Raw genomic sequence first — 72,089 nt, 5'->3', positions numbered from 1 at the left:
TTTTGATCATTCCCTGGGAGACCAGTAGTAGTTATCGATGCACATCTGTAGACAATCTGTAAACTGTGGACCTTGAAAGTGTTGATGAAACACAGAAATTGCCTCGCTATTCAATACAACAGTCACCATGCGCACTTTCCTCCATGGGAGTAAAGTCTCTAACAGTCTACGCTATGATCGTTCCCTGGAAGACCAGTAAGAGTTACCGATGCACATCTGGAGGCATTCTGTAATCTGTGGACCTTCAAAGTGTTGATGAAACACAGAAATTGCATCGGGATTGAATACAACAGTCACCATGCGCACTTTCCTCCATGGGAGTAAAGTCTCTAACATTCTACGCTTTGATCGTTCCCTGGAAGACCAGTAGTAGTTTCCGATTCACATCTGGAGACATTCTGTAATCTGTGAACTATCAGAGTGTTGATGAAACTCAGAAATTGCATCGGTAGTGAATACAACAGTCACCATGCGCACTTTCCTCTATGGGAGTAATGTCTCAAATAGTTTACGCTTTGATTGTTACCTGGAAGAGTAGTAGTACTTTCCGATGCACATCTGTAGTCATTCTGTAATCTGTGGACTATCACAGTGATGATGCAACACAGAAATTGCATCGGGATTGAATACAATAGGCACCATGCGCTCTCTCCGCCATTGGAGTAATGTCTCAAAGAGTCTACGTTTTGATCGTTCCCTGTGAGACCAGTAGTTGTTATCGATGCACATCTGTAGACAATCTGTAAACTGTGGACCTTCAAAGTGTTGATGAAACACAGAAATTGCCTCGGTATTCAATACAACAGTCACCATGCGCACTTTCCTCCATGGGAGTAAAGTCTCTAACAGTCTACGCTTTGATCGTTCCCTGGAAGACAAGTAGTAGTTTCCAATGCACATCTGGAGGCATTCTGTAAACTGTGGACTATCAGTGTGTTGATAAAACACAGCAATTGCATCGGGATTGAATACAACAGTCACCATGCGCACTTTCCTCCATGGGAGTAAAGTCTCTAACATTCTACGTTATGATCGTTCCCTGGAAGACCAGTAGTAGTTACCGATGCACATCTGGAGGCATTCTGTAATCTGTGGACCTTCAAAGTGTTGATGAAACACAGAAATTGCATCGGGATTGAATACAACAGTCGTCATGCGCACTTTCCTCCATGGGAGTAAAGTCTCTAACAGTCTACGCTTTTATCGTTCCCTGGAAGACCAGTAGTATTTTCCGATGCACATCTGGAGGCATTCTGAGATCTGTGGACCTTCAAAGTGCTGATGAAACACAGAAATTGCATTGGTATTGAATACAAGTCACCAACCGCACTTTCCTCCATGTTAGTAATGTCGCAAACAGTCTACAATTTGATCGTTCCCTGGCAGACCAGTGTTAGTTTCCGATGCACATCAGGAGGAGTTCTGTAATCTGTGGACTATCAATGTGTTGATGAAACACAGAAATTGCATCGGGATTTAATACAACAGTCACCATGCGCACTTTTCTCCTTGGGAGTAATGTCTCTAACAGTCTACGCTTTGATCGTTCCCCGGAAAACCAGTAGTAGTTTACGATGCACATCTAGAGGCATTCTGTAATCTGTGGACTATCACACTGTTGATGCCACACAGAAAGTGCATCGGGATTGAATACAACAGGCACCATGCGCACTTTCCTCCATGGGAGTAATGTCTCAAAGAGTCTACGTTTTGATCGTTCCCTGGGAGACCAGTAGTAGTTATCGATGCACATCTGTAGACAATCTGTAAACAGTGGACATTCAAACTGTTGATGAAACACAGAAATTGCCTCGGTATTCAGTACAACAGTCACCATTCGCACTTTCCTCCATGGGAGTAATGTCTCAAAGAGTCTACGCTTTGATCGTTCCCTGGAAGGCCAGTAGTAGTTGCCGATGCACATCTGGAGGCATCCTGTAAACTGTGGACTATCAGAGTGTTGATGAAACTCAGAAATTGCATCGGGATTGAATACAACAGTCACCATGCGCAGTTTCATCCATTCGAGAAAGGCCTCTAACAGTCTACGCTTTGATCGTTCCCTGGAAGACCAGTAGTAGATTCCCATGCACATCTGGAGGCATTCTGGATTCTGTGGACTATCAGAGTGTTGATGAAACACAGAAAATGCATCGGGATTGAATACAACAGTCACCATGCGCACTTTCCTCCATGGGAGTAATTCTCAAACAGTCTACGTTTTGATCGTTCCCTGGAAGACCTGTAGTAGTTATCGATGCACATCTGGAGGCATTCTGTAATCTGTGGACCTTCAAAGTGTTGATGAAACACAGAAATTGCCTCGGGATTCAATACAACAGTCACCATGGGCACTTTCCTCCATGGGAGTAATGTCTCAAACAGTCTACGCTTTGATCGTTCCCTGGAAAACCAGTAGTAGTTTCCGATGCATATCTGGAGGCATTCTGTAATCTGTGGACTATCTGAGTGTTGATGAAACACAGAAATTGCATCGGGATTGAATACACCAGTCACCATGCCCACTTTCCTCCATGTTAGTAATGTCTCAAACAGTCTACGCTTTGATCGTTCCCTGGAAGACCAGTAGTAGTTACCGATTCACATCTGGAGGTATTCTGTAAACTGTGGACTATCAGAGTGTTGATGATACATGGAAATTGCATCGTGAGTGAATACAACAGTCACCATGCGCACTTCCCCCATAGGAAATATGTCTCAAACAGTATACGCTTTGATCGTTCGCAGGAAGACCAGTAGTAGTTTCCCATGCACATCTGGTGGTATTCTGTAATCTGTGGAATATCAGAGTGTTGATGAAACACAGAAAATGCATCGGGATTGAATACAACAGTCTCCATGGGCACTTTCATCCATTGGAATAATGTCTCAAACAGTCTACGCTTTGATCGTTCCCTGGAAGACCAGTAGTAGTTACCGATGCACATCTGGATTCATTCTGTAATCTGTGGACTATCTGAGTGTTTTAAACACAGAAATTATATCGGGATTGAATAGAACATTCACCATGCGCACTTCCTCCATTGGAGTAAAGTCTCTAACAGGCTACGCTTTGATCACTCTCTGGAAGACCAGTAGTAGTTTCCGATGCACATCTGGAGGCATTCTGTAATCTGTGGACCATCTGAGTGTTGATGAAACACAGAAATTGCATCGGGATTGAATACAGCAGTCACCATGCGCACTTTCGTCCATGGGAGTATTGTCTCTAACAGTCTACGCTTTTATTGTTCCCTGGAAGACCAGTGTTAGTTTCCGATGCACATCTGGAGTAATTCTGTAATCTGGGGACTATCAAAGTGTTGATGAAACAAAGAAATTACATCGGGATTGAACGCAACAGTCACCTTGCGCTCTTTCCTCTTTTGGAGTAATGTCTCTAACAGTCTACGCTTTGATCGTTCCCTGAAATACCAGTAATAGTTTCGATGCACATCTGGAGGCATTCTGTAATCTGTGGACCTTCAAAGTGTTGATGAAACACAGAAATTGCATCGGGATTGAATACCACAGTCACCATGCGCACTTTCCTCCATGGGAGTAATTCTCAAACAGAGTACGTTTTGATCGTTCCCTGGAAGACCTGTAGTAGTTATCGATGCTCACCTGTAGACAATCTGTAATCTGTGGACCTTCAAAGTGTTGATGACACACAGAAATTGCCTCGGGATTCAATACAACAGTCACCATGGGCACTTTCCTCCATGGGTTTAATGTCTCAAACAGTCTACGCTTTGATCGTTCCCTGGAAGACCAGTAGTAGTTTCCGATGCATATCTGGAGGCATTCTGTAATCTGTGGACTATCAGAGAGTTGATGAAACACAGAAATTGCATCGGGATTGAATACAACAGTCACCATGCGCACTTTCCTCCTTGGGAGTAATGTCTTTAACAGTCAACGCTTTGATCGTTCCCTAGAAGTCCAGTAGTAGTTTCCGATGCACATCTGGAGGCATTCTGTAATTTGCTTACTATCAGACTGTTGATGAAACAGAGAAATTGCATCGGAATGGAATACAACAGTCACCATGCGCACTTTTCTCCATGGGAGTAATGTCTCAAACTGTCTACGCTTTGATCGTTCCCTGGAAGACCAGTAGTAGTTTCCGATTCACATCTGGAGACATTCTGTAATCTGTGAACTGTCAGAGTGTTGATGAAACTCAGAAATTGCATCGGGAGTGAATACAACAGTCACCATGCGCACTTTCCTCTATGGGAGTAATGTCTCAAATAGTTTACGCTTTGATCGTTCCCTGAAAGACCAGTAGTACTTTCCGATGCACATCTGTAGGCATTCTGTAATCTGTGGACTATCAGTCTGTTGATGAAACACAGAAATTGCATCGGGATTGAATGCAACAGTCACCATGCGCACTTTCCTGCATTGGAGTAATGTCTCAAACAGTCTACGCTTTGATCGTTCCCTGGAAGATCAGTAGTAGTTTCCGATGCACATCTGGAGGCATTCTGTAATCTGTGGACTATCACACTGTTGATGCAACACAGAAATTGCATCGGGATTGAATACAACAGGCACCATGGGCACTTTCCTCCATGGGAGTAATGTCTCAAAAAGTCTACGTTTTGATCGTTCCCTGGGAGACCAGCAGTAGTTATCGATGCACATCAGTAAACAATCTGTAAGCTGTGGACCTTCAAACTGTTGATGAAACACAGAAATTGCCTCGGTATTCAATACAACAGTCACCATGCGCACTTTCCTCCATGGGTGTAATGTCTCATACAGTCTACGCTTTGATCGTTCCCTGGAAGGCCAGTAGTAGTTGCAGATGCACATCTGGAGGCATTATGTAAACTGTGGACTATCAGAGTGTTGATGAAACACAGAAATTGCATCGGGATTGAATACAACAGCCACCATGCGCACTTTCATCCCTGGGAGAAAGACCTCTAACAGTCTACGCTTTGATCGTTCCCTGGAAGACCAGTAGTAGATTCCGATGCACATCTGGAGGTATTCTGGATTCTGTGGACTATCAGAGTGTTGATGAAACACAGAAATTGCATCGGGATTGAATACAGGAGTCACCATGCGCACTTTCCTCCATGGGAGAAATGTCTCAAACAGTCTATTCTTTGATCGTTCCCTGGAAGACCCGTGTTAGTTTCCGATGCACATCTGGAGGAATTCTGTAATATGTGGACTATCAAAGTGTTGATGAAACACAGAAATTGCATCGGGATTGAATACAACAGTCACCATGCGCACTTTCCTCCATGGGAGTAAAGTCTCTAACAGTCTACGCTTTGATCGTTCCCTGGAAGACAAGTAGTAGTTTCCGATGCACATCTGGAGGCATTCTGTAAACTGTGGACTATCAGAGTGTTCAAGAAACACAGCAATTGCATCGGGATTGAATGCAACAGTCACCATGCGCACTTTCCTCCATGGGAGTAAAGTCTCTAACAGTCTACGCTATGATCGTTCCCTGGAAGACCAGTAGTAGTTACCGATGCACATCTGGAGGCATTCTGTAATCTGTGGACCTTCAAAGTGTTGATGAAACACAGAAATTGCATCGGGATTGAATACAACAGTCACCATGCGCACTTTCCTCCATGGGAGTAAAGTCTCTAACAGTCTACGCTTTGATCGTTCCCTGGAAGACCAGTAGTAGTTTCCGATGCACATCTGCATGCATTCTGTAATCTGTGGACTATCTGGGTGTCGATGAAACACAGAAATTGCATCGGGATTGAATACAGCAGTCACCATGAGAACTTTCCTCCATTTCAGTAATGTCTCTAACAGTATACGCTTTCATCGTTCCCTGGAAGACCAGTAGTAGTTTCCGATGCACATCTGGAGGCATTCTGAGATCTGTGGACCTTCAAAGTGCTGATGAAACACAGAAATTGCATTGGTATTGAATACAAGTCACCAACCGCACTTTCCTCCATGTTAGTAATGTCGCAAACAGTCTACAATTTGATCGTTCCCTGGCAGACCAGTGTTAGTTTCCGATGCACATCTGGAGGAATTCTGTAATCTGTGGACTATCAAAGTGTTGATGAAACACAGAAATTGCATCGGGATTGAATACAATAGTCACCATGCGCACTTTCCTCCTTGGGAGTAATGTCTCTAACAGTCTACGCTTTGATCGTTCCCTGGAAAACCAGTAGTAGATCACGATGCACAACTAGAGGCATTCTGCAATCTGTTGACTATCAGAGTGTTGAAGAAACACAGAAATTGCCTCGGTATTCAGTACAACAGTCACCATGCGCACTTTCCTCCATGGGAGTAATGTCTCAAACAGTCTACGCTTTGAGCGTTCCCTGGAAGACCAGTAGTAGTTACCGATGCACATCTGTAGACAATCTGTAAACTGTGGACATTCAAACTGTTGATGAAACACAGAAATTGCCTCGGTATTCAGTACAACAGTCACCATGCGCACTTTCCTCCATGGGAGTAATGTCTCAAACAGTCTACGCTTTGAGCGTTCCCTGGAAGGCCAGTAGTAGTTGCCGATGCACATCTGGAGGCATCCTGTAAACTGTGGACTATCAGAGTGTTGATGAAACACAGAAAATGCATCGGGATTGAATACAACAGTCACCATGCGCACTGTCATCCATTCGAGAAAGGCCTCTAACAGTCTACGCTTTGATCGTTCCCTGGAAGACCAGTAGTAGATTCCCATGCACATCTGGAGGCATTCTGGATTCTGTGGACTATCAGAGTGTTGATGAAACACAGAAATTGCATCGTGATTGAATACAACAGGCACCATGCGCACTTTCCTCCATGGGAGAAATGTCTCAAACAGTCTATTCTTTGATCGTTCCCTGGAAGACCAGAAGTAGTTTCCGATGCACATCTGGAGGCATTCTGTAATCTGTGGACCTTCAAAGTGCTGATGAAACACAGAAATAGCATCGGGATTGAATACAACAGTCACTAACCGCACTTTCCTCCATGTTAGTAATGTCTCAAACAGTCTACGATTTGATCGTTCCCTGGAAGACCAGTGTTAGTTTCCGATGCACATCTGGAGGCATTCTGAAATCTGTGGACTATCAGAGTATTGATGAAACACTAAAATTGCATCGGGATTGAATACAACAGTCACCATGCGCACTTTCCTCCTAGGGAGTAATGTCTCTAACAGTCTACGTTTTGATCGTTCCCTGGAAGACCAGTAGTAGTTTCCGATGCACATCTGGAGGCATTCTGTAATCTGTGGACTATCAGTGTGTTGAAGAAACACAGAAATTGCTTCGGGATTGATTACAACAGTCACCATTCGCAGTTTCCTCCATGGGAGTAATTCTCAAACGTCTACGCTTTGATCGTTCCCTGGAAGGCCAGTAGTAGTTTCCGATTCACATCTGGAGGCATTCTGTAATCTGTTGACCTTCTAAGTGTTGATGAAACACAAAAATGGCCTCGGTATTGAATACAACAGTCACCATGCGCACTTCCCTCCATGGGAGTAATGTCTCAAACAGTCTACGCTTTGATCGTTCGCAGGTAGACCAGTAGTAGTTTCCGATGCACATCTTGAGGTATTCTGTAATCTGTGGACTATCAGAGTGTTGATGAAACACAGAAAATGCATCGGGATTGAATACAACAGTCACCATGCGCACATTCCTCCATGCGAGTAATTCTCAAACAGTCTACGTTTTGATCGTTCCCTGGAAGACCAGTAGTAGTTTCCGATGCACATCTGGAGGCATTCTGTAATCTGTGGACCTTCTAAGTGTTGATGAAACACAAAAATGGCCTCGGTATTGAATACAACAGTCACCAGGCGCACTTCCCTCCATGGGAGTAATGTCTCTAACAGTCTACGCTTTGATCGTGCGCATGAAGACCAGTAGTAGTTTCCGATGCACATCTTGAGGTATTCTGTAATCTGTGGACTATCACACTGTTGATGCAACACAGAAATTGCATCGGGATTGAATACAACAGGCACCATGCGCACTTTCCTCCATGGGAGTAATGTCTCAAAGAGTCTACGTTTTGATCGTTCCCTGGGAGACCAGTAGTAGTTATCGATGCACATCTGTAGACAATCTGTAAACTGTGGACCTTCAAACTGTTGATGAAACACAGAAATTGCCTCGGTATTCAGTACAACAGTCACCATGCGCACTTTCCTCCATGGGAGTAATGTCTCAAACAGTCTACGCTTTGATCGTTCCCTGGAAGGCCAGTAGTAGTTGCCGATGCACATCTGGAGGCATCCTGTAAACTGTGGACTATCAGAGTGTTGATGAAACACAGAAATTGCATCGGGATTGAATACAACAGTCACCATGCGCACTTTCATCCATTCGAGAAAGGCCTCTAACAGTCTACGCTTTGATCGTTCCCTGGAAGACCAGTAGTAGATTCCCATGCACATCTGGAGGCATTCTGGATTCTGTGGACTATCAGAGTGTTGATGAAACACAGAAATTGCATCGTGATTGAATACAACAGGCACCATGCGCACTTTCCTCCATGGGAGAAATGTCTCAAACAGTCTATTCTTTGATCGTTCCCTGGAAGACCAGAAGTAGTTTCCGATGCACATCTGGAGGCATTCTGTAATCTGTGGACCTTCAAAGTGCTGATGAAACACAGAAATAGCATCGGGATTGAATACAACAGTCACTAAACGCACTTCCCTTCATGTTCGTAATGTCTCAAACAGTCTACGATTTGATCGTTCCCTGGAAGACCAGTAGTAGTTTCCGATGCACATCTTGAGGTATTCTGTAATCTGTGGACTATCAGACTGTTGATGAAACACAGAAATTGCATCGGGATTGATTACAACAGTCACCATTCGCAGTTTCCTCCATGGGAGTAATTCTCAAACGTCTACGCTTTGATCGTTCCCTGGAAGGCCAGTAGTAGTTTCCGACGCACATCTGGAGGCATTCTGTAATCTGTGGATCTTCGAAGTGTTGATGAAACACAGAAATTGCTTCGGGATTGAATACAACAGTCACCATCCGCACTTTCCTCCATGCGAGTAATTCTCAAACAGTCTACGTTTTGATCGTTCCCTGGAAGACCAGTAGTAGTTTCCGATGCACATCTGGAGGCATTCTGTAATCTGTGGACCTTCAAAGTGTTGATGAAACACAAAAATGGCCTCGGTATTGAATACAACAGTCACCATGCGCACTTCCCTCCATGGGAGTAATGTCTGAAACAGTCTACGCTTTGATCGTTCGCAGGAAGACCAGTAGTAGTTTCCGATGCACATCTTGAGGTATTCTGTAATCTGTGGACTATCAGAGTGTTGATGAAACACAGAAAATGCATCGGGATTGAATACAAAAGTCACCATGCGCACATTCCTCCATGCGAGTAATTCTCAAACAGTCTACGTTTTGATCGTTCCCTGGAAGACCAGTAGTAGTTTCCGATGCACATCTGGAGGCATTCTGTAATCTGTGGACCTTCTAAGTGTTGATGAAACACAAAAATGGCCTCGGTATTGAATACAACAGTCACCATGCGCACTTCCCTCCATGGGAGTAATGTCTCAAACAGTCTACGCTTTGATCGTGCGCATGAAGACCAGTAGTAGTTTCCGATGCACATCTTGAGGTATTCTGTAATCTGTGGACTATCACACTGTTGATGCAACACAGAAATTGCATCGGGATTGAATACAACAGGCACCATGCGCACTTTCCTCCATAGGAGTAATGTCTCAAAGAGTCTACGTTTTGATCGTTCCCTGGGAGACCAGTAGTAGTTATCGATGCACATCTGTAGACAATCTGTAAACTGTGGACCTTCAAACTGTTGATGAAACACAGAAATTGCCTCGGTATTCAGTACAACAGTCACCATGCGCACTTTCCTCCATGGGAGTAATGTCTCAAACAGTATACGCTTTGATCGTTCCCTGGAAGGCCAATAGTAGTTGCCGATGCACATCTGGAGGCATCCTGTAAACTGTGGACTATCAGAGTGTTGATGAAACACAGAAATTGCATCGGGATTGAATACAACAGTCACCATGCGCACTTTCATCCATTCGAGAAAGGCCTCTAACAGTCTACGCTTTGATCGTTCCCTGGAAGACCAGAAGTAGTTTCCGATGCACATCTGGAGGCATTCTGTAATCTGTGGACCTTCAAAGTGCTGATGAAACACAGAAATAGCATCGGGATTGAATACAACAGTCACTAACTGCACTTTCCTCCATGTTAGTAATGTCTCAAACAGTCTACGATTTGATCGTTCCCTGGAAGACCAGTAGTAGTTTCCGATGCACATCTTGAGGTATTCTGTAATCTGTGGACTATCAGAGTGTTGATGAAACACAGAAATTGCATCGGGATTGATTACAACAGTCACCATTCGCAGTTTCCTCCATGGGAGTAATTCTCAAACGTCTACGATTTGATCGTTCCCTGGAAGGCCAGTAGTAGTTTCCGACGCACATCTGGAGGCATTCTGTAATCTGTGGATCTTCGAAGTGTTGATGAAACACAGAAATTGCTTCGGGATTGAATACAACAGTCACCATGCGCACTTTCCTCCATCCGAGTAATTCTCAAACAGTCTACGTTTTGATCGTTCCCTGGAAGACCAGTAGTAGTTTCCGATGCACATCTTGAGGTATTCTGTAATCTGTGGACTATCAGAGCGTTGATGAAACACAGAAAATGCATCGGGATTGAATACAACAGTCACCATGCGCACTTTCCTCCATGGGAGTAATTCTCAAACATTCTACGCCTTGATCGTTCCCTGGAAGACCAGTAGTAGTTTCCGATGCACATCTGGAGGCATTCTGTAATCTGTGGACCTTCAAAGTGTTGATGAAAATCAAAAATTGCCTCGGTATTGAATCCAACAGTCACCATGCGCACTTTCCTCCATGTGAGTAATTCTCAAACAGTCTACGTTTTGATCGTTCCCTGGAAGACCTGTAGTAGTTATCGATGCTCATCTGTAGACAATCTGTAATCTGTGGACCTTCAAAGTGTTGATGAAACACAGAAATTGCCTCGGGATTCAATACAACAGTCACCATGGGCACTTTCCTCCATGGGAGTAATGTCTCAAACAGTGTACGCTTTGATCGTTCCCTGGAAGACCAGTAGTAGTTTCCGATGAATATCTGGAGGCATTCTGAATCTGTGGACTATCTGAGTGTTGATGAAACACAGAAATTGCATCGGGATTGAATACACCTGTCACCATGCGCACTTTCCTCCATGTTAGTAAAGTCTCAAACAGTCTACGCTTTGATCGTTCCCTGGAAGACCAGTAGTAGTTTCCAATTCACATCTGGAGGTATTCTGTAATCTGTGGACTATCTGAGTGTTGATGATACATGGAAATTGCATCGTGAGTGAATACAACAGTCACCATGCGCACTTCCCCCCATAGGAAATATGTCTCAAACAGTATACGCTTTGATCGTTCGCAGGAAGACCAGTAGTAGTTTCCCATGCACATCTGGTGGTATTCTGTAATCTGTGGAATATCAGAGTGTTGATGAAACACAGAAAATGCATCGGGATTGAATACAACAGTCTCCATGGGCACTTTCATCCATTGGAATAATGTCTCAAAGAGTTAACGCTTTGATCGTTCCCTGGAAGACCAGTAGTAGCTTCCGCTGCACATCTGGAGGCATTCTGTAATCTGTGGACTATCAGACAGTTGATGAAACACAGTAATTGCATCGGGATTGAATACAACAGTCACCATGCGCACTTTCCAGCATGGGAGTAATGTCTAAAATAGTCTAAACTTTGATCGTTCCCTGGAAGACCAGTAGTAGTTTCCGATGCACATCTGGAGGCATTCTGTAATCTGTGGACCTTCAAAGTGCTGATGAAACACAGAAATAGCATCGGGATTGAATACAACAGTCACTAACCGCACTTTCCTCCATGTTAGTAATGTCTCAAACAGTCTACGATCTGATCGTTCCCTGGAAGACCAGTAGTAGTTTCCGATGCACATCTTGAGGTATTCTGTAATCTGTGGACTATCAGAGTGTTGATGAAACACAGAAATTGCATCGGGATTGATTACAACAGTCACCATTCGCAGTTTCCTCCATGGGAGTAATTCTCAAACGTCTACGCTTTGATCGTTCCCTGGAAGGCCAGTAGTAGTTTCCGACGCACATCTGGAGGCATTCTGTAATCTGTGGACTATCAGAGCGTTGATGAAACACAGAAATTGCATCGGGGTTGAATACAACAGTCCCAATGGGTACTTTCCTCCATAAAAGTAATGTCTCAAACAGACTATTCTTTGATCGTTCCCTGGAAGACCTGTAGTAGTTTCCGATGCACATCTGGAGGCATTCTGTAATCTGTGGACTATCAAAGTGTTGATGAAACACAGAAATTGCATCGGGATTGAATACAAAAGTCACCATGCGCACTTTCCTCCATAGGAGTAATTCTCAAACAGTCTACACTTTGATCGTTCCCTGGAAGACCAGTAGTAGTTATCGATGCACATCTGTAGACAATCTGTAATCTGTGGACCTTAAAAGTGTTGATGAAACACAGAAATTGCCTCGGGATTCAATACAACAGTCACCATGCGCACTTTCCTCCATGGGAGTAATGTCTCAAACAGTCTACGAGTTGATCGTTCCCTGGAAGACCAGTAGTAGTTACCGATGCACATCTGGAGGCATTCTGGATTCTGTGGACTATCAGAGTGTTGATGAAACACAGAAATTGCATCGTGATTGAATACAACAGGCACCATGCGCACTTTCCTCCATGGGAGAAATGTCTCAAACAGTATATTCTTTGATCGTTCCCTGGAAGACCAGAAGTAGTTTCCGATGCACACCTGGAGGCATTCTGTAATCTGTGGACCTTCAAAGTGCTGATGAAACACAGAAATAGCATCGGGATTGAATACAACAGTCACTAACCGCACTTTCCTCCATGTTAGTAATGTCTCAAACAGTCTACGATTTGATCGTTCCCTGGAAGACCAGTAGTAGTTTCCGATGCACATCTTGAGGTATTCTGTAATCTGTGGACTACCAGAGTGTTGATGAAACACAGAAATTGCATCGGGATTGATTACAACAGTCACCATTCGCAGTTTCCTCCATGGGAGTAATTCTCAAACGTCTACGCTTTGATCGTTCCCTGGAAGGCCAGTAGTAGTTTCCGACGCACATCTGGAGGCATTCTGTAATCTGTGGATCTTCGAAGTGTTGATGAAACACAGATATTGCTTCGGGATTGAATACAACAGTCACCATGCGCACTTTCCTCCATGCGAGTAATTCTCAAACAGTCTACGTTTTGATCGTTCCCTGGAAGACCAGTAGTAGTTTCCGATGCACATCTGGAGGCATTCTGTAATCTGTGGACCTTCAAAGTGTTGATGAAACACAAAAATGGCCTCGGTATTGAATACAACAGTCACCATGCGCACTTCCCTCCATGGGAGTAATGTCTCAAACAGTCTACGCTTTGATCGTGCGCATGTAGACCAGTAGTAGTTTCCGATGCACATCTTGAGGTATTCTGTAATCTGTGGACTATCACACTGTTGATGCAACACAGAAATTGCATCGGGATTGAATACAACAGCCACCATGCGCACTTTCCTCCATGGGAGTAATGTCTCAAAGAGTCTACGTTTTGATCGTTCCCTGGGAGACCAGTAGTAGTTATCGATGCACATCTGTAGACAATCTGTAATCTGTGGACCTTAAAAGTGTTGATGAAACACAGAAATTGCCTCGGTATTCAGTACAACAGTCACCATGCGCACTTTCCTCCATGGGAGTAATGTCCCAAACAGTCTACGCTTTGATCGTTCCCTGGAAGGCCAGTAGTAGTTGCCGATGCACATCTGGAGGCATCCTGTAATCTGTGGACTATCAGAGTGTTGATGAAACACAGAAATTGCATCGGGATTGAATACAACAGTCACCATGCGCACTTTCATCCATTCGAGAAAGGCCTCTAACAGTCTACGCTTTGATCGTTCCTTGGAAGACCAGTAGTAGATTCCCATGCACATCTGGAGGCATTCTGGATTCTGTGGACTATCAGAGTGTTGATGAAACACAGAAATTGCATCGTGATTGAATACAACAGTCACCATGCGCACTTTCCTCCATGGGAATAATTCTCAAACATTCTACGCCTTGATCGTTCCCTGGAAGACCAGTAGTAGTTTCCGATGCACATCTGGAGGCATTCTGTAATCTGTGGACCTTCAAAGTGTTGATGAAAATCAAAAATTGCCTCGGTATTGAATCCAACAGTCACCATGCGCACTTTCCTCCATGTGAGTAATTCTCAAACAGTCTACGTTTTGATCGTTCCCTGGAAGACCTGTAGTAGTTATCGATGCTCATCTGTAGACAATCTGTAATCTGTGGACCTTCAAAGTGTTGATGAAACACAGAAATTGCCTCGGGATTCAATACAACAGTCACCATGGGCACTTTCCTCCATGGGAGTAATGTCTCAAACAGTCTACGCTTTGATCGTTCCCTGGAAGACCAGTAGTAGTTTCCGATGCATATCTGGAGGCATTCTGTAATCTGTGGACTATCTGAGTGTTGATGAAACACAGAAATTGCATCGGGATTGAATACACCAGTCACCATGCGCACTTTCCTCCATGTTAGTAAAGTCTCAAACAGTCTACGCTTTGATCGTTCCCTGGAAGACCAGTAGTAGTTTCCAATTCACATCTGGAGGTATTCTGTAATCTGTGGACTATCTGAGTGTTGATGATACATGGAAATTGCATCGTGAGTGAAAACAACAGTCACCATGCGCACTTCCCCCCATAGGATATATGTCTCAAACAGTATACGCTTTGATCGTTCGCAGGAAGACCAGTAGTAGTTTCCCATGCACATCTGGTGGTATTCTGTAATCTGTGGAATATCAGAGTGTTGATGAAACACAGAAAATGCATCGGGATTGAATACAACAGTCTCCATGGGCACTTTCATCCATTGGAATAATGTCTCAAAGAGTTAACGCTTTGATCGTTCCCTGGAAGACCAGTATTAGCTTCCGCTGCACATCTGGAGGCATTCTGTAATCTGTGGACTATCAGACAGTTGATGAAACACAGTAATTGCATCGGGATTGAATACAACAGTCACCATGTGCACTTTCCTGCATGGGAGTAATGTCTAAAATAGTCTAAACTTTGATCGTTCCCTGGAAGACCAGTAGTAGTTTCCGATGCACATCTGGAGGCATTCTGTAATTTGTGGACTATCAGAGTTTTGATGAAACACAGATATTGCATCGGGATTGAATACAACAGGCACCATGCGCTCTTTCCTCCATGGGAGTATTGTCTCAGACAGTCTACGACTTGATCGTTCACAGGAAGACCAGTAGTAGTTACCGATGCACATCTGGAGGCATTCTGTAATCTGTGGACTATCAGAGCGTTGATGAAACACAGAAATTGCATCGGGGTTGAATACAACAGTCCCCATGGGTACTTTCCTCCATAAAAGTAATGTCTCAAACAGACTATTCTTTGATCGTTCCCTGGAAGACCAGTAGTAGTTTCCGATGCACATCTGGAGGCATTCTGTAATCTGTGGACTATCAAAGTGTTGATGAAACACAGAAATTGCCTCGGGATTCAATACAACAGTCACCATGAGCACTTTCCTCCATGGGAGTAATGTCTCAAACAGTCTACGCTTTGATCGTTCCCTGGAAGACCAGTAGTAGTTTCCGATGCACATCTGGAGGCAATCTGTAATCTGTGGACTATCTGAGTGTTTTAAACACAGAAATTCCATCGGGATTGAATACAACAGTCACCATGCGCACTTCCTCCATTGGAGTAAAGTCTCTAACAGGCTACGCTTTGATCACTCTCTGGAAGACCAGTAGTAGTTTCCGATGCACATCTGGAGGCATTCTGTAATCTGTGGACCATCTGAGTGTTGATGAAACACAGAAATTGCATCTGGATTGAATACAGCAGTCACCATGCGCACTTTCGTCCATGGGAGTATTGTCTCTAACAGTCTACGCTTTTATCGTTCCCTGGAAGACCAGTGTTAGTTTCCGATGCACATCTGGAGTGATTCTGTAATCTGGGGACTATCAAAGTGTTGATGAAACAAAGAAATTACATCGGGACTGAACGCAACAGTCACCTTGCGCACTTTCTTCTTTTGGAGTAATGTCTCTAACAGTCTACGCTTTGATCGTTCCCTGAAATACCAGTAATAGTTTCGATGCACATCTGGAGGCATTCTGTAATCTGTGGACTATCAGAGCGTTGATGAAACACAGAAATTGCATCGGGGTTGAATACAACAGTCCCCATGGGTACTTTCCTCCATAAAAGTAATGTCTCAAACAGACTATTCTTTGATCGTTCCCTGGAAGACCAGTAGTAGTTTCCGATGCACATCTGGAGGCATTCTGTAATCTGTGGACTATCAAAGTGTTGATGAAACACAGAAATTGCATCGGGATTGAATACAAAAGTCACCATGCGCACTTTCCTCCATAGGAGTAATTCTCAAACAGTCTACACTTTGATCGTTCCCTGGAAGACCAGTAGTAGTTATCGATACACATCTGTAGACAATCTGTAATCTGTGGACCTTAAAAGTGTTGATGAAACACAGAAATTGCATCGGGATTGAATACCACAGTCACCATGCGCACTTTCCTCCATGGGAGTAATTCTCAAACAGAGTACGTTTTGATCGATCCCTGGAAGACCTGTAGTAGTTATCGATGCTCACCTGTAGACAATCTGTAATCTGTGGACCTTCAAAGTGTTGATGACACACAGAAATTGCCTCGGGATTCAATACAACAGTCACCATGGGCACTTTCCTCCATGGGAGTAATGTCTCAAGCAGTCTACGCTTTGATCGTTCCCTGGAAGACCAGTAGTAGTTTCCGATGCATATCTGGAGGCATTCTGTAATCTGTGGACTATCAGAGTGTTGATGAAACACAGAAATTGCATCGGGATTGAATACAACAGTCACCATGCGCACTTTCTTCCTTGCGAGTAATGTCTTTAACAGTCAACGCTTTGATCGTTCCCTAGAAGTCCAGTAGTAGTTTCCGATGCACATCTGGAGGCATTCTGTAATTTGCTTACTATCAGACTGTTGATGAAACACAGAAATTGCATCGGAATGGAATACAACAGTCACCATGCGCACTTTTCTCCATGGGAGTAATGTCTCAAACTGTCTACGCTTTGATCGTTCCCTGGAAGACCAGTAGTAGTTTCCGATTCACATCTGGAGACATTCTGTAATCTGTGAACTATCAGAGTGTTGATGAAACTCGGAAATTGCATCGGGAGTGAATACAACAGTCACCATGCGCACTTTCCTCTATGGGAGTAATGTCTCAAATAGTTTACGCTTTGATCGTTCCCTGAAAGACCAGTAGTACTTTCCGATGCACATCTGTAGGCATTCTGGAATCTGTGGACTATCAGTCTGTTGATGAAACACAGAAATTGCATCGGGATTGAATGCAACAGTCACCATGCGCACTTTCCTGCATGGGAGTAATGTCTCAAACAGTCTACGCTTTGATCGTTCCCTGGAAGACCAGTAGTAGTTTCCGATGCACATCTGGAGGCATTCTGTAATCTGTGGACTATCACACTGTTGATGCAACAGAGAAATTGCATCGGGATTGAATACAACAGGCACCATGGGCACTTTCCTCCATGGGTGTAATGTCTCAAAAAGTCTACGTTTTGATCGTTCCCTGGGAGACCAGTAGTAGTTATCGATGCACATCAGTAGACAATCTGTAAACTGTGGACCTACAAACTGTTGATGAAACACAGAAATTGCCTCGGTATTCAATACAACAGTCACCATGCGCACTTTCCTCCATGGGAGTAATGTCTCATACAGTCTACGCTTTGATCGTCCCCTGGAAGGCCAGTAGTAGTTGCCGATGCACATCTGGAGGCATTCTGTAAACTGTGGACTATCAGAGTGTTGATGAAACACAGAAATTGCATCGGGATTGAATACAACAGTCACCATGCGCACTTTCATCCATGGGAGAAAGACCTCTAACAGTCTACGCTTTGATCGTTCCCTGGAAGACCAGTAGTAGATTCCGATGCACATCTGGAGGCATTCTGGATTCTGTGGACTATCAGAGTGTTTATGAAACACAGAAAGTGCATCGGGATTGAATACAGGAGTCACCATGCGCACTTTCCTCCATGGGAGAAATGTCTCAAACAGTCTATTCTTTGATCGTTCCCTGGAAGACCAGGAGTAGTTTCCGATGCACATCTGGAGGCATTCTGTAATCTTTGAACTATCAGAGTGTTAATGAAACACAGAAATTGCATCGGGAGTGAATACAACAGTCACCAACCGCACTTTCCTCCATGTTAGTAATGTCTCAAACAGTCTACGATTTGATGGTTCCCTGGAAGACCAGTGTTAGTTTCCGATGCACATCTGGAGGAATTCTGTAATATGTGGACTATCAAAGTGTTGATGAAACACAGAAATTGCATCGGGATTGAATACAACAGTCACCATGCGCACTTCCTCCATTGGAGTAAAGTCTCTAACAGGCTACGCTTTGATCACTCTCTGGAAGACCAGTAGTAGTTTCCGATGCACATCTGGAGGCATTCTGTAATCTGTGGACCATCTGAGTGTTGATGAAACACAGAAGTTGCATCTGGATTGAATACAGCAGTCATCATGCGCACTTTCGTCCATGGGAGTATTGTCTCTAACAGTCTACGCTTTTATCGTTCCCTGGAAGACCAGTGTTAGTTTCCGATGCACATCTGGAGTGATTCTGTAATCTGGGGACTATCAAAGTGTTGATGAAACAAAGAAATTACATCGGGATTGAACGCAACAGTCACCTTGCGCACTTTCTTCTTTTGGAGTAATGTCTCTAACAGTCTACGCTTTGATCGTTCCCTGGAATACCAGTAATAGTTTCGATGCACATCTGGAGGCATTCTGTAATCTGTGGACCTTCAAAGTGTTGATGAAACACAGAAATTGCATCGGGATTGAATACCACAGTCACCATGCGCACTTTCCTCCATGGGAGTAATTCTCAAACAGAGTACGTTTTGATCTTTCCCTGGAAGACCTGTAGTAGTTATCGATGCTCACCTGTAGACAATCTGTAATCTGTGGACCTTCAAAGTGTTGATGACACACAGAAATTGCCTCGGGATTCAATACAACAGTCACCATGCGCACTTTCCTCCATGGGAGTAATGTCTCAAACAGTCTACGCTTTGATCGTTCCCTGGAAGACCAGTAGTAGTTTCCGATGCATATATGGAGGCATTCTGTAATCTGTGGACTATCAGAGTGTTGATGAAACACAGAAATTGCATCGGGATTGAATACAACAGTCACCATGCGCACTTTCCTCCTTGGGAGTAATGTCTTTAACAGTCAACGCTTTGATCGTTCCCTAGAAGTCCAGTAGTAGTTTCCGATGCACATCTTGAGGCATTCTGTAATTTGCGTACTATCAGACTGTTGATGAAACACAGAAATTGCATCGGAATGGAATACAACAGTCACCATGCGCACTTTTCTCCATGGGAGTAATGTCTCAAACTGTCTACGCTTTGATCGTTCCCTGGAAGACCAGTAGTAGTTTCCGATTCACATCTGGAGACATTCTGTAATCTGTGAACTATCAGAGTGTTGATGAAACTCGGAAATTGCATCGGGAGTGAATACAACAGTCACCATGCGCACTTTCCTCTAAGGGAGTAATGTCTCAAATAGTTTACGCTTTGATCGTTCCCTGAAAGACCAGTAGTACTTTCCGATGCACATCTGTAGGCATTCTGATATCTGTGGACTATCAGTCTGTTGATGAAACACAGAAATTGCATCGGGATGGAATGCAACAGTCACCATGCGCACTTTCCTGCATGGGAGTAATGTCTCAAACAGTCTACGCTTTGATCGTTCCCTGGAAGACCAGTAGTAGTTTCCGATGCACATCTGGAGGCATTCTGTAATCTGTGGACTATCACACTGTTGATGCAACACAGAAATTGCATCGGGATTGAATACAACAGGCACCATGGGCACTTTCCTCCATGGGAGTAATGTCTCAAAAAGTCTACGTTTTGATCGTTCCCTGGGAGACCAGTAGTAGTTATCGATGCACATCAGTAGACAATCTGTAAACTGTGGACCTTCAAACTGTTGATGAAACACAGAAATTGCCTCGGTATTCAATACAACAGTCACCATGCGCACTTTCCTCCATGGGAGTAATGTCTCATACAGTCTATGCTTTGATCGTTCCCTGGAAGGCCAGTAGTAGTTGCCGATGCACATCTGGAGGCATTCTGTAAACTGTGGACTATCAGAGTGTTGATGAAACACAGAAATTGCATCGGGATTGAATACAACAGTCACCATGCGCACTTTCATCCATGGGAGAAAGACCTCTAACAGTCTACGCTTTGATCATTCCCTGGAAGACCAGTAGTAGATTCCGATGCACATCTGGAGGTATTCTGGATTCTGTGGACTATCAGAGTGTTGATGAAACACAGAAATTGCATCGGGATTGAATACAGGAGTCACCATGCGCACTTTCCTCCATGGGAGAAATGTCTCAAACAGTCTATTCTTTGATCGTTCCCTGGAAGACCAGGAGTAGTTTCCGATGCACATCTGGAGGCATTCTGTAATCTTTGAACTATCAGAGTGTTAATGAAACACAGAAATTGCATCGGGAGTGAATACAACAGTCACCAACCGCACTTTCCTCCATGTTAGTAATGTCTCAAACAGTCTACGATTTGATGGTTCCCTGGAAGACCAGTGTTAGTTTCCGATGCACATCTGGAGGAATTCTGTAATATGTGGACTATCAAAGTGTTGATGAAACACAGAAATTGCATCGGGATTGAATACAACAGTCACCATGCGCACTTTCCTCCTTGGGAGTAATGTCTCAAATAGTTCACGCTTTGATCGTTCCCTGGAAGACCAGTAGTACTTTCCGATGCACATCTGTAGTCATTCTGTAATCTGTGGACTATCACAGTTTTGATGCAACACAGAAATTGCATCGGGATTGAATACAATAGGCACCATGCGCTCTCTCCGCCATTGGTGTAATGTCTCAAAGAGTCTACGTTCTGATCGTTCCCTGGGAGACCAGTAGTTGTTATCGATGCACATCTGTAGACAATCTGTAAACTGTGGACCGTCAAAGTGTTGATGAAACACAGAAATTGCCTCGGTATTTAATACAACAGTCACCATGCGCACTTTCCTCCATGGGAGTAAAGCCTCTAACAGTCTACGTTTTGATCGTTCCCTGGAAGACAAGTAGTAGTTTCCGATGCACATCTGGTGGCATTCTGTAAACTGTGGACTATCAGAGTGTTGATGAAACACAGCAATTGCATCGGGATTGAATACAACAGTCACCATGCGCACTTTCCTCCATGGGAGTAAAGTCTCTAACAGTCTACGCTATAATCGTTCCCTGGAAGACCAGTAGTAGTTTCCGATGCACATCTGGAGGCATTCTGAGATCTGTGGACCTTCAAAGTGCTGATGAAACACAGAAATTGCATTGGTATTGAATACAAGTCACCAACCGCACTTTCCTCCATGTTAGTAATGTCGCAAACAGTCTACAATTTGATCGTTCCCTGGCAGACCAGTGTTAGTTTCCGATGCACATCTGGAGGAATTCTGTAATCTGTGGACTATCAAAGTGTTGATGAAACACCGAAATTGCATCGGGATTGAATACAACAGTCACCATGCGCACTTTCCTCCTTGGGAGTAATGTCTCTAACAGTCTACGTTTTGATCGTTCCCTGGAAAACCAGTAGTAGATTACGATGCACATCTAGAGGCATTCTGTAATCTGTGGACTATCAGAGTGTTGAAGAAACACAGATATTGCCTCGGTATTCAATACAACAGTCACCATGCGCACTTTCCTCCATGGAGTAATGTCTCAAACAGTCTACGCTTTGATCGTTCAATGGAAGGCCAGTAGTAGTTGCCGATGCACATCTGTAGGCATTCTGTAAACTGTGGACTATCAGAGTGTTGATGAAACACAGAAATTGCATCGGGATTGAATACAACAGTCACCATGCGCACTTTCATTAATGGGAGAAAGGCATCTAACAGTCTACGCTTTGATCGTTCCCTGGAAGACCAGTAGTAGATTCGATGCACATCTGGAGGCATTCTGGATTCTGTGGCCTATCAGAGTGTTGATGAAACACAGAAATTGCATCGTGATTGAATACAACAGGTACCATGCGCACTTTCCTCCATGGGAGAAATGTCTCAAACAGTCTATTCTTTGATCGTTCCCTGGAAGACCAGAAGTAGTTTCCGATGCACAATTGGAGGCATTCTGTAATCTGTGGACCTTCAAAGTGCTGATGAAACACAGAAATTGCATCGGGATTGAATACAACAGTCACTAACCGCACTTTCCTCCATGTTAGTAATGTCTCAAACAGTCTACGATTTGATCGTTCCCTGGAAGAACAGTGTTAGTTTCCGATGCACATCTGGAGGCATTCTGAAATCTGTGGACCATCAGAGTATTGATGAAACACTAAAATTGCATCGGGATTGAATACAACAGTCACGATGCGCACTTTCCTCCTAGGGAGTAATGTCTCTAACAGTCTACGCTTTGATCGTTCCCTGGAAGACCTGTAGTAGTTTCCGATGCACATCTGGAGGCATTCTGTAATCTGTGGACTATCAGTGTGTTGAAGAAACACAGAAATTGCATCGGGATTGATTACAACTGTCACCATTCGCAGTTTCCTCCATGGGAGTAATTCTCAAACGTCTACGCTTTGATCGTTCCCTGGAAGGCCAGTAGTAGTTTCCGACGCACATCTGGAGGCATTCTGTAACCTGTGGATCTTCGAAGTGTTGATGAAACACAGAAATTGCTTCGGGATTGAATACAACAGTCACCATGCGCACATTCCTCCATGCGAGTAATTCTCTAACAGTCTACGTTTTGATCGTTCCCTGGAAGACCAGTGGTAGTTTCCGATGCACATCTGGAGGCATTCTGTAATCTGTGGACCTTCTAAGTGTTGATGAAACACAAAAATGGCCTCGGTATTGAATACAACAGTCACCATGCGCACTTCCCTCCATTGGAGTAATGTCTCAAACAGTCTACGCTTTGATCGTGCGCAGGAAGACCAGTAGTAGTTTCCGATGCACATCTTGAGGTATTCTGTAATCTGTGGACTATCAGAGTGCTGATGAAACACAGAAAATGCATCGGGGATGAATACAACAGTCACCATGCGCACTTTCCTCAATGGGAGTAATTCTCAAACATTCTACGCCTTGATCGATCCCTGGATGACCAGAAGTAGTTTCCGATGCACATCTGGAGGCATTCTGTAATCTTTGGACCTTCAAAGTGTTGATGAAACACAGAAATTGCCTCGGGATTCAATACAACAGTCACCATGCGCACTTTCCTCCATGGGAGTAATGTGTCAAACAGTCTACGCTTTGATCGTTCCCTGGAAGACCAGTAGTAGTTACCGATGCACATCTGGAGGCATTCTGTAATCTGTGGACTATCTGAGTGTTTTAAACACAGAAATTATATCGGGATTGAATACAGCAGTCACCATGAGCACTTACGTCCATGGGAGTATTGTCTCTAACAGTCTACGCTTTTATCGTTCCCTGGAAGACCAGTGTTAGTTTCCGATGCACATCTGGAGTAATTCTGTAATCTGGGGACTATCAAAGTGTTGATGAAACAAAGAAATTGCATCGGGATTGAACGCAACAGTCACCTTGCTCACTTTCCTCCTTGGGAGTAATGTCTCTAACAGACTACGCTTTGATCGTTCCCTGGAATACCAGTAATAGTTTCGATGCACATCTGGAGGCATTCTGTGATCTGTGGACCTTCAAAGTGTTGATAAAACACAGAAATTGCATCGGGATTGAATACCACAGTCACCATGCGCACTTTCCTCCATGGGAGTAATTCTCAAACAGTCTACGTTTTGATCGTTCCCTGGAAGACCTGTAGTAGTTATCGATGCTCATCTGTAGACAATCTGTAATCTGAGGACCTTCAAAGAGTTGATGACACACAGAAATTGCCTCGCGATTCAATACAACAGTCACCAAGGGCACTTTCCTCCATGGGAGTAATGTCTCAAACAGTCTACGCTTTGATCTTTCCCTGGAAGACCAGTAGTAGTTTCCGATTCACATCTGGAGACATTCTGTAATCTGTGAACTATCATAGTGTTGATGAAACTCAGAAATTGCATCGGGAGTGAATACAACAGTCACCATGCGCACTTCCCTGTATGGGAGTAATGTCTCAAACAGTCTACGCTTTGATCGTTCGCAGGAAGACCAGTAGTTGTTTCCGATGCACATCTATAGGTATTCTGTAATCTGTGGACTATCAGTGTGTTGATGAAACACAGAAAATGCATCGGGGTTTAATACAACAGTCACCATGCGCACTTTCCTCCATGGGAGCAATGTCTCAAAGAGTCTACGCTTTGAACGTTCCCTGGAAGACCAGTAGTAGTTTCCGATGCACATCTGGCGGCATTCTGTAATCTGTGGACCTTCAAAGTGGTGATGAAACACAGAAATTGCATCGGGATTGAATACAACAGTCACCAACTGCACTTTCCCCCATGTTAGTAATGTCTCAAACAGTCTACGATTTGATCGTTCCCGGGAAGACCAGTGTAAGTTTCCGATGCACATCTGTAGGAATTCTGTAATATGTGGAATATCACAGTGTTGATGCAACACAGAAATTGCATCAGGATTGAATACAATAGGCACCATGCGCTCTCTCCGCTATTGGAGTAATGTCTCAAAGAGTCTACGTTTTGATCGTTCCCTGGGAGACCAGTAGTTGTTCTCGATGCACATCTGTAGACAATCTATAAACTGTGGACCTTCAAAGTGTTGGTGAAACATAGAAATTGCCTCGGTATTCAATACAACAGTCACCATGCGCACTTTCCTCCATGGGAGTAAAGTCTCTAACAGTCTACGCTTTGATCGTTCCCTGGAAGACAAGTAGTAGTTTCCGATACACATCTGGAGGCATTCTGTAAACTGTGGACTATCAGTGTGTTGATGAAACACAGCAATTGCATCGGGATTGAATACAACAGTCACCATGCGCACTTTCCTCCATGGGAGTAAAGTCTCTAACAGTCTACGCTATGATCGTTCCCTGGAAGACCAGTAGTAGTTACCGATGCACATCTGGAGGCATTCTGTAATCTGTGGACCTTCAAAGTGTTGATGAAACACAAAAATTGCATCGGGATTGAATACAACAGTCACCATGCGCAGTTTCCTCCATGGGAGTAAAGTCTCTAACAGTCTACGCTTTGATCGTTCCCTGGAAGACCAGTAGTAGTTTCCGATGCACATCTGGATGCATTCTGTAATCTGTGGACTATCAAAGTGTTGATGAAACAAAGAAATTACATCGGGATTGAACGCAACAGTCACTTTGCGCACTTTCTTCTTTTGGAGTAATGTCTCTAACAGTCTACGCTTTGATCGTTCCCTGGAATACCAGTAATAGTTTCGATGCACATCTGGAGGCATTCTGTAATCTGTGGACCTTCAAAGTGTTGATGAAACACAGAAATTGCATCGGGATTGAGTACCACAGTCACCATGCGCACTTTCCTCCATGGGAGTAATTCTCAAACAGAGTACGTTTTGATCTTTCCCTGGAAGACCTGTAGTAGTTTCCGATGCATATATGGAGGCATTCTGTAATCTGTGGACTATCAGAGTGTTGATGAAACACAGAAATTGCATCGGGATTGAATACAACAGTCACCATGCGCACTTTCCTCCTTGGGAGTAATGTCTTTAACAGTCAACGCTTTGATCGTTCCCTAGAAGTCCAGTAGTAGTTTCCGATGCACATTTTGAGGCATTCTGTAATTTGCGTACTATCAGACTGTTGATGAAACACAGAAATTGCATCGGAATGGAATACAACAGTCACCATGCGCACTTTTCTCCATGGGAGTAATGTCTCAAACTGTCTACGCTTTGATCGTTCCCTGGAAGACCAGTAGTAGTTTCCGATTCACATCTGGAGACATTCTGTAATCTGTGAACTATCAGAGTGTTGATGAAACTCGGAAATTGCATCGGGAGTGAATACAACAGTCACCATGCGCACTTTCCTCTATGGGAGTAATGTCTCAAATAGTTTACGCTTTGATCGTTCCCTGAAAGACCAGTAGTACTTTCCGATGCACATCTGTAGGCATTCTGATATCTGTGGACTATCAGTCTGTTGATGAAACACAGAAATTGCATCGGGATTGAATGCAACAGTCACCATGCGCACTTTCCTGCATGGGAGTAATGTCTCAAACAGTCTACGCTTTGATCGTTCCCTGGAAGACCAGTAGTAGTTTCCGATGCACATCTGGAGCCATTCTGTAATCTGTGGACTATCACACTGTTGATGCAACACAGAAATTGCATCGGGATTGAAAACAACAGGCACCATGGGCTCTTTCCTCCATGGGAGTAATGTCTCAAAAAGTCTACGTTTTGATCGTTCCCTGGGAGACCAGTAGTAGTTATCGATGCACATCAGTAGACAATCTGTAAACTGTGGACCTTCAAACTGTTGATGAAACACAGAAATTCCCTCGGTATTCAATACAACAGTCACCATGCGCACTTTCATCCATGGGAGAAAGACCTCTAACAGTCTACGCTTTGATCGTTCCCTGGAAGACAAGTAGTAGATTCCGATGCACATCTGGAGGTATTCTGGATTCTGTGGACTATCAGAGTGTTGATGAAACACAGAAATTGCATCGGGATTGAATACAGGAGTCACCATGCGCACTTTCCTCCATGGGAGAAATGTCTCAAACAGTCTATACTTTGATCGTTCCCTGGAAGACCAGGAGTAGTTTCCGATGCACATCTGGAGGCATTCTGTAATCTTTGAACTATCAGAGTGTTAATGAAACACAGAAATTGCATCGGGAGTGAATACAACAGTCACCAACCGCACTTTCCTCCATGTTAGTAATGTCTCAAACAGTCTACGATTTGATGGTTCCCTGGAAGACCAGTGTTAGTTTCCGATGCACATCTGGAGGAATTCTGTAATATGTGGACTATCAAAGTGTTGATGAAACACAGAAATTGCATCGGGATTGAATACAACAGTCACCATGCGCACTTTCCTCCTCGGGAGTAATGTCTCAAATAGTTCACGCTTTGATCGTTCCCTGGAAGACCAGTAGTACTTTCCGATGCACATCTGTAGTCATTCTGTAATCTGTGGACTATCACAGTGTTGATGCAACACAGAAATTGCATCGGGATTGAATACAATAGGCACCATGCGCTCTCTCCGCCATTGGAGTAATGTCTCAAAGAGTCTACGTTTTGATCGTTCCCTGGGAGACCAGTAGTTGTTATCGATGCACATCTGTAGACAATCTGTAAACTGTGGACCGTCAAAGTGTTGATGAAACACAGAAATTGCCTCGGTATTTAATACAACAGTCACCATGCGCACTTTCCTCCATGGGAGTAAAGCCTCTAACAGTCTACGTTTTGATCGTTCCCTGGAAGACAAGTAGTAGTTTCCGATGCACATCTGGAGGCATTCTGTAAACTGTGGACTATCAGAGTGTTGATGAAACACAGCAATTGCATCGGGATTGAATACAACAGTCACCATGGCCACTTTCCTCCATGGGAGTAAAGTCTCTAACAGTCTACGCTATGATCGTTCCCTGGAAGACCAGTAGTAGTTACCGATGCACATCTGGAGGCATTCTGTAATCTGTGGACCTTCAAAGTGTTGATGAATCACAGAAATTGCATCGGGATTGAATACAACAGTCACCATGCACACTTTCCTCCATGGGAGTAAAGTCTCTAACAGTCTACGCTTTGATCGTTCCCTGGAAGACCAGTAGTAGTTTCCGATGCACATCTGGATGCATTCTGTAATCTGTGGACTATCTGGGTGTCGATGAAACACAGAAATTGCATCGGGATTGAATACAGCAGTCACTATGAGCACTTTCCTCCATTTTAGTAATGTCTCTGACAGTATACGCTTTCATCGTTGCCTGGAAGACCAGTAGTAGTTTCCGATGCACATCTGGAGGCATTCTGAGATATGTGGACCTTCAAAGTGCTGATGAAACACAGAAATTGCATTGGTATTGAATACAAGTCACCAACCGCACTTTCCTCCATGTTAGTAATGTCGCAAACAGTCTACAATTTGATCGTTCCCTGGCAGACCAGTGTTAGTTTCCGATGCACATCTGGAGGAATTCTGTAATCTGTGGACTATCAAAGTGTTGATGAAACACAGAAATTGCATCGGGATTGAATACAACAGTCACCATGCGCACTTTCCTCCTTGGGAGTAATGTCTCTAACAGTCTACGTTTTGATCGTTCCCTGGAAAACCAGTAGTAGATTACGATGCACATCTAGAGGCATTCTGTAATCTGTGGACTATCAGAGTGTTGAAGAAACACAGATATTGCCTCGGCATTCAATACAACAGTCACCATGCGCACTTTCCTCCATGGAGTAATGTCTCAAACAGTCTACGTTTTGATCGTTCAATGGAAGGCCAGTAGTAGTTGCCGATGCACATCTGGAGGCATTCTGTAAACTGTGGACTATCAGAGTGTTGATGAAACACAGAAATTGCATCGGGATTGAATACAACAGTCACTAACCGCACTTTCCTCCATGTTAGTAATGTCTCAAACAGTCTACGATTTGATCGTTCCCTGGAAGAACAGTGTTAGTTTCCGATGCACATCTGGAGGCATTCTGAAATCTGTGGACCATCAGAGTATTGATGAAACACTAAAATTGCATCGGGATTGAATACAACAGTCACCATGCGCACTTTCCTCCTAGGGAGTAATGTCTCTAACAGTCTACGCTTTGAGCGTTCCCTGGAAGACCTGTAGTAGTTTCCGATGCACATCTGGAGGCATTCTGTAATCTGTGGACTATCAGTGTGTTGAAGAAACACAGAAATTGCATCGGGATTGATTACAACTGTCACCATTCGCAGTTTCCTCCATGGGAGTAATTCTCAAACGTCTACGCTTTGATCGTTCCCTGGAAGGCCAGTAGTAGTTTCCGACGCACATCTGGAGGCATTCTGTAACCTGTGGATCTTCGAAGTGTTGATGAAACACAGAAATTGCTTCGGGATTGAATACAACAGTCACCATGCGCACATTCCTCCATGCGAGTAATTCTCTAACAGTCTACGTTTTGATCGTTCCCTGGAAGACCAGTGGTAGTTTCCGATGCACATCTGGAGGCATTCTGTAATCTGTGGACCTTCTAAGTGTTGATGAAACACAAAAATGGCCTCGGTATTGAATACAACAGTCACCATGCGCACTTCCCTCCATGGGAGTAATGTCTCAAACAGTCTACGCTTTGATCGTGCGCAGGAAGACCAGTAGTAGTTTCCGATGCACATCTTGAGGTATTCTGTAATCTGTGGACTATCAGAGTGCTGATGAAACACAGAAAATGCATCGGGGATGAATACAACAGTCACCATGCGCACTTTCCTCAATGGGAGTAATTCTCAAACATTCTACGCCTTGATCGCTCCCTGGAAGACCAGAAGTAGTTTCCGATGCACATCTGGAGGCATTCTGTAATCTTTGGACCTTCAAAGTGTTGATGAAACACAGAAATTGCCTCGGGATTCAATACAACAGTCACCATGCGCACTTTCCTTCATGGGAGTAATGTGTCAAACAGTCTACGCTTTGATCGTTCCCTGGAAGACCAGTAGTAGTTACCGATGCACATCTGGAGGCATTCTGTAATCTGTGGACTATCTGAGTGTTTTAAACACAGAAATTATATCGGGATTGAATACAGCAGTCACCATGCGCACTTACGTCCATGGGAGTATTGTCTCTAACAGTCTACGCTTTTATCGTTCCCTGGAAGACCAGTGTTAGTTTCCGATGCACATCTGGAGTAATTCTGTAATCTGGGGACTATCAAAGTGTTGATGAAACAAAGAAATTGCATCGGGATTGAACGCAACAGTCACCTTGCTCACTTTCCTCCTTGGGAGTAATGTCTCTAACAGACTACGCTTTGATCGTTCCCTGGAATACCAGTAATAGTTTCGATGCACATCTGGAGGCATTCTGTGATCTGTGGACCTTCAAAGTGTTGATAAAACACAGAAATTGCATCGGGATTGAATACCACAGTCACCATGCGCACTTTCCTCCATGGGAGTAATTCTCAAACAGTCTACGTTTTGATCGTTCCCTGGAAGACCTGTAGTAGTTATCGATGCTCATCTGTAGACAATCTGTAATCTGTGGACCTTCAAAGAGTTGATGACACACAGAAATTGCCTCGCGATTCAATACAACAGTCACCAAGGGCACTTTCCTCCATGGGAGTAATGTCTCAAACAGTCTACGCTTTGATCTTTCCCTGGAAGACCAGTAGTAGTTTCCGATGCATATCTGGAGGCATTCTGTAATCTGTGGACTATCAGAGTGTTGATGAAACACAGAAATTGCATTGGGATTGAATACAACAGTCACCATGCGCACTTTCCTCCTCGGGAGTAATGTCTCTAACAGTCTACGCTTTGATCGTTCCCTAGAAGTCCAGTAGTAGTTTCCGATGCACATCTGGAGGCATTCTGTAATTTGCTTACTATCAGACTGTTGATGAAACACAGAAATTGCATCGGAATGGAATACAACAGTCACCATGCGCACTTTTCTCCATGGGAATAATGTCTCAAACTGTCTACGCTTTGATCGTTCCCTGGAAGACCAGTAGTAGTTTCCGATTCACATCTGGAGACATTCTGTAATCTGTGAACTATCATAGTGTTGATGAAACTCAGAAATTGCATCGGGAGTGAATACAACAGTCACCATGCGCACTTTCCTTTATGGGAGTAATGTCTCAAATAGTTTACGCTTTGATCGTTCCCTGATAGACCAGTAGTACTTTCCGATGCACATCTGTAGGCATTCTGTAATCTGTGGACTATCAGTCTGTTGATGAAACACAGAAATTGCATCGGGATTGAATGCAACAGTCACCATGCGCACTTTCCTGCATGGGAGTAATGTCTCAAACAGTCTACGCTTTGATCGTTCCCTGGAAGACCAGTAGTAGTTGCCGATGCACATCTGGAGGCATTCTGTAAACTGTGCACTATCAGAGTGTTGATGAAACACAGAAATTGCATCGGGATTGAATACAACAGTCACAATACGCACTTTCATCCATGTAAGAAAGTCCTCTAACAGTCTACGCTTTGATCGTTCCCTGGAAGACCAGTAGTAGATTCCGATGCACATCTGGAGGCATTCTGGATTCTGTGGACTATCAGAGTGTTGATGAAACACAGAAATTGCATCGGGATTGAATACAGGAGTCACCTTGCGCACTTTTCTCCATGGGAGAAATGTCTCAAACAGTCTATTCTTTGATCGTTCCCTGGAAGACCAGAAGTAGTTTCGGATTCACATCTGGAGGCATTCTGTAATCTTTGAACTATCAGAGTGTTAATGAAACACAGAAATTGCATCGGGTGTGAATACAACAGTAACCATGCGCACTTCCCTGTATGGGAGTAATGTCTCAAAGAGTCTACGCTTTGATCGTTCGCAGGAAGACCAGTAGTTGTTTCCGATGCACATCTATAGGTATTCTGTAATCTGTGGACTATCAGTGTGTTGATGAAACACAGAAAATGCATCGGGGTTTAATACAACAGTCACCATGCGCACTTTCCTCCATGGGAGCAATGTCTCAAAGAGTCTATGCTTTGAACGTTCCCTGGAAGACCAGTAGTAGTTTCCGATGCACATCTGGAGGCATTCTGTAATCTGTGGACCTTCAAAGTGGTGATGAAACACAGAAATTGCATCGGGATTGAATACAACAGTCACCAACTGCACTTTCCCCCATGTTAGTAATGTCTCAAACAGTCTACGATTTGATCGTTCCCGGGAAGACCAGTGTTAGTTTCCGATGCACATCTGGAGGAATTCTGTAATATGTGGAATATCACAGTGTTGATGCAACACAGAAATTGCATCGGGATTGAATACAATAGGCACCATGCGCTCTCTCCGCCATTGGAGTAATGTCTCAAAGAGTCTACGTTTTGATCGTTCCCTGGGAGACCAGTAGTTGTTCTCGATGCACATCTGTAGACAATCTATAAACTGTGGACCTTCAAAGTGTTGGTGAAACATAGAAATTGCCTCGGTATTCAATACAACAGTCACCATGCGCACTTTCCTCCATGGGAGTAAAGTCTCTAACAGTCTACGCTTTGATCGTTCCCTGGAAGACAAGTAGTAGTTTCCGATACACATCTGGAGGCATTCTGTAAACTGTGGACTATCAGTGTGTTGATGAAACACAGCAATTGCATCGGGATTGAATACAACAGTCACCATGCGCACTTTCCTCAATGGGAGTAAAGTCTCTAACAGTCTACGCTATGATCGTTCCCTGGAAGACCAGTAGTAGTTACCGATGCACATCTGGAGGCATTCTGTAATCTGTGGACCTTCCGATGCACATCTGGAGGCATTCTGAGATCTATGGACCTTCAAAGTGCTGATGAAACACAGAAATTGCATTGGTGTTGATGAAACACAAAAATTGCATCGGGATTGAATACAACAGTCACCATGCGCAGTTTCCTCCATGGGAGTAAAGTCTCTAACAGTCTACGCTTTGATCGTTCCCTGGAAGACCAGTAGTAGTTTCCGATGCACATCTGGATGCATTCTGTAATCTGTGGACTATCTGGGTGTCGATGAAACACAGAAATTGCATCGGGATTGAATACAGCAGTCACCATGAGCACTTTCCTCCATTTTAGTAATGTCTCTAACAGTATACGCTTTTATTGTTCCCTGGAAGACCAGTTGTAGTTTCCGATGCACATCTGGAGGCATTCTGAGATCTATGGACCTTCAAAGTGCTGATGAAACACAGAAATTGCATTGGTATTGAATACAAGTCACCAACCGCACATTCCTCCATGTTAGTAATGTCGCAAACAGTCTACAATTTGATCGTTCCCTGGCAGACCAGTGTTAGTTTCCGATGCACATCTGGAGGAATTCTGTAATCTGTGGACTATCAAAGTGTTGATGAAACACAGAAATTGCATCGGGATTGAATACAACAGTCACCATGCGCACTTTCCTCCTTGGGAGTAATGTCTCTAAGAGTCTACGCTTTGAACGTTCCCTGGAAAACCAGTAGTAGTTTACGATGCACATCTGGAGGCATTCTGTAAACTGTGGACTATCAGAGTGTTGATGAAACACAGAAATTGCATCGGGATTGAATACAACAGTCACCATGCGCACTTTCATCCATGGGAGAAAGACCTCTAACAGTCTACGCTTTGATCGTTCCCTGGAAGACCAGTAGTAGATTGCGATGCACATCTGGAGGCATTCTGGATTCTGTGGACTATCAGAGTGTTGATGAAACACAGAAATTGCATCGTGATTGAATACAACAGGCACCATGCGCACTTTCCTCCATGGGAGAAATGTCTCAAACAGTCTATTCTTTGATCATTCCCTGGAAGACCAGAAGTAGTTTCCGATGCACATCTGGAGGCATTCTGTAATCTGTGGACCTTCAAAGTTCTGATGAAACACAGAAATTGCATCGGTTTTGAATACAACAGTCACTAACCGCACTTTCCTCCATGTTAGTAATGTCTCAAACAGTCTACGGTTTGATCGTTCCCTGGAAGACCAGTGTTAGATTCCGATGCACATCTGGAGGCATTCTGAAATCTGTGGACTATCAGAGTATTGATGAAACACTAAAATTGCATCGGGATTGAATACAACAGTCACAATGCGCACTTTCCTCCTAGGGAGTAATGTCTCTAACAGTCTACGCCTTGATCGTTCCCTGGAAGACCAGTGATAGTTTCCGATGCACATCTGGAGGCATTCTGTAATCTGTGGACTATCAGTGTGTTGAAGAAACACAGAAATTGCATCGGGATTGATTACAACAGTCACCATTCGCAGTTTCCTCCATGGGAGTAATTCTCAAACGTCTACGCTTTGATCGTTCCCTGGAAGGCCAGTAGTAGTTTCCGACGCACATCTGGAGGCATTCTGTAATCTGTGGACCTTCAAAGTGTTGATGAAACACAAAAATGGCCTCGGTATTGAATACAACAGTCACCATGCGCACTTCCCTCCATGGGAGTAATGTCTCAAACAGTCTACGCTTTGATCGTTCGCAGGAAGACCAGTAGTAGTTTCCGATGCATATCTTGAGGTATTCTGTAATCTGTGGACTATCAGAGTGTTGATGAAACACAGAAAATGCATCGGGATTGAATACAACAGTCACCATGCGCACTTTCTTCCATGGGAGTAATTCTCAAACATTCTACGAATTGATCGTTCCCTGGAAGTCCAGTAGTAGTTTCCGATGCACATCTGGAGGCATTCTGTAATCTGTGGACCTTCAAAGTATTGATGAAACACAAAAATTGCCTCGGTATTGAATACAACAGTCACCATGCGCACTTTCCTCCATGGGAGTAATTCTCAAACAGTCTACGTTTTGATCGTTCCCTGGAAGACCTGTAGTAGTTATCGATGCTCATCTGTAGACAATCTGTAATCTGTGGACCTTCAAAGTGTTGATGAAACACAGAAATTGCATCGGGATTGAATACAGCAGTCACCATGCGCACTTTCCTCCATGTTAGTAATGTCTCAAACAGTCTACGCTTTGATCGTTCCCTGGAAGACCAGTAGTAGTTTCCGATTCACATCTGGAGGTATTCTGTAATCTGTGGACTATCAGAGTGTTGATGATACATGGAAATTGCATCGTCAGTGAATACAACAGTCACCATGCGCACTTCCCCCCCATGGGAAAAATGTCTCAAACAGTATCCGCTTTGATCGTTCGCAGGAAGACCAGTAGTAGTTTCCCATGCACATCTGGAGGTATTCCGTAATATGTGGAATATCAGAGTGTTGACGAAACACAGAAATTGCATCGGGATTGAATACAACAGTCACCATGGGCACTTTCCTCTATGGGAGTAATGTCTCAAACAGTCTACGCTTTGATCGTTCCCTGGAAGACCAGTAGTAGTTTCCGATGCATATCTGGAGGCATTCTGTAATCTGTGGACTATCAGAGTGTTGATGAAACACAGAAATTGCATCGGGATTGAATACAACAGTCACCATGCGCACTTTCCTCCTCGGGAGTAATGTCTCTAACAGTCTACGCTTTGATCGTTCCCTAGAAGTCCAGTAGTAGTTTCCGATGCACATCTGGAGGCATTCTGTAATTTGCTTACTATCAGACTGTTGATGAAACACAGAAATTGCATCGGAATGGAATACAACAGTCACCATGCGCACTTTTCTCCATGGGAATAATGTCTCAAACTGTCTACGCTTTGATCGTTCCCTGGAAGACCAGTAGTAGTTTCCGATTCACATCTGGAGACATTCTGTAATCTGTGAACTATCATAGTGTTGATGAAACTCAGAAATTGCATCGGGAGTGAATACAACAGTCACCATGCGCACTTTCCTTTATGGGAGTAATGTCTCAAATAGTTTACGCTTTGATCGTTCCCTGATAGACCAGTAGTACTTTCCGATGCACATCTGTAGGCATTCTGTAATCTGTGGACTATCAGTCTGTTGATGAAACACAGAAATTGCATCGGGATTGACTGCAACAGTCACCATGCGCACTTTCCTGCATGGGAGTAATGTCTCAAACAGTCTACGCTTTGATCGTTCCCTGGAAGACCAGTAGTAGTTGCCGATGCACATCTGGAGGCATTCTGTAAACTGTTCACTATCAGAGTGTTGATGAAACACAGAAATTGCATCGGGATTGAATACAACAGTCACAATACGCACTTTCATCCATGTAAGAAAGTCCTCTAACAGTCTACGCTTTGATCGTTCCCTGGAAGACCAGTAGTAGATTCCGATGCACATCTGGAGGCATTCTGTAAACTGTGCACTATCAGAGTGTTGATGAAACACAGAAATTGCATCGGGATTGAATACAACAGTCACAATACGCACTTTCATCCATGTAAGAAAGTCCTCTAACAGTCTACGCTTTGATCGTTCCCTGATAGACCAGTAGTACTTTCCGATGCACATCTATAGGTATTCTGTAATCTGTGGACTATCAGTGTGTTGATGAAACACAGAAAATGCATCGGGGTTTAATACAACAGTCACCATGCGCACTTTCCTCCATGGGAGCAATGTCTCAAAGAGTCTACGCTTTGAACGTTCCCTGGAAGACCAGTAGTAGTTTCCGATGCACATCTGGAGGCATTCTGTAATCTGTGGACCTTCAAAGTGGTGATGAAACACAGAAATTGCATCGGGATTGAATACAACTGTCACCAACTGCACTTTCCCCCATGTTAGTAATGTCTCAAACAGTCTACGATTTGATCGTTCCCGGGAAGACCAGTGTTAGTTTCCGATGCACATCTGGAGGAATTCTGTAATATGTGGAATATCACAGTGTTGATGCAACACAGAAATGGCATCGGGATTGAATACAATAGGCACCATGCGCTCTCTCCGCCATTGGAGTAATGTCTCAAAGAGTCTACGTTTTGATCGTTCCCTGGGAGACCAGTAGTTGTTCTCGATGCACATCTGTAGACAATCTATAAACTGTGGACCTTTAAAGTGTTGGTGAAACATAGAAATTGCCTCGGTATTCAATACAACAGTCACCATGCGCACTTTCCTCCATGGGAGTAAAGTCTCTAACAGTCTACGCTTTGATCGTTCCCTGGAAGACAAGTAGTAGTTTCCGATACACATCTGGAGGCATTCTGTAAACTGTGGACTATCAGTGTGTTGATGAAACACAGCAATTGCATCGGGATTGAATACAACAGTCACCATGCGCACTTTCCTCAATGGGAGTAAAGTCTCCAACAGTCTACGCTATGATCGTTCCCTGGAAGACCAGTAGTAGTTACCGATGCACATCTGGAGGCATTCTGTAATCTGTGGACCTTCCGATGCACATCTGGAGGCATTCTGAGATCTATGGACCTTCAAAGTGCTGATGAAACACAGAAATTGCATTGGTGTTGATGAAACACAAAAATTGCATCGGGATTGAATACAACAGTCACCATGCGCAGTTTCCTCCATGGGAGTAAAGTCTCTAACAGTCTACGCTTTGATCGTTCCCTGGAAGACCAGTAGTAGTTTCCGATGCACATCTGGATGCATTCTGTAATCTGTGGACTATCTGGGTGTCGATGAAACACAGAAATTGCATCGGGATTGAATACAGCAGTCACCATGAGCACTTTCCTCCATTTTAGTAATGTCTCTAACAGTATACGCTTTTATTGTTCCCTGGAAGACCAGTTGTAGTTTCCGATGCACATCTGGAGGCATTCTGAGATCTATGGACCTTCAAAGTGCTGATGAAACACAGAAATTGCATTGGTATTGAATACAAGTCACCAACCGCACATTCCTCCATGTTAGTAATGTCGCAAACAGTCTACAATTTGATCGTTCCCTGGCAGACCAGTGTTAGTTTCCGATGCACATCTGGAGGAATTCTGTAATCTGTGGACTATCAAAGTGTTGATGAAACACAGAAATTGCATCGGGATTGAATACAACAGTCACCATGCGCACTTTCCTCCTTGGGAGTAATGTCTCTAAGAGTCTACGCTTTGAACGTTCCCTGGAAAACCAGTAGTAGTTTACGATGCACATCTGGAGGCATTCTGTAAACTGTGGACTATCAGAGTGTTGATGAAACACAGAAATTGCATCGGGATTGAATACAACAGTCACCATGCGCACTTTCATCCATGGGAGAAAGACCTCTAACAGTCTACGCTTTGATCGTTCCCTGGAAGACCAGTAGTAGATTGCGATGCACATCTGGAGGCATTCTGGATTCTGTGGACTATCAGAGTGTTGATGAAACACAGAAATTGCATCGTGATTGAATACAACAGGCACCATGCGCACTTTCCTCCATGGGAGAAATGTCTCAAACAGTCTATTCTTTGATCATTCCCTGGAAGACCAGAAGTAGTTTCCGATGCACATCTGGAGGCATTCTGTAATCTGTGGACCTTCAAAGTTCTGATGAAACACAGAAATTGCATCGGTTTTGAATACAACAGTCACTAACCGCACTTTCCTCCATGTTAGTAATGTCTCAAACAGTCTACGGTTTGATCGTTCCCTGGAAGACCAGTGTTAGATTCCGATGCACATCTGGAGGCATTCTGAAATCTGTGGACTATCAGAGTATTGATGAAACACTAAAATTGCATCGGGATTGAATACAACAGTCACAATGCGCACTTTCCTCCTAGGGAGTAATGTCTCTAACAGTCTACGCCTTGATCGTTCCCTGGAAGACCAGTGATAGATTCCGATGCACATCTGGAGGCATTCTGTAATCTGTGGACTATCAGTGTGTTGAAGAAACACAGAAATTGCATCGGGATTGATTACAACAGTCACCATTCGCAGTTTCCTCCATGGGAGTAATTCTCAAACGTCTACGCTTTGATCGTTCCCTGGAAGGCCAGTAGTAGTTTCCGACGCACATCTGGAGGCATTCTGTAATCTGTGGACCTTCAAAGTGTTGATGAAACACAAAAATGGCCTCGGTATTGAATACAACAGTCACCATGCGCACTTCCATCCATGGGAGTAATGTCTCAAACAGTCTACGCTTTGATCGTTCGCAGGAAGACCAGTAGTAGTTTCCGATGCATATCTTGAGGTATTCTGTAATCTGTGGACTATCAGAGTGTTGATGAAACACAGAAAATGCATCGGGATTGAATACAACAGTCACCATGCGCACTTTCTTCCATGGGAGTAATTCTCAAACATTCTACGAATTGATCGTTCCCTGGAAGACCAGTAGTAGTTTCCGATGCACATCTGGAGGCATTCTGTAATCTGTGGACCTTCAAAGTATTGATGAAACACAAAAATTGCCTCGGTATTGAATACAACAGTCACCATGCGCACTTTCCTCCATGGGAGTAATTCTCAAACAGTCTACGATTTGATCGTTCCCTGGAAGACCAGTAGTAGTTTCCGATTCACATCTGGAGGTATTCTGTAATCTGTGGACTATCAGAGTGTTGATGATACATGGAAATTGCATCGTCAGTGAATACAACAGTCACCATGCGCACTTCCCCCCCATGGGAAAAATGTCTCAAACAGTATCCGCTTTGATCGTTCGCAGGAAGACCAGTAGTAGTTTCCCATGCACATCTGGAGGTATTCCGTAATATGTGGAATATCAGAGTGTTGACGAAACACAGAAATTGCATCGGGATTGAATACAACAGTCACCATGGGCACTTTCCTCTATGGGAGTAATGTCTCAAACAGTCTACGCTTTGATCGTTCAATGGAAGACCAGTAGTAGTTTCCGATGCATATCTGGAGGCATTCTGTAATCTGTGGACTATCAGAGTGTTGATGAAACACAGAAATTGCATCGGGATTGAATACAACAGTCACCATGCGCACTTTCCTCCTCGGGAGTAATGTCTCTAACAGTCTACGCTTTGATCGTTCCCTAGTAGTCCAGTAGTAGTTTCCGATGCACATCTGGAGGCATTCTGTAATTTGCTTACTATCAGACTGTTGATGAAACACAGAAATTGCATCGGAATGGAATACAACAGTCACCATGCGCACTTTTCTCCATGGGAATAATGTCTCAAACTGTCTACGCTTTGATCGTTCCCTGGAAGACCAGTAGTAGTTTTTTGATTCACATCTGGAGACATTCTGTAATCTGTGAACTATCATAGTGTTGATGAAACTCAGAAATTGCATCGGGAGTGAATACAACAGTCACCATGCGCACTTTCCTTTATGGGAGTAATGTCTCAAATAGTTTACGCTTTGATCGTTCCCTGATAGACCAGTAGTACTTTCCGATGCACATCTGTAGGCATTCTGTAATCTGTGGACTATCAGTCTGCTGATGAAACACAGAAATTGCATCGCGATTGAATGCAACAGTCACAATACGCACTTTCATCCATGGGAGAAAGTCCTCTAACAGTATACGCTTTTATCGTTCCCTGGAAGACCAGTTGTAGTTTCCGATGCACATCTGGAGGCATTCTGAGATCTATGGACCTTCAAAGTGCTGATGAAACACAGAAATTGCATTGGTATTGAATACAAGTCACCAACCGCACTTTCCTCCATGTTAGTAATGTCGCAAACAGTCTAAATTTGATCGTCCCTGGCAGACCAGTGTTAGTTTCCGATGCACATCTGGAGGAATTCTGTAATCTGTGGACTATCAAAGTGTTGATGAAACACAGAAATTGCATCGGGATTGAATACAACAGTCACCATGCGCACTTTCCTCCTTGGGAGTAATGTCTCTAAGAGTCTACGCTTTGAACGTTCCCTGGAAAACCAGTAGTAGTTTACGATGCACATCTAGAGGCATTCTGTAATCTGTGGACTATCAGAGTGTTGATGAAACACAGAAATTGCATCGTGATTGAATACAACAGTCACCATGCGCACTTTCCTCCATGGGAGTTATGTCTCACAAAGTTTACGATTTGATCGTTCCTTGGAAGACCAGTAGTAGTTTACGACGCACATCTGGAGGCATTCCGTAAACTGTGGACTATCAGAGTGTTGATGAAACACAGAAATTGCATCGGGATTGAATACAACAGTCACCATGCGCACTTTCATCCATGGGAGAAAGACCTCTAACAGTCTACGCTTTGATCCTTCCCTGGAAGACCAGTAGTAGATTGCGATGCACATCTGGAGGCATTCTGGATTCTGTGGACTATCAGAGTGTTGATGAAACACAGAAATTGCATCGTGATTGAATACAACAGGCACCATGCGCACTTTCCTCCATGGGAGAAATGTCTCAAACAGTCTATTCTTTGATCGTTCCCTGGAAGACCAGAGGTAGTTTCCGATGCACATCTGGAGGCATTCTGTAATCTGTGGACCTTCAAAGTTCTGATGAAACACAGAAATTGCATCGGGGTTGAATACAACAGTCACTAACCGCACTTTCCTCCATCTTAGTAATGTCTCAAACAGTCTACGGTTTGATCGTTAACTGGAAGACCAATGTTAGATTCCGATGCACATCTGGAGGCATTCTGAAATCTGTGGACTATCAGAGTATTGATGAAACACTAAAATTGCATCGGGATTGAATACAACAGTCACAATGCGCACTTTCCTCCTAGGGAGTAATGTCTCTAACAGTCTACGCTTTGATCGTTCCCTGGAAGACCAGTGATAGTTTCCGATGCACATCTGGAGGCATTCTGTAATCTGTGGACTATCAGTGTGTTGAAGAAACACAGAAATTGCATCGGGATTGATTACAACAGTCACCATTCGCACTTTCCTCCATGGGAGTAATTCGCAAACAGTCTACGTTTTGATCGTTCCCTGGAAGACCTGTAGTAGTTATCGATGCTCATCTGTAGACAATCTGTAATCTGTGGACCTTCAAAGTGTTGATGACACACAGAAATTGCCTCGGGATTCAATACAACAGTCACCATGGGCACTTTCTTCCATGGGAGTAATGTCTCAAACAGTCTATTCTTTGATCGTTCCCTGGAAGACCAGAAGTAGTTTCCGATGCACATCTGGAGGCATTCTGTAACCTGTGGACCTTCAAAGTGCTGATGAAACACAGAAATTGCATCGGGATTGAATACAACAGTCACTAACCGCACTTTCTTCCATGTTAGTAATGTCTCAAACAGTCTACGATTTGATCGTTCCCTGGAAGACCAGTATTAGTTTCCGATGCACATCTGGAGGCATTCTGAAATCTGTGGACTATCAGAGCATTGATGAAACACTAAAATTGCATCGGGATTGAATACAACAGTCACAATGCGCACTTTCCTCCTAGGGAGTAATGTCTCTAACAGTCAACGCTTTGATCGTTCCCTGGAAGACCAGTGATAGTTTCCGATGCACATCTGGAGGCATTCTGTAATCTGTGGACTATCAGTGTGTTGAAGAAACACAGAAATTGCATCGGGATTGATTACAACAGTCACCATTCGCAGTTTCCTCCATGGGAGTAATTCTCAAACGTCTACGCTTTGATCGTTCCCTGGAAGGCCAGTAGTAGTTTTCGACGCACATCTGGAGGCTTTCTGTAATCTGTGGACCTTCAAAGTGTTGATGAAACACAAAAATGGCCTCGGTATTGAATACAACAGTCACCATGCGCACTTCCCTCCATGGGAGTAATGTCACAAACAGTCTACGCTTTGATCGTTCGCAGGAAGACCAGTAGTAGTTTCCGATGCACATCTTGAGGTATTCTGTAATCTGTGGACTATCAGAGTGTTGATGAAACACAGAAAATGCATCGGGATTGAATACAACAGTCACCATGCGCACTTTCCTCCATGGGAGTAATTCTCAAACATTCTACGCCTTGATCGTTCCCTGGAAGACCAGTAGTAGTTTCCGATGCACATCTGGAGGCATTCTGTAATCTGTGGACCTTCAAAGTGTTGATGAAACACAAAAATGGCCTCGGTATTGAATACAACAGTCACCATGCGCACTTTCCTCCATGGGAGTAATTCTCAAACAGTCTACGCTTTGATCAATCCCTGGAAGACCTGTAGTAGTTATCGATGCTCATCTGTAGACAATCTGTAATCTGTGGACCTTCAAAGTGTTGATGAAACACAGAAATTGCATCGGGATTGAATACAACAGTCACCATGGGCACTTTCCTCCATGGGAGTAATGTCTCAAACAGTCTACGCTTTGATCGTTCCCTGGAAGACCAGTAGTAGCTTCCGATGCATATCTGAAGGCATTCTGTAATCTGTGGACTATTTGAGTGTTGATGAAACACAGAAATTGCATCGGGATTGAATACAGCAGTCACCATGCGCTCTTTCCTCCATGTTAGTAATGTCTCAAACAGTATACGCTTTGATCGTTCCCTGGAAGACCAGTAGTAGTTTCCGATGCACATCTGGAGGCATTCTGTAATCTGTGGACCTTCAAAGTGCTGATGAAACACAGAAATTGCATCGGGATTGAATACAACAGTCACTAACCGCACTTTCCTCCATGTTAGTAATGTCTCAAACAGTCTACGATTTGATCGTTCCCTGGAAGACCAGTGTTAGTTTCCGATGCACATCTGGAGGCATTCTGAAATCTGTGGACTATCAGAGTATTGATGAAACACTAAAATTGCATCGGGATTGAATACAACAGTCACAATGCGCACTTTCCTCCTAGGGAGTAATGTCTCTAACAGTCTACGCTTTGATCGTTCCCTGGAAGACCAGTGATAGTTTCCGATGCACATCTGGAGGCATTCTGTAGTCTGTGGACTATCAGTGTGTTGAAGAAACACAGAAATTGCATCGGGATTGATTACAACAGTCACCATTCGCAGTTTTCTCCATGGGAGTAATTCTCAAACGTCTACGCTTTGATCGTTCCCTGGAAGGCCAGTAGTAGTTTCCGACGCACATCTGGAGGCTTTCTGTAATCTGTGGACCTTCAAAGTGTTGATGAAACACAAAAATGGCCTCGGTATTGAATACAACAGTCACCGTGCGCACTTCCCTCCATGGGAGTAATGTCTCAAACAGTCTACGCTTTGATCGTTCGCAGGAAGAACAGTAGTAGTTTCCGATGCACATCTTGAGGTATTCTGTAATCTGTGGACTATCAGAGTGTTGATGAAACACAGAAAATTCATCGGGATTGAATACAACAGTCACCATGCGCACTTTCCTCCATGAGAGTAATTCTCAAACATTCTACGCCTTTATCGTTCCCTGGAAGACCAGTAGTAGTTTCCGATGCACATCTGGAGGCATTCTGTAATCTGTGGACCTTCAAAGTGTTGATGAAACACAAAAATTGCCTCGGTATTGAATACAACAGTCACCATGCGCACTTTCCTCCATGGGAGTAATTCTCAAACAGTCTACGTTTTGATCGTTCCCTGGAAGACCTATAGTAGTTATCGATGCTCATCTGTAGACAATCTGTAATCTGTGGACCTTCAAAGTGTTGATGAAACACAGAAATTGCATCGGGATTGAATACAACAGTCACCATGGGCACTTTCCTCCATGGGAGTAATGTCTCAAACAGTCTACGCTTTGATCGTTCCCTGGAAGACCAGTAGTAGCTTCCGATGCATATCTGAAGGCATTCTGTAATCTGTGGACTATCTGAGTGTTGATGAAACACAGAAAATGCATCGGGATAGAATACAACACTCTCCATGGGCACTTTCCTCCATTGGAATAATGTCTCAAAGAGTTAACGCTTTGATCGTTCCCTGGAAGACCAGTAGTAGTTTCCGATGCACATCTGCAGGCATTCTGTAATCTGTGGACTATCAAAGTGTTGATGAAACTCAGAAATTGCATCGGGATTGAATATAAAAGTCACCATGCGCACTTTCTTCCATTGGAGTAATTCTCAAACATTCTACATTTTGATCGTTCCCTGGAAGACCAGTAGTAGTTATCGATGCACATCTGTAGACAATCTGTAATCTGTGGACCTTAAAAGTGTTGATGAAACACAGAAATTGCCTCCGGATTCAATACAACAGTCACCATGCGCACTTCCTCCATTGGAGTAAAGTCTCTAACAGGCTACGCTTTGATCACTCTCTGGAAGACCAGTAGTAGTTTCCGATGCACATCTGGAGGCATTCTGTAATCTGTGGACCATCTGAGTGTTGATGAAACACAGAAATTGCAACGGGATTGAATACAGCAGTCACCATGCGCACTTTCGTCCATGGGAGTATTGTCTCTAACAGTCTACGCTTTTATCGTTCCCTGGAAGACCAGTGTTTGTTTCCGATGCACATCTGGAGTAGTTCTGTAATCTGTGGACCTTCAAAGTGTTGATGAAACACAGAAATTGCATCGGGATTGAATACCACAGTCACCATGTGCACTTTCCTCCATGGGAGTAATTCCCAAACAGTCTACGTATTGATCGTTCCCTGGAAGACCTGTAGTAGTTATCGATGCTCATCTGTAGACAATCTGTAATCTGTGGACCTTCAAAGTGTTGATGACACACAGAAATTGCCTCGGGATTCAATACACCAGTCACCATGGGCACTTTCTTCCATGGGAGTAATGTCTCAAACAGTCTACGCTTTGATCGTTCCCTGGAAGACCAGTAGTAGTTTCCGATGCATATCTGGAGGCATTCTGTAATCTGTGGACTATCTGAGTGTTGATGAAACACAGAAATTGCATCGGGATTGAATACAGGAGTCACCATGCGCACTTTCCTCCATGTTAGTAATGTCTCAAACAGTCTACGCTTTGATCGTCCCTGGAAGGCCAGTAGTAGTTTCCGATTCACATCTGGAGGTATTCTGTAATCTGTGGACTATCAGAGAGTTGATGAAACACAGAAATTGCATCGTGATTGAATACAACATTCATAATGCGCACTTCCCTCCATGGGAGTATTGTCTCAAACAGTATACGCTTTGATCGTTTGCAGGAAGACCAGTAGTAGTTTCCGATGCACATGTGGAGGTATTCTGTAATCTGTGGACTATCAGAGTGTTGATGAAACACAGAAAATGCATCGGGATTGAATACAACAGTCACCATGCGCACTTTCCTGCATTGGGAGAAATGTCTCAAACAGTCTATGCTTTGATCGTTCCCTAGAAGACCAGTAGTAGCTTCCGATGCACATCTGGAGGCATTCTGTAATCTGTGGACTATCAGAGTGTTGATGAAACACTAAAATTGCATCGGGATTGAGAACAACAGTCATCTGCGCACTTTCCTCCATGGGAGTAATGTCTCAAACAATCTACGATTTGATGGTTCCCTGGAAGACCAGTGTTAGTTTCCGATGCACATCTGGAGTAATTCTGTAATCTGAGGACTATCAAAGTGTTGATGAAACAAAGAAATTGCATCGGGATTGAATGCAACAGTCACCATGCGCACTTTCCTCCTTGGGAGTAATGTCTCTAACAGTCTATGCTTTGATCGTTCCCTGGAAGACCAGTAATTGTTTCCAATGCATATCTGGAGGCATTCGGTAATCTGTGGACTATCTGAGTGTTGGTGAAACACAGAAATTGCATCGGGATTGAATACAACAGTCACCATGCGCACTTTCCTCCATGGGAGTAATTCTCAAACAGTCTACGTTTTGATCGTTCCCTGGAAGACCTGTAGTAGTTACCGATGCTCATCTGTAGACAATCTGTAATCTGTGGACCTTCAAAGTGTTGATGAAACACAGAAATTGCCTCGGGATTCAATACAACAGTCACCATGGGCACTTTCCTCCAAGTTAGTAATGTCTCAAACCGTCTACGCTTTGATCGTTCCTGGGAAGGCCAGTACTAGTTTCCGATTCACATCTGGAGGTATTCTGTAATCTGTGGACTATCAGAGTGTTGATGAAACACAGAAATTGCATCGTGAGTGAATGCAACAGTCACCATGCGCACTTCCCTCCATGGGAGTAATGTCTCAAACAGTATACGTTTTGATCGTTCGCAGGAAAACCAGTAGTAGTTTCCGATGCACATCTGGAGGTATTCTGTAATCTGTGGACTATCAGACTGTTGATGAAACACAGAAATTGCATCGGGATTGAATACAACAGTCACCATGCGCACTTTCCTGCATGGGAGTAATGTCTCAAACAGTCTAAACTTTGATCGTTCCCTGGAAGACCAGTAGTTGTTTCCGATTCACATCTGGAGGTATTCTGTAATCTGTGGACTATCAAAGTGTTGATGAAACAGAGAAATTGCATCGGGATTGAATACAATAGTAACCATGCGCACTTTCCTGATTGGGAGTAATGTCTCTAACAGTCTACGCTTTGATCGTTTCCTGGAAGACCAGTAGTAGTTTCCGATTCACATCCGGAGACATTCTGTAACCTGTGGACTATCAGAGTGTTGACGAAACACAGAAATTGCATCGGCAGTGATACAATAGTCACCATGCGCACTTCCCTAGATGGGAGTAGTGTCTCAAACAGTCTACGCTTTGATCGTTTGCAGGAAGACCAGTAGTAGTTTCCGATGCACATCTGGAGGTATTCTGTAATCTGTGGACCTTCAAAGTGTTGATGAAACACAAAAATTGCCTAGGTATTGAATACAACTGTCACCATGCGCACTTTCCTGCATGGGAGAAATGTCTCAAACAGTCTAAACTTTGATCGTTCCCTAGAAGACCAGTAGTAGCTTCCGATGCACATCTGGAGGCATTCTGTAATCTGTGGACTATCAGAGTTTTGATGAAACACAGTAATTGCATCGGGATTGAGAACAACAGTCAACTGCGCACTTTCCTCCATGGGAGTAATGTCTCAAACAGTCTACGATTTGATCGTTCCCTGGAAGACCAGTGTTAGTTTCCGATGCACATCTGGGGTAATTCTGTAATCTGGGGACTATCAAAGTGTTGATGAAACAAAGAAATTGCATCGGGATTGAATACAACAGTCACCATGCGCACTTTCCTGCATGGGAGAAATGTCTCAAACAGTCTAAACTTTGATCGTTCCCTAGAAGACCAGTAGTAGTTTCCGATGCACATCTGGAGGCATTTTGTAATCTGTGGACTATCAGAGTTTTGATGAAACACAGAAATTGCATCGGGATTGAATACAACAGGCATCATGCGCACTTTCCTCCATGGGAGGTATGTCTCAGACAGTCTACGCCTTGATCGTTCACAGGAAGACCAGTAGTAGTTACCGATGCACATCTGGAGGCATTCTGTAATCTGTGGACTATCAGAGTGTTGATGAAACACTAAAATTGCATCGGCATTGAGAACAACTGTCAACTGCGCACTTTCCTCCATGGGAGTAATGTCTCAAACAGTCTACGATTTGATCGTTCCCTGGAAGACCAGTGTTAGTTTCCGATGCACATCTGGAGTAATTCTGTAATCTGGGGACTATCAAAGTGTTGATGAAACAAAGAAATTGCATCCGGATTGAATGCAACAGTCACCATGCGCACTTTCCTCCTTGGGAGTAATGTCTCTAACAGTCTACGCTTTGATCGTTCCCTGGAAGACCAGTAATAGTTTCCAATGCATATCTTGAGGCATTCGGTAATCTGTGGTCTATCTGAGTGTTGATGAAACACAGAAATTGCATAGGGGTTGAATACAACACTCACCATGCGCACTTCCCTCCGTGGGATTAATGTCTCAAACTGTCTACGCTTTGATCGTTCCCTGGAAGACCATTAGTAGTTTCCGATGCACATCTGGTGACATTCTGTAATCTGTGGACGATCAGAGTGTTGATGAAACACAGAGATTGCATCGGGATTGAATACAACAGTCACTATGCGCACTTTCCACCATGGGAGTAATGTCTCAAAGAGTTTACGCTTTGATCGCTCCCTGGAAGACCAGTAGTAGTTTCCGATGCACATCTGGAGGCATTCTGTAATCTGTGGACTATAAGAGTGTTGATGAAACACAGAAATTGCATCGGGATTGAATACAACAGTCACCACGCGAACTTTCCTCCATGGGAGTAATGTCTCAAACAGTCTATACTTTGATCGCTCCCTGGAAGACCAGTAGTAGTTTCCGATGCACATCTGGAGGCATTCTGTAATCTGTGGAGTATCAGAGTGTTGATGAAACACAGAAATTGCATCGGGATTGTATACAACAGTCACGATGTCTACCTTCCTCCATGGGAGTAATGTGTCAAAGAGTTTACGCTTTGCTCGTTCCCTGGAAGACCAGTAGTAGTTTCCGATGCACATCTGGTGGCATTCTGTAATCTATGGACTATCAGAGTGTTGATGACACATAGTTATTGCATCGGGATTGAATACAACAGTCACATGCGCACTTTCCTCCATGTGAGTAATGTCTCAAACAGTCTACGCTTTGAGTTCCCTGGAAGACCAGTAGTAGTTTCCGATGCACATCTGGAGGCATTCTGCAATCTGTGGACTATCAGAGTGTTGATGAAACACAGAAATTGCATCGGGATGGAATACAACAGTCACCATGCGCACTTTCCTCCATGAGATTAATGTCCCTTACAGTCTACGCTTTGATCGATCCCTGGAAGACCAGTAGTAGTTTCCGATGCACATCTGGAGGCATTCTGTAATCTATGGACTATCAGTGTGTTTATGAAACACTGAAATTGCATCGGGAATGAGTACAATAGTCACCATGGGCACTTTCCTCCATGGGAGTAATGTCTCAAACAGTCTAACATTTGATCGTTCCCTATATGTCCAGTAGTAGTTTCCGAAGCACACGTGGAGGTGTTCTGTAATCTGTGGACTATCAGAGTGTTGATGAAACACAGAAATTGCATCGGGATTGAATACAAGAGTAACCATGCGCACTTTCCTCCACGGGAGAAGTGTCTCATACAGTCTACGCTTTGATCGTTCCCTGGAAGCCCAGAAGTAGTTTCCGATGCACATCTGGAGGCATTCTGAAATCTGTGGACTAACTGAAAGTTGATGAAACACAGAAATTGCATCGGGATTGATTACAACAGTCAACGTGCGCACTTTCCTCCATGGGAGTAATGTCTCACAAAGTTTACGATTTGATCGTTCCCTGGAAGACCAGTAGTAGTTTACGATGCACATCTGGTGGCATTCTGTAATCTGTGGACCATAAGAGTGTTGATGAAACACAGAAATTGCATCGGGATTGAATAAAACAGTCACCATGCGCACTTTCCTCCATGGGAGTAATGTCTCAAACTGTCTACGATTTGATCGTTCCCTGGAAGTCCAGTAGTAGTTTCCGAAGCACACGTGGAGGCGTTCTGTAATCTGTGGACTATCAGAGTGTTGATGAAACACAGAAATTGCATCGGGATTGAATACAAGAGTAACCATGCGCACTTTCCTTCACGGAAGGTATGTCTCAAACAGTCTACGTTTGATCGTTCCCTGGAGGGCCAGTAGTTGTTTCCGATGCACATCTGGTGGCATTCTGCAACCTGTGGACTATCAGAGTGTTGATGAAACATAGAAATTGCATCGGGATTGAATACAACAGTCACCATGCGCACTTTTCTCCATGGGAGTAATGTCTCAAACTGTCAACGCTTTGATCGTTCCCTGGAAGACCAGTAGTAGTTTCCGATGCACATCTGGTGACATTCTGTAATCTGTGGACTATCAAAGTGTTGATTGCATCGGGATTGAATACAACAGTCACCATGCGCACTTTCCACCATGGGAGTAATGTCTCAAGGGTATACGCTTTGATCGCTCCTTGGAAGACCAGTAGTTGTTTCCGATGCACATCTGGAGGCATTCTGTAATCTGTGGACTATAAGAGTGTTGATGAAACACAGAAGTTGCTTCGGGATTGAATACAACAGTCACCATGCGAACTTTCCTCCATGGGAGTAATGTCTCAAACAGTCTACGCTTTGATCGATCCCTGGAAGGCCACTAGTAGTTTCCGATGCACATCTGGAGGCATTCTGTAATCTGTGGAGTATCAGAGTGTTAATGAAACACAGAAATTGCATCGGGATTGTATACAACAGTCACGATGCTTACCTTCCTCCATGGGAGTAATGTGTCAAAGAGTTTACGCTTTACTCGTTCCCTGGAAGACCAGTAGTAGTTTCCGATGCACATCTGGTGGCATTCTGAAATCTGTGGACTATCAGAGTGTTGATTAAACACAGAATTTGAATCGGGATATAATACAACAGTAACCATGCGCACTTTCCTCCACAGGAGTAATTCTCAAACAGTCTAGGCTTTGATAGTTCCCTAGAAGTCCAGTAGTAGTATCCGATGCTCATCTGGTGGAATTCTGTAATCTGTTGACATTTAGACTGTTGATGAAACACAGAAATTGCATCGGGATTGAATACAACAGTCACCATGCACACTTTCCTCCATGAGATTAATATCCCTAACAGTCTACCTTTTGATCGTTCCCTGGAAGTCCAGTAGTAGTTTCCGAAGCACACCTGGAGGCATTCTGTAATCTGTGGACTATCATAGTGTTGATGAAACACACAAATTGCATCGGGATTGAATACAAGAGTAACCATGCGCACTTTCCTCCACGGGAGTAGTGTCTCATACAGTCTACGCTTTGATCGTTCCCTGGACGCCCAGAAGTAGTTTCCGATGCACATCTGGAGGCATTCTGAAATCTATGGACTAACTGAGAGTTGATGAAACACAGAAATTGCATCGGGATTGATTACAACAGTCAACATGCGCACTTTCGTTCATGGGAGTAATGTCTCACAAAGTTTACGCTTTGATCGTTCCCTGGAAGACCAGTAGTAGTTTACGATATACATCTGGTGGCATTCTGTAATCTGTGGACTATAAGAGTGTTGATGAAACACCGAAATTGCATCGGGATTGAATACAACAGTCACCATGCGCACTTTCCTTCACGGGTGTTATGTCTCAAACAGTCTACGTTTGATTGTTCCCTGGAAGGCCAGTAGTAGTTTCCGATGCACATCTGGTGGCATTCTGTAATCTGTGGACTATCAGAGTGTTGATGAAACACAGAATTTGCTTCGGGATTGAATACAACAGTCATATGCGCACTTTCCTCCATGGGAGTAATGTCTCAAACAGTCTACGCTTTGAGTCCTCTGGAAGACCAGTAGTAGTTTCCGATGCACATCTGGAGGCATTCTGCAATCTGTGGACTATCAGAGTGTTGATGAAACACAGAAATTGCATCGGGATTGAATACAACAGTCACCATTTGCACTTTCCTCCATGAGATTAATGTCCCTAACAGTATACGCTTTGATCGTTCCCTGGGAGACCTGTAGTAGTTTCCGATGCACATCTGGAGGCATTCTGTAATCTGTGGACTATCAGAGTGTTGATGAAACACAGAAATTGCATCGGGATTGAATACAACAGTCACCATGAGCACTTTCCTCAATGTCAGTAATGTCTCTAACAGTCTACGCTTTGATCGTACCCTGGAAGACCAGTAGTAGTTTAAGATGCACATCTGGAGGCATTCTGTAATCTGTGGACAATCAGAGTGTTGATGGAACACTAAAATTGCATCCGGATTGAGTACAATAGTCACTATGTGCACTATCCTCCATGGGAGTAATGTCTCAAACAGTCTACGCTTTGATTGTTCCCCGGAATTCCAGTAGCAGTTTCCGATGCACAACTGGAGGCATTCTGCAACCTGTGGACTATCAGACTGTTGATGAAACACAGAAATTGCATCGGAATTGAATACAACAGTCACCATGCGCACTTTCCTCCATGAGAGTAATGTCTCAAACAGTCTACGCTTTGATCGTTCCCTGGAAGACCTGTAGTAGTTTCCGATGAACATCTGGATGCATTCTGTAATCTGTGGACTGTCAGATTGTTGATGAAACACAGAAATTGCATCGGGATTGAATACAACAGTCACCATGCGCACTTTCCTCCACGGGAGTTATTCTCAAACAGGCTAGGCTTTGATAGTTCCCTGGAAGACCAGTAGTAGTTTACGATGCACATCTGGTGGCATTCTGTAATCTGTGGACTATCAGAGTGTTGATGAAACACAGAGATTGCATCGGGATTGAATACAACAGTCACCATGCGCACTTTCCTCCACCGGAGCTATGTCTCAAACAGTCTACGCTTTGATCGATCCCTGGAAGACCAGTAGTAGTTTCCGATGCACATCTGGTGGCATTCTGTAATCTGTGGACAATTAGAGTGTTGATGAAACACAGAAACTGCATCGGGATTGAATACAACAGTCACATGCGCACTTTACTCCATGGGAGTAATGTCTCAAACAGTCTACGCTTTGAGTTCCCTGGAAGATCTGAAGTAGTTTCCGATGCTCATCTGGAGGAATTCTGAAATCTGTCGACTATCAGAGTGTTTATGAAACACTAAAATTGCATCGGGATTGAGTACAATAGTCACCATGGGCACTTTCCTCCATGGGAGTAATGTCTCAAACAGTCTACCTTTTGATCGTTCCCTGGAAGTCCAGTAGTAGTTTCCGAAGCACTTCTGGTGGCATTCTGTAATCTGTGGACTATCAGAGTGTTGATGAAACACAGAAATTGCATCGGGATTGAATACAAGAGTAACCATGCGCACTTTCCTTCACGGGAGTAGTGTCTCATACAGTCTACGCTTTCATCGTTCCCTGGAAGCCCAGAAGTAATTTCCGATGCACATCTGGAGGCATTCTGAAATCTGTGGACTAACTGAAAGTTGATGAAACACAGAAATTGCATCGGGATTGATTACAACAGTCAACATGCGCACTTTCCTCCAAGGGAGTAATGTCTCACAAAGTTTACGCTTTGATCGTTCGATGGAAGACCAGTAGTAGTTTGCGATGCACATCTGGTGGCATTCTGTAATCTGTGGACTATCAGACTTTTGATGAAACACAGAAATTGCATCGGGATTGAATACAACAGTCACCATGCGCACTTTCCTTCACGGGAGGTATGTCTCAAAGAGTCTACGTTTGATCGTTCCCTGGAAGGCCAGTGGTAGTTTCCGATGCACATCTGGTGGCATTCTGTAATCTGTGGACTATCAGAGTGTTGATGAAACATAGAAATTGCATCGGGATTGAATACAACAGTCACCATGCGCACTTCCCTCCGTGGGAGTAATGTCTCAAAGAGTTTACGCTTTGATCGCTCCCTGGAAGACCAGTAGTAGTTTCCGATGCACATCTGTAGGCATTCTGTAATCTGTGGACTATAAGAGTGTTGATGAAACACAGAAATTGCATCGGGTTTGAATACAACAGTCACCACGCGAACTTTCCTCCATGGGTGTAATGTCTCAAACAGTCTACGCTTTGATCGCTCCCTGGAAGACCAGTAGTAGTTTCCGATGCACATCTGGAGGCTTTCTGTAATCTGTGGAGTATCAGAGTGTTGATGAAACACAGAAATTGCATTGGGATTGTATACAACAGTCACGATGCTTACCTTCCTCCATGGGAGTAATGTGTCAAAGAGTTTACGCTTTGCTCGTTCCCTGGAAGACCAGTAGTAGTTTCCGATGCACATCTGGTGGCATTCTGTAATCTATGGAGTATCAGAGTGTTGATGACACATAGATATTGCATCGGGATTGAATACAACAGTCAAATGCGCACTTTCCTCCATGGGAGTAATGTCTCAAACAGTCTACGCTTTGAGTTCCCTGGAAGACCAGTAGTAGTTTCCGATGCACATCTGGAGGCATTCTGCAATCTGTGGACTATCAGAGTGTTGATGAAACACAGAAATTGCATCGGGATGGAATACAACAGTCACCATGCGCACTTTCCTCCATGAGATTAATGTCCCTAACAGTCTACGCTTTGATCGATCCCTGGAAGACCAGTAGTAGTTTGCGATGCACATCTGGTGGCATTCTGTAATCTGTGGTCTATCAGACTTTTGATGAAACACAGAAATTGCATCGGGATTGAATACAACAGTCACCATGCGCACTTTCCTTCACGGGAGGTATGTCTCAAAGAGTCTACGTTTGATCGTTCCCTGGAAGGCCAGTAGTAGTTTCCGATGCACATCTGGTGGCATTCTGTAATCTGTGGACTATCAGAGTGTTGATGAAACATAGAAATTGCATCGGGATTGAATACAACAGTCACCATGCGCACTTCCCTCCGTGGGAGTAATGTCTCAAAGAGTTTAGCTTTGATCGCTGCCTGGTAGACCAGTAGTAGTTTCCGATGCACATCTGTAGGCATTCTGTAATCTGTGGACTATCAGAGTGTTGATGAAACACAGAAATTGCATCGGGATTGAATACAAGAGTAACCATGCGCACTTTCCTCCGCGGGAGAAGTGTCTCATACAGTCTACGCTTTGATCGTTGCCTGGAAGCCCAGAAGTAGTTTCCGATGCACATCTGGAGGCATTCTGAAATCTGTGGACTAACTGAGAGTTGATGAAACACAGAAATTGCATCGGGATTGATTACAACAGTCAACATGCGCACTTTCCTCCATGGGAGTAATGTCTCACAAAGTTTACGATTTGATCGTTCCCTGGAAGACCAGTAGTAGTTTTCGATGCACATCTGGTGGCATTCTGTAATCTGTGGACTATCAGAGTGTTGATGAAACACAGAAATTGCATCGGGATTGAATACAACAGTCATCATCCGCACTCTCCTCCATGGGAGTAATGTCTCAAACTGTCTACGCTTTGATCGTTCCCTGGAAGACCAGTAGTAGTTTCCGATGCACATCTGGTGACATTCTGTAATCTGTGGACTATGAGAGTGTTGATGAAACACAGAGATTGCATCGGGATTGAATACAACAGTCACCATGCGCACTTTCCACCATGGGAGTAATGTCTCAAGGGTATACGCTTTGATCGCTCCTTGGAAGACCAGTAGTAGTTTCCGATGCACATCTGGAGGCATTCTGTAATCTGTGGACTATAAGAGTGTTGACGAAACACAGAAATTGCTTCGGGATTGAATACAACAGTCACCATGCGAACTTTCCCCCATGGGAGTAATGTCTCAAACAGTCTACGCTTTGATCGATCCCTCGAAGGCCAGTAGTAGTTTCCGATGCACATCTGGAGGCATTCTGTAATCTGTGGAGTATCAGAGTGTTAATGAAACACAGAAATTGCATCGGGATTGTATACAACAGTCACGATGCTTACCTTCCTCCATGGGAGTAATGTGTCAAAGAGTTTGCGCTTTACTCGTTCCCTGGAAGACCAGTAGTAGTTTCCGATGCACATCTGGTGGCATTCTGAAATCTGTGGACTATCAGAGAGTTGATGAAACACAGAATTTGAATCGGGATATAATACAACAGTAACCATGCGTACTTTCCTCCACGGGAGTAATTCTAAAACAGTCTAGGCTTTGATAGTTCCCTAGAAGTCCAGTAGTAGTATCCGATGCACATCTGGTGGCATTCTGTAATCTGTTGACATTTAGAGTGTTGATGAAACACAGAAATTGCATCGGGATTGAATACAACAGTCACCATGCACACTTTCCTCCATGAGTTTAATATCCCTAACAGTCTACCTTTTAATCGTTCCCTGGAAGTCCAGTAGTAGTTTCCGAAGCACACCTGGAGGCATTCTGTAATCTGTGGACTATCAGAGTGTTGATGAAACACACAAATTGCATCGGGATTGAATACAAGAGTAACCATGCGCACTTTCCTCCACGGGAGTAGTGTCTCATACAGTCTACCCTTTGATCGTTCCCTGGACGCCCAGAAGTAGTTTCCGATGCACATCTGGAGGCATTCTGAAATATGTGGACTAACTGAGAGTTGATGAAACACAGAAATTGCATCGGGATTGATTACAACAGTCAACATGCGCACTTTCCTCCATGGGAGTAATGTCTCACAAAGTTTACGCTTTGATCGTTCCCTGGAAGACCAGTAGTAGTTTACGATGCACATCTGGTGGCATTCTGTAATCTGTGGACTATAAGAGTGTTGATGAAACACGGAAATTGCATCGGGATTGAATACAACAGTCACCATGCGCACTTTCCTTCACGGGTGGTATGTCTCAAACAGTCTACGTTTGATCGTTCCCTGGAAGGCCAGTAGTAGTTTCCGATGCACATCTGGTGGCATTCTGTAATCTGTGGACTATCAGAGTGTTGATGAAACACAGAAATTGCTTCGGGATTGAATACAACAGTCATATGCGCACTTTCCTCCATGGGAGTAATGTCTCAAACAGTCTACGCTTTGAGTCCCCTGGAAGACCAGTAGTAGTTTCCGATGCACATCTGGAGGCATTCTGCAATCTGTGGACTATCAGAGTGTTGATGAAACACAGAAATTGCATCGGGATTAAATACAACAGTCACCATTTACACTTTCCTCCATGAGATTAATGTCCCTAACAGTCTACGCTTTGATCGTTCCCTGGGAGACCTGTAGTAGTTTCCGATGCACATCTGGAGGCATTCTGTAATCTGTGGACTATCAGAGTGTTGATGAAACACAGAAATTGCATCGGGATTGAATACAACAGTCACCATGAGCACTTTCCTCAATGTCAGTAATGTCTCTAACAGTCTACGCTTTGATCGTACCCTGGAAGACCAGTAGTAGTTTAAGATGCACATCTGGAGGCATTCTGTAATCTGTGGACAATCAGAGTGTTGATGGAACACTAAAATTGCATCCGGATTGAGTACAATAGTCACTATGCGCACTATCCTCCATGGGAGTAATGTCTCAAACAGTCTACGCTTTGATTGTTCCCCGGAATTCCAGTAGCAGTTTCCGATGCACAACTGGAGGCATTCTGCAACCTGTGGACTATCAGACTGTTGATGAAACACAGAAATTGCATCGGAATTGAATACAACTGTCACCATGCGCACTTTCCTCCATGAGAGTAATGTCTCAAACAGTCTACGCTTTGATCGTTCACTGGAAGACCTGTAGTAGTTTCCGATGAACATCTGGAGGCATTCTGTAATCTGTGGACTGTCAGATTGTTGATGAAACACAGAAATTGCATCGGGATTGAATACAACAGTCACCATGCGCACTTTCCTCCACGGGAGTTATTCTCAAACAGTCTAGGCTTTGATAGTTCCCTGGAAGACCAGTAGTAGTTTACGATGCACATCTGGTGGCATTCTGTAATCTGTGGACTATCAGAGTGTTGATGAAACACAGAGATTGCATCGGGATAGAATACAACAGTCACCATGCGCACTTTCCTCCACCGGAGCTATGTCTCAAACAGTCTACGCTTTGATCGATCCCTGGAAGACCAGTAGTAGTTTCCGATGCACATCTGGTGGCATTCTGTAATCTGTGGACAATTAGAGTGTTGATGAAACACAGAAATTGCATCGGGATTGAATACAACAGTCACATGCGCACTTTCCTCCATGGGAGTAATGTCTCAAACAGTCTACGCTTTGAGTTCCCTGGAAGACCTGAAGTAGTTTCCGATGCTCATCTGGAGGAATTCTGTAATCTGACGACTATCAGAGTGTTTATGAAACACTAAAATTGCATCGGGATTGAGTACAATAGTCACCATGGGCACTTTCCTCCATGGCAGTAATGTCTCAAACAATCTACCTTTTGATCGTTCCCTGGAAGTCCAGTAGTAGTTTCCGAAGCACTTCTGGAGGCATTCTGTAATCTGTGGACTATCAGAGTGTTGATGAAACACAGAAATTGCATCGGGATTGAATACAAGAGTAACCATGCGCACTTTCCTTCACGGGAGTAGTGTCTCATACAGTCTACGCTTTCATCGTTCCCTGGAAGCCCAGAAGTAATTTCCGATGCACATCTGGAGGCATTCTGAAATCTGTGGACTAACTGAGAGTTGATGAAACACAGAAATTGCATCGGGATTGATTACAACAGTCAACATGCGCACTTTCCTCCAAGGGAGTAATGTCTCACAAAGTTTACACTTTGATCGTTCCCTGGAAGACCAGTAGTAGTTTGCGATGCACTTCTGGTGGCATTCTGTAATCTGTGGACTATCAGATTTTTGATGAAACACAGAAATTGCATCGGGATTGAATACAACAGTCACCATGCGCACTTTCCTTCACGGGAGGTATGCCCCCAAGAGTCTACGTTTGATCGATCCCTGGAAGGCCAGTAGTAGTTTCCGATGCACATCTGGTGGCATTCTGTAATCTGTGGACTATCAGAGTGTTGATGAAACATAGAAATTGCATCGGGATTGAATACAACAGTCACCATGCGCACTTCCCTCCGTGGGAGTAATGTCTCAAAGAGTTTACGCTTTGATCGCTCCCTGGAAGACCAGTAGTAGTTTCCGATGCACATCTGGAGGCATTCTGTAATCTGTGGACTATAAGAGTGTTGATGAAACACAGAAATTGCATCGGGTTTGAAGACAACAGTCACCACGCGAACTTTCCTCCATGGGAGTAATGTCTCAAACAGTCTACGCTTTGATCGCTCCCTGGAAGACCAGTAGTAGTTTCCGATGCACATCTGGAGGCATTCTGTAATCTGTGGAGTATCAGAGTGTTGATGAAACACAGAAATTGCATCGGGATTGTATACAACAATCACGATGCTTACCTTCCTCCATGGGAGTAATGTGTCAAAGAGTTTACGCTTTGCTCTTTCCCTGGAAGACCAGTAGTAGTTTCCGATGCACATCTGGTGGCATTCTGTAATCTATGGACTATCAGAGTGTTGATGACACATAGATATTGCATCAGGATTGAATACAACAGTCACATGCGCACTTTCCTCCATGGGAGTAATGTCTCAAACAGTCTACGCTTTGAGTTCCCTGGAAGACCAGTAGTAGTTTCCGATGCACATCTGGAGGCATTCTGCAATCTGTGGACTATCAGAGTGTTGATGAAACACAGAAATTGCATCGGGATGGAATACAACAGTCACCATGCGCACTTTCCTCCATGAGATTAATGTCCCTAACAGTCTACGCTTTGATCGATCCCTGGAAGACCAGTAGTAGTTTCCGATGCACATCTGGAGGCATTCTGTAATCTATGGACTATCAGAGTGTTTATGAAACACTGAAATTGCATCGGGATTGAGTACAATAGTCACCATGGGCACTTTCCTCCATGGGAGTAATGTCTCAAACAGTCTAACTTTTGATCGTTCCCTGGAAGTCCAATAGTAGTTTCCGAAGCACACGTGGAGGCGTTCTGTAATCTGTGGGCTATCAGAGTGTTGATGAAACACAGAAATTGCATCGGGATTGAATACAAGAGTAACCATGCGCACTTTCCTCCACGGGAGAAGTGTCTCATACTGTCTACGCTTTGATCGTTCCCTGGAAGCCCAGAAGTAGTTTCCGATGCACATCTGGTGGCATTCTGTAATCTGTGGACTATCAGAGTGTTGATGAAACACAGAAATTGCATCGGGATTGAATACAACAGTCACCATGCGCACTTTCCTTCACGGAAGGTATGTCTCAAACAGTCTACGTTTGATCGTTCCCTGGAAGGCCAGTAGTAGTTTCCGTTGCACATCTGGTGGCATTCTGCAACCTGTGAACTATCAGAGTGTTGATAAAACATAGAAATTGCATCGGGATTGAATACAACAGTCACCATGCGCACTTTTCTCCATGGGAGTAATGTCTCAAACAGTCTACGCTTTGATCGTTCCCTGGAAGACCAGTAGTAGTTTCCGATGCACATCTGGTGACATTCTGTAATCTGTGGACTATCAGAGTGTTGATGAAACACCGAGATTGCATCGGGATTGAATACAACAGTCACCATGCGCACTTTCCACCATGGGAGTAATGTCTCAAGGGTATACGCTTTGATCGCTCCTTGGAAGACCAGTAGTAGTTTCCGATGCACATCTGGAGGCATTCTGTAATCTGTGGACTATAAGAGTGTTGATGAAACACAGAAATTGCTTCGGGATTGAATACAACAGTCACCATGCGAACTTTCCTCCATGGGAGTAATGTCTCAAACAGTCTACGCTTTGATCGATCCCTGGAAGGCCAGTAGTAGTTTCCGATGCACATCTGGAGGCATTCTGTAATCTGTGGAGTATCAGAGTGTTAATGAAACACAGAAATTGCATCGGGATTGTATACAACAGTCACGATGCTTCCCATCCTCCATGGGAGTAATGTGTCAAAGAGTTTACGCTTTACTCGTTCCCTGGAAGACCAGTAGTAGTTTCCGATGCACATCTGGTGGCATTCTGAAATCTGTGGACTATCAGAGTGTTGATGAAACACAGAATTTGAATCGGGATATAATACAACAGTAACCATGCGCACTTTCCTCCACGGGAGTAATTCTCAAACAGTCTAGGCTTTGATAGTTCCCTAGAAGTCCAGTAGTAGTATCCGATGCACATCTGGTGGCATTCTGTAATCTGTTGACATTTAGAGTTTTGATGAAACACAGAAATTGCATCGGGATTGATTACAACAGTCAACATGCGCACTTTCCTCCATGGGAGTAATGTCTCACAAAGTTTACGCTTTGATCGTTCCCTGGAAGACCAGTAGTAGTTTACGATGCACATCTGGTGGCATTCTGTAATCTGTGGACTATAAGAGTGTTGATGAAACACAGAAATTGCATCTGGATTGATTACAACAGTCAACATGCGCACTTTCCACCATGGGAGTAATGTCTCACAAAGTTTACGCTTTGATCGTTCCCTGGAAGGCCAGCAGTAGTTTCCGATGCACATCTGGTGGCATTCTGTAATCTGTGGACCATCAGAGTGTTGATGAAACACAGAAATTGCTTCGGGATTGAATACAACAGTCATATGCGCACTTTCCTCCATGGGAGTAATGTCTCAAACAGTCTACGCTTTGAGTCCCCTGGAAGACCAGTAGTAGTTTCCGATGCACATCTGGAGGCATTCTGCAATCTGTGGACTATCAGAGTGTTGATGAAACACAGAGATTGCATCGGGATTGAATGCAACAGTCACCATGCGCACTTTCCTCCATGAGATTAATGTCCCTAACAGTCTACGCTTTGATCGTTCCCTGGGAGACCTGTAGTAGTTTCCGATGCACATCTGGAGGCATTCTGTAATCTGTGGACTATCAGAGTGTTGATGAAACACAGAAATTGCATCGGGATTGAATACAACAGTCACCATGAGCACTTTCCTCAATGGCAGTAATGTCTCTAACAGTCTACGCTTTGATCGTACCCTGGAAGACCAGTAGTAGTTTAAGATGCACATCTGGAGGCATTCTGTAATCTGTGGACAATCAGAGTGTTGATGGAACACTAAAATTGCATCCGGATTGAGTACAATAGTCACTATGCGCACTTTCCTCCATGGGAGTAATGTCTCAAACAGTCTACGCTTTGATTGTTCCCCGGAATTCCAGTAGCAGTTTCCGATGCACAACTGGAGGCATTCTGCAACCTGTGGACTATCAGACTGTTGATGAAGCACAGAAATTGCATCGGAATTGAATACAACAGTCACCATGCGCACTTTCCTCCATGGGAGTAATGTCTCAAACAGTCTACGCTTTGATCGTTCCCTGGAAGACCTGTAGTAGTTTCAGATGAACATCTGGAGGCATTCTGTAATCTGTGGACTGTCAGATTGTTGATGAAACACAGAAATTGCATCGGGATTGAATACAACAGTCACCATGCGCACTTTTCTCCATGGGAGTAATGTCTCAAACAGTCTACGCTTTGATCGTTCCCTGGGAGACCTGAAGTAGTTTCCGATGCTCATCTGGAGGAATTCTGTAATCTGGGGACTATCAGAGTGTTGATGAAACACAAAAATTGCATCGGGATTGAATACAACAGTCACTATGCGCACTTTCCTCCACGGGAGTAATTCTCAAACAGTCTAGGCTTTGATAGTTCCCTGGAAGACCAGTAGTAGTTTACGATGCACTTCTGGTGGCATTCTGTAATCTGTGGACAATCAGAGTGTTGACGAAACACAGAAATTGCATCGGGAATAATTACATCAGTCACCATTCGCACTTTCCTCCATGGGAGTAATGTCTGAAACAGTCTACGTTTGATCGTTCCCTGGAAAAACAGTAGTAGTTTCCGATGCACATCTGGTGGCATTCTGTAATCTATGGACTATCAGAGTGTTGATGACACATAGAAATTGCATCGGGATTGAATACAACAGTCACCATGCGCACTTTCCTCCATGAGATTAATGTCCCTAACAGTCTACGCTTTGATCGTTCCCTGGGAGACCTATAGTAGTTTCCGATGCACATCTGGAGGCATTCTGTAATCTGTGGACTATCAGAGTGTTGATGAAACACAGAAATTGCATCGGGATTGAATACAACAGTCACCATGAGCACTTTCCTCAATGGCAGTAATGTCTCTAACAGTCTACGCTTTGATCGTACCCTGGAAGACCAGTAGTAGTTTAAGATGCACATCTGGAGGCATTCTGTAATCTGTGGACAATCAGAGTGCTGATGGAACACTAAAATTGCATCCGGATTGAGTACAATAGTCACTATGCGCACTTTCCTCCATGGGAGTAATGTCTCAAACGGTCTACGCTTTGATTGTTCCCCGGAATTCCAGTAGCAGTTTCCGATGCACAACTGGAGGCATTCTGCAACCTGTGGACTATCAGACTGTTGATGAAGCACAGAAATTGCATCGGAATTGAATACAACAGTCACCATGCGCACTTTCCTCCATGGGAGTAATGTCTCAAACAGTCTACGCTTTGATCGTTCCCTGGAAGACCTGTAGTAGTTTCAGATGAACATCTGGAGGCATTCTGTAATCTGTGGACTGTCAGATTGTTGATGAAACACAGAAATTGCATCGGGATTGAATACAACAGTCACCATGCGCACTTTTCTCCATGGGAGTAATGTCTCAAACAGTCTACGCTTTGATCGTTCCCTGGGAGACCTGAAGTAGTTTCCGATGCTCATCTGGAGGAATTCTGTAATCTGGGGACTATCAGAGTGTTGATGAAACACAAAAATTGCATCGGGATTGAATACAACAGTCACTATGCGCACTTTCCTCCACGGGAGTAATTCTCAAACAGTCTAGGCTTTGATAGTTCCCTGGAAGACCAGTAGTAGTTTACGATGCACTTCTGGTGGCATTCTGTAATCTGTGGACAATCAGAGTGTTGACGAAACACAGAAATTGCATCGGGATTAATTACATCAGTCACCATTCGCACTTTTCTCCATGGGAGTAATGTCTGAAACAGTCTACGTTTGATCGTTCCCTGGAAAAACAGTAGTAGTTTCCGATGCACATCTGGTGGCATTCTGTAATCTATGGACTATCAGAGTGTTGATGACACATAGAAATTGCATCGGGATTGAATACAACAGTCACATGCGCACTTTCCTCCATGGGAGTAATGTCTCAAACAGTCTACGCGTTGAGTCCCCTGGAAGACCAGTAGCAATTTCCGATGCACATCTGTAGGCATTCTGCAATCTGTGGACTATCAGAGTGTTGATGAAACACAGAAATTGCATCGGGATTGAATACAACAGTCACAATGCGCACTTTCCTCCATGAGATTAATGTCCCTAACAGTCTACGCTTTGATCGTTCCCTGGAAGACCAGTAGTAGTTTCCGATGCACATCTGGAGGCATTCTGTAATCTGTGGACTATCAGAGTGTTTATGAAACACTAAATTTGCATCGGGATTGAGTACAATAGTCACCATGGGCACTTTCCTCCATGGGAGTAATGTCTCAAACAGTCTACCTTTTGATCGTTCCCTGGAAGTCCAGTAGTAGTTTCCGAAGCACACCTGGAGGCATTCTGTAATCTGTGGACTATCAGAGTGTTGATGAAACACAGAAATTGCATCGGGATTGATTACAAAAGTCAACATGTGTACTTTCCTCCATGGGAGTAATGTCTCACAAAGTTTACGCTTTGATCGTTCCCTGGAAGACCAGTAGTAGTTTACGATGCACATCTGGTGGCATTCTGTAATCTGTGGACTATCAGAGTGTTGATGAAACACAGGAAATTGCATCGGGATTGAATACAACAGTCACCATGCGCACTTTCCTTCACGGGAAGTATGTCTCAAACAGTCTACGTTTGATCGTTCCCTGGAAGGCCAGTAGTAGTTTTCGATGCACATCTGGTGGCATTCTGTAATCTGTGGACTATCAGAGTGTTGATGAAACATAGAAATTGCATCGGGATTGAATAGAACAGTCACCATGGGCACTTTCCTCCATGGGAGTAATGTCTCAAACTGTCTACGATTTGATCGTTCCCTGGAAGACCAGTAGTAGTTTCCGATGCACATCTGGTGACATTCTGTTAGCTGTGGACTATCAGAGTGTTGATGAAACACAGTGATTGCATCGGGATTGAATACAACTGTCACCATGCGTACTTTCCACCATGGGAGTAATGTCTCAAAGAGTTTACGCTTTGATCGCTCCCAGGAAGACCAGTAGTAGTTTCCGATGCACATCTGGAGGCATTCTGTAATCTGTGGACTATAAGAGTGTTGATGAAACACAGGAATTGCATCGGAATTGAATACAACAGTCACCATGCGCACTTTGCTCCATGGGAGTAATGTCTCAAACAGTCTACCTTTTGATCGTTACCTGGAAGTCCAGTAGTAGTTTCCGAAGCACACCTGGAGGCATTCTGTAATCTGTGGACTATCAGAGTGTTGATGAAACACAGAAATTGCATCGGGATTGAATACAAGAGTAACCATGCGCACTTTCCTCCACCGGAATAGTGTCTCATACAGTCTACGCTTTGATCGTTCCCTGGAAGCCCAGATGTAGTTTCCGATGCACATCTGGAGGCATTCTGCAATCTGTGGACTATCAGACTGTTGATGAAACACAGGAATTGCATCGGAATTTAATACAACAGTCAACATGCGCACTTTCCTCCATGGGAGTAATGTCTCACAAAGTTTACGCTTTGATCGTTCCCTGGAAGACCAGTAGTAGTTTCCGATGCACATCTGGTGACATTCTGTAATCTGTGGGCTATCAGAGTGTTGATGAAACACAGAAATTGCATCGGGATTGAATACAACAGTCACCATGCTCACTTTCCTTCACGGGAGGTATGTCTCAAACAGTCTACGTTTGATCGATCCCTGGAAGACCAGTAGTAGTTTCCGATGCACATCTGAAGGCATTCTGTAATCTGTGGACTATCAGAGTGTTGATGAAACACAGAAATTGCATCGGGATTGAATACAACAGTCACCATGAGCACTTTCCTCAATGGCAGTAATGTCTCTAACAGTCTACGCTTTGATCGTACCCTGGAAGACCAGTAGTAGTTTATGATGCACATCTGGAGGCATTCTGTAATCTGTGGACAATCAGAGTGTTGATGGAACACTAAAATTGCATCCGGATTGAGTACAATAGTCACTATGCGCACTTTCCTCCATGGGAGTAATGTCTCAAACAGTCTACGCTTTGATTGTTCCCCGGAATTCCAGTAGCAGTTTCCGATGCACAACTGGAGGCATTCTGCAACCTGTGGACTATCTGACTGTTGATGAAGCACAGAAATTGCATCGGAATTGAATACAACAGTCACCATGCGCACTTTCCTCCATGGGAGTAATGTCTCAAACAGTCTACGCTTTGATCGTTCCCTGGAAGACCTGTAGTAGTTTCAGATGAACATCTGGAGGCATTCTGTAATCTGTGGACTGTCAGATTGTTGATGAAACACAGAAATTGCATCGGGATTGAATACAACAGTCACCATGCGCACTTTTCTCCATGGGAGTAATGTCTCAAACAGTCTACGCTTTGATCGTTCCCTGGGAGACCTGAAGTAGTTTCCGATGCTCGTCTGGAGGAATTCTGTAATCTGGGGACTATCAGAGTGTTGATGAAACACAAAAATTGCATCGGGATTGAATACAACAGTCACTATGCGCACTTTCCTCCACGGGAGTAATTCTCAAACAGTCTAGGCTTTGATAGTTCCCTGGAAGACCAGTAGTAGTTTACGATGCACTTCTGGTGGCATTCTGTAATCTGTGGACAATCAGAGTGTTGACGAAACACAGAAATTGCATCGGGATTAATTACATCAGTCACCATTCGCACTTTCCTCCATGGGAGTAATGTCTGAAACAGTCTACGTTTGATCGTTCCCTGGAAAAACAGTAGTAGTTTCCGATGCACATCTGGTGGCATTCTGTAATCTATATACTATCAGAGTGTTGATGACACATAGAAATTGCATCGGGATTGAATACAACAGTCACATGCGCACTTTCCTCCATGGGAGTAATGTCTCAAACAGTCTACGCGTTGAGTCCCCTGGAAGACCAGTAGCAATTTCCGATGCACATCTGTAGGCATTCTGCAATCTGTGGACTATCAGAGTGTTGATGAAACACAGAAATTGCATCGGGATTGAATACAACAGTCACCATGCGCACTTTCCTCCATGAGATTAATGTCCCTAACAGTCTACGCTTTGATCGTTCCCTGGAAGACCAGTAGTAGTTTCCGATGCACATCTGGAGGCATTCTGTAATCTGTGGACTATCAGAGTGTTTATGAAACACTAAAATTGCATCGGGATTGAGTACAATAGTCACCATGGGCACTTTCCTCCATGGGAGTAATGTCTCAAACAGTCTACCTTTTGATCGTTCCCTGGAAGTCCAGTAGTAGTTTCCGAAGCACACCTGGAGGCATTCTGTAATCTGTGGACTATCAGAGTGTTGATGAAACACAGAAATTGCATCGGGATTGATTACAAAAGTCAACATGTGTACTTTCCTCCATGGGAGTAATGTCTCACAAAGTTTACGCTTTGATCGTTCCCTAGAAGACCAGTAGTAGTTTACGATGCACATCTGGTGGCATTCTGTAATCTGTGGACTATCAGAGTGTTGATGAAACACAGAAATTGCATCGGGATTGAATACAACAGTCACCATGCGCACTTTCCTTCACGGGAAGTATGTCTCAAACAGTCTACGTTTGATCGTTCCCTGGAAGGCCAGTAGTAGTTTTCGATGCACATCTGGTGGCATTCTGTAATCTGTGGACTATCAGAGTGTTGATGAAACATAGAAATTGCATCGGGATTGAATAGAACAGTCACCATGGGCACTTTCCTCCATGGGAGTAATGTCTCAAACTGTCTACGATTTGATCGTTCCCTGGAAGACCAGTAGTAGTTTCCGATGCACATCTGGTGACATTCTGTTAGCTGTGGACACTCAGAGTGTTGATGAAACACAGTGATTGCATCGGGATTGAATACAACTGTCACCATGCGCACTTTCCACCATGGGAGTAATGTCTCAAAGAGTTTACGCTTTGATCGCTCCCTGGAAGACCAGTAGTAGTTTCCGATGCACATCTGGAGGCATTCTGTAATCTGTGGACTATAAGAGTGTTGATGAAACACAGGAATTGCATCGGAATTGAATACAACAGTCACCATGCGCACTTTGCTCCATGGGAGTAATGTCTCAAACAGTCTACCTTTTGATCGTTACCTGGAAGTCCAGTAGTAGTTTCCGAAGCACACCTGGAGGCATTCTGTAATCTGTGGACTATCAGAGTGTTGATGAAACACAGAAATTGCATCGGGATTGAATACAAGAGTAACCATGCGCACTTTCCTCCACCGGAATAGTGTCTCATACAGTCTACGCTTTGATCGTTCCCTGGAAGCCCAGATGTAGTTTCCGATGCACATCTGGAGGCATTCTGCAATCTGTGGACTATCATACTGTTGATGAAACACAGGAATTGCGTCGGAATTTAATACAACAGTCAACATGCGCACTTTCCTCCATGGGAGTAATGTCTCACAAAGTTTACGCTTTGATCGTTCCCTGGAAGACCAGTAGTAGTTTCCGATGCACATCTGGTGACATTCTGTAATCTGTGGGCTATCAGAGTGTTGATGAAACACAGAAATTGCATCGGGATTGAATACAACAGTCACCATGCTCACTTTCCTTCACGGGAGGTATGTCTCAAACAGTCTACGTTTGATCGATCCCTGGAAGACCAGTAGTAGTTTCCGATGCACATCTGAAGGCATTCTGTAATCTGTGGACTATCAGAGTGTTGATGAAACACAGAAATTGCATCGGGATTGAATACAACAGTCACCATGAGCACTTTCCTCAATGGCAGTAATGTCTCTAACAGTCTACGCTTTGATCGTACCCTGGAAGACCAGTAGTAGTTTATGATGCACATCTGGAGGCATTCTGTAATCTGTGGACAATCAGAGTGTTGATGGAACACTAAAATTGCATCCGGATTGAGTACAATAGTCACTATGCGCACTTTCCTCCATGGGAGTAATGTCTCAAACAGTCTACGCTTTGATTGTTCCTTGGAATTCCAGTAGCAGTTTCCGATGCACAACTGGAGGCATTCTGCAACCTGTGGACTATCTGACTGTTGATGAAGCACAGAAATTGCATCGGAATTGAATACAACAGTCACCATGCGCACTTTCCTCCATGGGAGTAATGTCTCAAACAGTCTACGCTTTGATCGTTCCCTGGAAGACCTGTAGTAGTTTCAGATGAACATCTGGAGGCATTCTGTAATGTGTGGACTGTCAGATTGTTGATGAAACACAGAAATTGCATCGGGATTGAATACAACAGTCACCATGCGCACTTTTCTCCATGGGAGTAATGTCTCAAACAGTCTACGCTTTGATCGTTCCCTGTGAGACCTGAAGTAGTTTCCGATGCTCATCTGGAGGAATTCTGTAATCTGGGGACTATCAGAGTGTTGATGAAACACAAAAATTGCATCGGGATTGAATACAACAGTCACTATGCGCACTTTCCTCCACGGGAGTAATTCTCAAACAGTCTAGGCTTTGATAGTTCCCTGGAAGACCAGTAGTAGTTTACGATGCACTTCTGGTGGCATTCTGTAATCTGTGGACAATCAGAGTGTTGACGAAACACAGAAATTGCATCGGGATTAATTACATCAGTCACCATTCGCACTTTCCTCCATGGGAGTAATGTCTGAAACAGTCTACGTTTGATCGTTCCCTGGAAAAACAGTAGTAGTTTCCGATGCACATCTGGTGGCATTCTGTAATCTATATACTATCAGAGTGTTGATGACACATAGAAATTGCATCGGGATTGAATACAACGGTCACATGCGCACTTTCCTCCATGGGAGTAATGTCACAAACAGTCTACGCGTTGAGTCCCCTGGAAGACCAGTAGCAATTTCCGATGCACATCTGTAGGCATTCTGCAATCTGTGGACTATCAGAGTGTTGATGAAACACAGAAATTGCATCGGGATTGAATACAACAGTCACCATGCGCACTTTCCTCCATGAGATTAATGTCCCTAACAGTCTACGCTTTGATCGTTCCCTGGAAGACCAGTAGTAGTTTCCGATGCACATCTGGAGGCATTCTGTAATCTGTGGACTATCAGAGTGTTTATGAAACACTAAAATTGCATCGGGATTGAGTACAATAGTCACCATGGGCACTTTCCTCCATGGGAGTAATGTCTCAAACAGTCTACCTTTTGATCGTTCCCTGGAAGTCCAGTAGTAGTTTCCGAAGCACACCTGGAGGCATTCTGTAATCTGTGGACTATCAGAGTGTTGATGAAACACAGAAATTGCATCGGGATTGATTACAAAAGTCAACATGTGTACTTTCCTCCATGGGAGTAATGTCTCACAAAGTTTACGCTCTGAGCGTTCCCTAGAAGACCAGTAGTAGTTTACGATGCACATCTGGTGGCATTCTGTAATCTGTGGACTATCAGAGTGTTGATGAAACACAGAAATTGCATCGGGATTGAATACAACAGTCACCATGCGCACTTTCCTTCACGGGAAGTATGTCTCAAACAGTCTACGTTTGATCGTTCCCTGGAAGGCCAGTAGTAGTTTTCGATGCACATCTGGTGGTATTCTGTAATCTGTGGACTATCAGAGTGTTGATGAAACATAGAAATTGCATCGGGATTGAATAGAACAGTCACCATGGGCACTTTCCTCCATGGGAGTAATGTCTCAAACTGTCTACGATTTGATCGTTCCCTGGAAGACCAGTAGTAGTTTCCGATGCACATCTGGTGACATTCTGTTAGCTGTGGACACTCAGAGTGTTGATGAAACACAGTGATTGCATCGGGATTGAATACAACTGTCACCATGCGCACTTTCCACCATGGGAGTAATGTCTCAAAGAGTTTACGCTTTGATCGCTCCCTGGAAGACCAGTAGTAGTTTCCGATGCACATCTGGAGGCATTCTGTAATCTGTGGACTATAAGAGTGTTGATGAAACACAGGAATTGCATCGGAATTGAATACAACAGTCACCATGCGCACTTTCCTCCATGGGAGTGATGTCTCAAACAGTCTACCTTTTGATCGTTACCTGGAAGTCCAGTAGTAGTTTCCGAAGCACACCTGGAGGCATTCTGTAATCTGTGGACTATCAGAGTGTTGATGAAACACAGAAATTGCATCGGCATTGAATACAAGAGTAACCATGCGCACTTTCCTCCACCGGACTAGTGTCTCATACAGTCTACGCTTTGATCGTTCCCTGGAAGCCCAGATGTAGTTTCCGATGCACATCTGGAGGCATTCTGCAATCTGTGGACTATCAGACTGTTGATGAAACACAGGAATTGCATCGGAATTTAATACAACAGTCAACATGCGCACTTTCCTCCATGGGAGTAATGTCTCACAAAGTTTACGCTTTGATCGTTCCCTGGAAGACCAGTAGTAGTTTCCGATGCACATCTGGTGACATTCTGTAATCTGTGGGCTATCAGAGTGTTGATGAAACACAGAAATTGCATCGGGATTGAATACAACAGTCACCATGAGCACTTTCCTTAATGGCAGTATTGGCCCTGACAGTCTACGTTTTGATCGTACCCTGGAAGACCAGTAGATGTTTAAGATGCACATCTGGAGGCATTCTCTAATCTGTGGACTATCAGAGTGTTGATGGAACACTAAAATTGCATCGGGATTGAGTACAATATTCACTATGCGCACTTTCCTGCATGGGAGTAATGTCTCAAACAGTCCACGCTTTGATTGTTCCCTGGAATTCCAGTAGTAGTTTCCGATGCACACCTGGAGGCATTCTGCAATCTGTGGACTATCAGACTGTTGATGAAACACAGAAATTGCATCGGAATTGAATACAACAGTCACCATGCGCATTTTCCTCCATGGGAGTAATGTCTCAAACAGTCTACGTTTTGATCGTTCCCTGGAAGACCTGTAGTAGTTTCCGATGAACATCTGGAGGCATTCTGTAATCTGTGGACGGTCAGATTGTTGATGAAACACAGAAATTGCATCGGGATTGAATACAACAGTCACCATGCG

Source organism: Schistocerca gregaria, chromosome 10, assembly GCF_023897955.1.
Source record: "Schistocerca gregaria isolate iqSchGreg1 chromosome 10, iqSchGreg1.2, whole genome shotgun sequence".
NCBI lineage: Eukaryota > Metazoa > Arthropoda > Insecta > Orthoptera > Acrididae > Schistocerca > Schistocerca gregaria.
This window is presented reverse-complemented; position numbering follows the sequence as displayed.